At 46.7% G+C, this 62,534-nt stretch overlaps 1 protein-coding gene across 1 annotated transcript; it reads right to left on the reverse strand.

Moving 5' to 3' along the window:
* Positions 1-24,729: 24,729 nt before the first annotated feature.
* On the reverse strand, positions 24,730-51,098 carry SLC34A2 (solute carrier family 34 member 2). Its single transcript, XM_021679450.2, has 13 exons — positions 51,071-51,098; positions 40,253-40,367; positions 40,016-40,150; positions 38,858-38,986; positions 37,243-37,386; positions 35,828-35,939; positions 33,118-33,313; positions 32,235-32,330; positions 31,708-31,828; positions 30,400-30,567; positions 28,830-28,946; positions 28,615-28,739; positions 24,730-27,242 (listed from the first exon to the last, which is right to left on the reverse strand). The coding sequence occupies exons 2-13, from the start codon at positions 40,362-40,364 to the stop codon at positions 26,616-26,618; spliced, it is 2,082 nt and encodes a 693-aa protein (XP_021535125.1). The 5' UTR covers positions 40,365-40,367; positions 51,071-51,098; the 3' UTR covers positions 24,730-26,615.
* Between the last annotated feature and the right edge of the window lie 11,436 nt (positions 51,099-62,534).

Below are 62,534 nucleotides of genomic sequence, written 5' to 3' on the forward strand. Positions count from 1 at the left end.
AATTTATAGTCTTTGATTGTTAGAAGACGTGCATCTTCATTGACCAGTCATGTTTCTTCTTCTGTGAATGTTTTGATCTTATTATCTGTCCATTTTCATATGGAACAGTCTGTCTTTTTCTTACTGATTTGGAACTCTGGATACTAATCGTTAGTTACATGTGCTGAAAATTTATTCATTCCCCTGGTATATGACTTATCTTTTCACCTTTTTAATGATGTCTTTAATCGTACAGAAATTTTAAATTTCAATGTAGTTAATTCGCTAAATTTTAAATATATTAATCTTTTATTTGAAAGGCAATACATATAGCTTAAAATTCAAGAGGTACAAAGAGCATATAGTGACAAGTCTCTTGCTCTCCCTCAGCCACCCAGTGTCCCTTGGCATCCTTCCAAAATTATTTTATGCATATAAACAAATGAAATATTTTCACCGTTGAACCCCAATATTAACATACTGTGTACACTGTTGTGTGTGGTGTGTCTTAGGGTTTTTTCACCCTTTATCTATACCTTGAAGATGATTCCATAACAGTACTAAAGAGTTTATATCTTACAGCTCCAGTATCCTATAGTATGAGTGTATTATAATTAATATTGAACCAGTTACTGATTAATATTTTGTAGTTTGCCAACTTTTGAGGAATACAAACAATGTTGCACTGAGTAACTTTGTTCTTTGATCATTACACACATGTGTGCATATGTCTAGGGAACAAATTCTTAGATATGGAAATGCATGGTTAAAAGGTATGTGCAACTGTATTTTTGAAAGATATTGCCAAATTCCTTCTGTAGGGGTTGTAAAAATTTGCTCTCCACAGCACTGGAAGAGGTCTGTTTTCTATACCATGCATGATACTATATATTAGACTTCTGGATTTTTACCAACCTGAGAGATAGAAAATAGTATCTCAATGTGGTTGTAATTTATGTTTCTGTTACTATTAGTGAAGTTGAAATAAATAAAATTTTTTTAGATTTTTTAAAGACCACTTGTATATATTTTTCTGTGATCTGTTTGTTTACATCAAATTATTGGTGCTTTATTGATTTGCAAAAAGGATTTTATTTCTTAGTGAAATTAGCTTTTTGTGATGTAAGTTGTAAATTTTTTTCCAGGTAGCTCCTTAGTTTTTTTACAATACTTAGGTGTTGTTGTTGTTTTAGTGATCTCTACAACCAACATGGGGCTTGAAGTTACAACCCTGAGATCAAGAGTTGCATGCTCTACTGACTGAGCCAGACAGGCACCCCCCATGGTGTTTCTCTACTTTTGCTAAATTCTTCTCTGATCTGATGTCATCAAAATATTTCTCCTGGGTTTTCTTTTTAAAATCTGTAGTATTTTGCTTTTTTACATTTAATTTTTCAATTCATCTGAAATTGATTATTGTTTATGGTGTTAGGTAAAAAAGCAATTTTAGTTTATTTCCCATATATTATATATATTATAATTAGTTATTATATATAGTTATATAAAATATATTCAGCTATATTATAACTGTATTAGAACATACATACATATATATGTATGTATATGTGTGTATATATATCTGTATCACTTATTGAAAAATCCTTTCTGGGGTGCCTGGGTGGCTCAGTCAGTTAAGCATCTGCCTTCAGCTCAGGTCATGATCCCAGTGTCCTGGGATCAAGCCCTGTGTCAGGCTCTCTGCTCAGGCTCTCTCTCAGCCCTGAGTCTGCTTCTCCCTCTCCTGCTGCCCCTCCCTCTGGCTCATTCTTTCTCACACTCCTGCTCTCTCTCTTTCAAATGAATAAATAAAATCTTAAAAAAAAAGAAAGAAAGAAAAAGAAAAATCCTTTCTGTCCCAATAGATTAGTAATGGCACTCTTAAAGATAATAAAATTTCCATGAATATGAGAATCTGAGTTCTCTATTCTAGTCTGCTTGTCTATCCCAGCACTTTGTAACCTTCTCACATCATAAACACATAGAAAAATATCTTCAAATTGCACATTGGAGTAAACAGAAGAGGCTGATGATTCCTCCTGGGGCTTCAGCTGCTTCAGACCACCCCAGGCCTCCCCTAACAACCCCAAGAGCTGACTGGATCAATATCTCAGCACATTTTTAACACAGGGGAGGAGCGTTGAGTCTATTTACCTTAATGACACACTGCTTCATTTCTATAATTACAGTTGACTCTTAAACAACACAGGTTGGAACTGTGCAGGTCCACTTACACATGGATTTTTTGGATACAGTACAGTATTATAGATGTATTTTGTCTTCCTTATGATTTTCTTAATGATATTTTCTTTTCTCTAGCTTAACTTATTGTAAGAATACAGTATATAATACATATAACATACAAATTCTGTGTTAATCAACCGTTTTTGCTATCAGCAAGGCTTCTGGTCAACAGTAGCTCCTCGTAGTTAAGTTTTGGGGGAGTCAAAAGTTATATGCAGATTTTCAACTACACAGGGTGGGGGTGGGGGATGGTGCCTGTAATACTAAATCTTGGTATTTGTCTGGTAAGGAAAGTCACTCCTCTTTTTTCTTCAAGATAGTTTTAGTTAATTCCTTTCTGTCACTTTGCTTTTCTAAAAGAATTTTAAAATCAGGTAACTTACAGATTAATTTTTGGAGACTTGAAATATTTATGTTATTCAGTCTCCTTATCCATGAACATGGTACCCATCTTTTAGTCATTATCATCTTCCTAAAGCTTTAAAAAGCTTTCGGTGAAGTTTTATAATTTTTATTCTGAAGGGTTTTTTTGTTTGTTCTTTGTTTTTTTTCTAAAGATTTTATTTATTTATTTGGCAGAGAGAGAGAGAGAGCACAAGCAGGGGAAGCGGCAGGCAGAGGGAGAAGCAGACTCCCCACTGAGGAGCAGGGAGCCCAGTGTGGAACTCTATCTCAGGACCCTGGGATCATGACCTGAGCTGAACGCAGACACTTAACTGACTGAGCCACCCAGGTGTCCATATTCTAAAGGTTTAACAAATCTTTTGTTAGATCTATTCTTTGGTAAATTATTGTTTTGTGGATATTGTGTATAAATCATGCCTTTTTCTCTTGCTTAAAGAATGAGGGGAACATGATAATGATAACAATAATATTAACACTACTACTTCTAATACAATAGTAAATATTTACCTCCTATATAGACAAGCATTGTTCTAGGGACTTTACATATTTTAACTTATTTGATCTTCAGAAAAACCTTATTAAGTAGTTTCACTATTATTCCCATTTTATAAATGAAGGAACTGAGACACTGACAAGTTATTTAACTTGCCCAACATCATCCCAGTTGGTGGATGGCAGTCTTGCTTTGGAGAATGAATTTTTAAAAATTTGAGGACACCAGAGGGGAAGTCCAAGATGGCAGAGAAGTAGGAGACTTTTGTTTTGTCTAGTCCCAGGAATTGAGCCATCAAATCATTCTGAACACCTACGAACTCAACCAGAGATCTAAGAAAAGAATAGCTGCAACTCTACAAATAGAAAAGTGACCACTTTCTGCAACAATGACAAGATGGAAAAACCCACCTCAAAAAAGAGAACAAGAGGCAGTACTGACTGCCAGGGACCTAATCACTATGGATATAAACAAGATGTCAGAACTAGAGTTCAGAATAATGATTATAAAGATACTAGCTGGGCTTGAAAAAAAGCATAAAAGACACTAGAGAATCTCTTTCTGGAGAAATAAAAGAACTAAAATCTAATCAAGTCAAAATAAAAAAGACTATTAATGGGTGCAATTAAAAATGGAGGCTCTGCTAGGATAAATGAGGCAGAAGAGAGAATTAGTGATATAGAAGACCAAAGATGGAAAATAAAGAAGCTGAGAAAAAGAGAGATAAAAAACTACTGGATCACGAGGGGAGAATTTGAGAGATAAGTGATACCATAAAGCAAAACAATATTAGAATAATTGGGATCCCAGAAAAAGAGGAAAGGGTGGTGGGGGCAGAAGGTATATTGGAGCAAATTATAAAAAAGAACTTCCCTAATCTGGGGAAGGAAACAGGCTTTCAAGTTCAGGAGGCACAGAGAACCCCCCTCAAAATCAATAAAAATAGGTCAACACCTTGACATGTAATAGTAAAACTTGCTTATCTCAGAGACAAAGAGAAAGTCCTGAAAGCAGCTCGGGACAAGAGGTCTGTAACCCACAGAGGTAGAAACATTAGATTGACAGCAGACCTATGCACAGAGACCTGGCAGGCCAGAAAGGACTGGCATGATATATTTGGGGTGCTAAATGAGAAAACTATGTAGCCAAGAATACTTCATCCAGCAAGGCTGTCATTCAAAATAGAAGGAGAGATAAAAAGCTTCCAGGACAAACAGAAACTAAAAGAATTTGTGATCACTAAACCAGCCCTGCAAGAAATATTAAAGGGAATCCTTTAAGAAAACAGAGAGCCCAAAAGTAACATAGACCAGAAAGGAACAGAGACAATATACAGAAACAGTGACTTTACAGGTAATACAATAGCACTAAATTCATATCTTTCAATAGTTACTCTGAATGTAAATGGGCTAAATGCCCCCAATCAAAAGACACAGGGTATCAGATTGGATAAAAAAACAAGACCCATCCATATGCTGTCTGCAAGAGACTCTTTTTTTTTTTAAATTTTATTATGTTATGTTAGTCACCATACAATACATTAGTTTTTGATGTAGTGATCCACAATCCATTGTTTTCATATAACACCCAGTGCTCCATGCAGTACATGCCTTCCTTAATACCCATCACTGGGCTAACCAATCCCCCCTCCCCCCCCTCCCCTCTAAAACCCTGTTTGTTTCTCAGAGTCCATAGTCTCTCATGGTTCATCTCTCCCTCCAATTCCTCCTCCCCATTTTTCCCTTCCTTCTCCTAATGTCCTCCATGTTATTCCTTATGTTCCACAAATAAGTGAAACCATATGATAATTGACTTTGAGACTCATTTTAGACCCAAGGACACTGCCAGATTGAAAGTGTGGGGTTGGAGAAACATTTATCATGCCAATGGACATCAAAAGAAAGCTAGGGTAGCAATCCTTATCAGACAAATTCGATTTTAAACCAAAGACTATAATAAAAGATGAGGAAGGACCCTATATCATATTTAAAGGGTCTATCCAACAAGAAGATCTAACAATTATAAGTATTTATTCCCCTAAAATGGGAGCAACCAATTATATAAACCAATTAATAACAAAATTAAAGAAACACATTGACAATAATACAATAATAACAGGGGACTTTAACACCCCACTCACTGCAATGGACAGATCATCTAAGCAGAAGATCAACAAGGAAACAAGGGCTTTGAATGACACACTGGGCCAGATGGACTTCACAGATATATACAAAGCATTCCATCCTAAAGCAACAGAATACACATTCTTCTTGAGTGCACATGGAACATTCTCCAGAATAGAACACATACTGGGTCACAAATCAGGTCTCAACTGGTACCAAAAGATTGGGATCATTCCCTGCATATTTTCAGACCACAATGCTTTGAAACTGGAACTCAATCACAAGAGGAAATTTGGAAAGAACTCAAATACACGGAGGTTAAAGAGCATCCCACTAAAGAATGAATGGGTCAACCAGGAAATTAAAGAAGAATTTTAAAAATTCATGGGAAAAAAAATGAAAATGGAAACACAACTGCTCAAAACCTTTGGGATGCAGCACAGGCAGTCCTAAGACGGAAGCATATAGCAATACAAGGCTTTTTCAAGAAACAAGAAAGGTCTCAAATACACAAGCCAACCTTACATCTAAAGGATCTGGAGAAAGAACATCAAAAAAAAGCTTAAACCCAGCAGGAGAAGATAATTAATAGAGATTAGAGTAGAAATCAATGAAATAGAAACCAAAAGAACAGTAGAACAGATCAATGAAACTAGGAGCTGGTTCTTTGAAAGAATTAGTAAGACTGATAAACCCCTGGCCAGACTTATCAAGAAGAAAAGAGAAAGGACCCAAATTAATAAAATCATGAATGAAAATGGAGAGATCACAACCAACACCAAAGAAATACAATTATAAGAACATATTATGAGAAACTAATTACCAATTACAAAAGTAACATGTGAATTACAGCAAAATCTGGAGAAAGCACAAAAATCTCCATAATTTCCCTAGCTGAGGACTCCCATTGCTAATAGGGTTTACAGGTCCAGGCTCTGGAGATAGATAAATGATAGCTAGATTAGCAGCCAGTACTGCTTTGTAAATTTTTCGACTTAATTCTTGTTTTCACCTAACAGAACAACTTTTTTTTCTTTACCATACTTTCAATGGCTGAATTATATTACATTATATGGATGTATTTGTGTTTGTTTTATCCAATCCTCCCATATGGCATATTTATGTTATCTCTGGTTTTGGGTTATTATAAAAAATTCTGACCAAAAAAAGTCCCTGTAGTCAAATCCATAGTTTCCATACTAATTCCTTTGGGATAAATTCATGGAAGTAGATTAATGAGAATGTACAGTTTAAAACTTGCTGCACACGGCTGGCTTTGCTTGGCATCTCAGGTTGGGCTGGCATGACCACTCAGCTTAAGATGTTTGGGTTTCCAGCAGGAGTCACAGCAAACTCTGGCCTCTAGGGGTAAAGCTGCATTCAAGAGCTCAGAAGCCGGCTTCCCACTGCTGGCCTGCTGCATTAGGACCCTTGGTAACCAGATGCTCCTCCACTGGTTGTTCTCACCCTGAAGGATTAAAATCAGGAGCACTCATGGTCTGATGGATAGATTTTTGGGGGGGTCCTCTGAACTCTAGAGGTTCAGAACCTAGAACTAGCTGGAATCTAGAACTTCCAGAACCAGGAATGAGAACTGACGACTCCAGGTTAGAACCAGCTCTGAAAATCTCTCGGGGGTCTGTTTGGAGGAAGGGGGAACATAAAACTACCTCCTGCAATTATCAATTTTAGATAAAGGAGTCAGAGGACTCTCCAACAGGTGTTGACATTCTATAAAATATGAGTTCTGTTCTAGTTTACTAAGGGCCCGTGTGATATTTCAGCTCAAGTGCCTTAAATATACAGAGGCAAGAGAAGCTCCAGTGCGAATTAATTGGGTCATTCTCAGCTTGTTTTTATTTTCCATGGCAAGTGAACTAAACTTTGTTTCCACTCTTTACAAGAGAGGGTGTGGACTTTGAAACCATATGATCTGGGCTAAAATCCTGGCTTTTACACTTCTTAGAGATCTGCCTTGAGCAAATGACTTGATTTCTTTGTGCCTCAGTTTTCACATTTGTAAAATGGGCATCAGAATACCTACTTCATAGGCTGTTGCAAAGATTAAATGAGAAAGCAAAGGTTGTGCACCTGAGGCCCAGCATCCAGTAAATACTTAGAAAATATGAATCCTCTTTTCCTCTTCTCTTAGTTCAGCAGCAAATCTGGTGTGACATATACATTATAAATGTGGAGTCCTTCCCAAGTGTTTTATTTACAATTTCAGGTTCATTGACAATCTCAAATCAGCAGGAAGTCTTATATCAGTGGAACATTCACTTACAATAACCAAGAGGTAGAAACAGCCCAAATCTCCATTAACAGATGAACAGATAAGCAATGTGTGGTATATACATACAATGGAGTATCATTCAGCCATAAAAAGGTAGTGATACATATAACAGTGTGGATGAACCTCGAAAACATTATGCTAAGTAAAAAAAGTCAGAAACAAAAAGTCACATATTGTATGATTCCATTTACATGAAATACTCAGAATGGGAAAATCGATAGAGAGATAAGACCTAGATAGGTAGTTGCCAGGGTTTGGGGAAGGTGTAATGGGGAAACTGTTTAATGGGTAAGGGGTTTGACTTTGGAGTGATGGGAATGTTCTGGAACTAGAGAGAGGTGGGGAGTGCACAACGTCCTGAGTGTACTGAATGCCACTGAATTATTCACTTGAAAATGGTTAATTTTATGCGACAGGAATTTCACCTTAATAAATTATTTTTAAAAAATCATGAGAGGACCAAAGCCATTCCTGCCAGAATTCAACCCCAGTCTAGGATATACCCAAACTCATAAGCTCCTGGTCCACTACATTGCTTTCTGTGCTCAAAGTCACTCTCTGGGCCAAGCTCTGGAGGGGGACAATGGTGAGAGGTGAAGCAAGTTGGTTGGTGGTGGGGGGTGGGGAGGGGAGAGGAAGAGCCCCAGGGCAGAGGGAAAGCCCTACAGGGGTGTGAAACCCTTGCTGACTGTGATCCCCAACACCACTGACTTTCTAACTGGTCTTAGCCACATTCTTGATTTCTTTCATGACACATTATTCCCAAGCACCAGACTGGGACCAGCCTGATGTGGCCTTGCTGTGCTATATTAACCTGCTGATTTGAAAGGAGTTCTAAAAAACTGGCCAGGAAAGATGCATGGGAAATCTGAGACCTCTCTCTGTCCTCAGCTTCCACCTCACCCCACCCCATTCCCACCACATCACCCAGTACTGCAATCGAAGCCTCTACTCATGCTGGATGTGAGGGTTTCATGGCAGAGGAGTCTGCCCTGATCATGCCCTCAGAGAATAATGCCTTATCCCTGTCCTCTGCCACCCTCCAAAGCCCCAGTATCCCAGTCAGTGGATCCAGAGTTACCCATGTAATCAGCCATCTAAAGCTGGTCAGGGTGTGGAAGAAGGACCTTAGCCAATCAGAAGATGATTTAGTAGTTTAGGGCCAGGGCCAAGCAAGAGGTGAGAGACGGGCATTTTTCCCTTGTTGGAAGGTTAAGCTGGGGGTGAGAGAAAGTGGAGATCCACACTTTAATCCTGCAAGGTACCAGCCTGTGTCTACTCAGGGTGGATGGCAAATCTCTGTCCCTGAACGGTCTGTCTGGGCACCTGGGACACCGATACTCATGTCCTCCCCAGTAATACCCCCATCACATGATGTCACTGTAACCCTAAACCTCCCCTCACCTCCCCTCTTCCTCCTGCCCCCTTGGGTCTGATGGTACCTGGAAAGATGCATCAGGCGCTTGCTTGCTTTTTTACCAACAGCTGCAGAGTCTAGTTCTCTGTGTAAAGGACCACTCATTTAGAGGGAAACAAAGCAGATTATAATCCCACTTTTGGAACTAGGGCACACAATTTAAGGAAGCACTTGTGTGACCTCCAGAACAAGCACCTCCTTAAATTTTGTGCCCCTGGGGCCTCTCTTGCCTCACCCTAGTGATGAGGGAACAGAAGGCAAGCTGAGGACAAAGCGGAAGCTGACACCCTACAACACCCCCACCCCCCACCTGGGGATATATGTGACATTCCTCAGGCACTCCTGGCTGCCCTGAAGGAAAAACAAATGGTTAACTGATAGAGATCACAGTCTGCAGGACAGGAGTCTCCCTCAGTTTACAAATGTCCTAGTGACTTACAAGGAAGAAGCTTTCTTATCAATAGCCTAACTTCCAGAGACTCATAACTCAGTTCCTGAAGCCCTAACATCACCCTCCCCTACATGAAATTGAGGGAGGTTGAGGCAGAAGGAAATGTAAATAAAATTGAATTTCTTTTGAACCTGAAGCCCATTGACAAGGACGTGTGATGGGAATGTAACACTCCTCCAGGGAACTCCCAACTGTCTTCACGTTAGTGCCTCATTAGAGGGAAAACCAACCTTGGCTTGACAATCACCAGGACTCCAGTATCCTGAAAGTCTTTAGCATATGACAGTCCTTCTGGACACCCCCTTTGTCTTCACCTCCCCAACTCCTGAGTATATAATCAGCCACTCCTCAAGACAACAGGGCAGCAGCTCTTTCTGCCCACAGGTCCTGTTCCCGTGCTTTAATAAAATCACCTTTTTGCACCAGAGATGTCTTAAGAATTCTTTCTTGGTCCTCGGCTCCGGACCTCACTTACATTCTAAAACTTCATCATTAGTCTCACCCCTATTGATCCTCAGCCTCACTTGGTTCAGTAATCTGCACACAGAGATCTGATTCGATGACCCTCAGAGGACAGACTCCCATGAACTCAGTCCAAGAGGCTGGTGACTAATGCCAGAAGGTCAATTTATTCATTTATAGAGTTCGGTTATATTAGGCAACCATTGATTACACAATGGAGGCGGGGAGAGAGCTATTATAATAGTACCAAACCCTTACCAAACTTCTACCACGTGCCATGCAGTCTAGCAAAGTGCTGTCCACTCGGTATCTCACGGAATCCCCACAACAACCCAATGAGACAGATGCATAGATATGTTTTCCCCATTTGACGGAGAGGAAACAGGGACTTAGTAAGAATAAGGGATTTGCTTGGGACCCTGTAGACACGTACATCGAGGAATCCAGGTGTGACCCGCAGTGAGCCTGGTGTGGAGCCCACCACGGAGGTGCAAACAATCGGTCTGATCTGCAGGGGCAGAGGGAGCAGACGAAGGACAAGATTTGATCAGTATCAAAAAGGGCAAATGGACAGACCCACAGCCCCTGGCTGTGGAGGCTACGCGGAGGAAGGAGTAATTGAAGACAGCTCCTGGTTTTCCGGCTTTCACCACCGGGTGGGTGAATGACGATTGAACAGCCTTAGCTCTTCCGGACAGTAGAAGCTGGTATCAGAGACAAAGTGCTCATTCCTGCTGAAATACATAGTTCCACATGGGCTGCATATTTGGAAGCTCCAGTGAGTGAATGAAGGGATGGACGAGGGAGAGGTGTTTTCACAGATTTATCAGGCAGCCTCGGTGCATACAGCCTGGAACCTTCTGCCTTGGGCCACTCTAAACATTCTCTGAGATCTTAGCCAGTCCGTGGGAACATGTGACTTCTCAGCAAGTTTCTCCATATCCATCAGGATCAAGTCCAAACTCCGAGAACAGCCTCCAGTATGTATCTCTATCTGAACCGCCTTATCTCTCTCTCTCTCTGCAGGCTCATCGCTCACAGGCCGGCCTGCAGCAATTCCTCGAAGTTCTAAGGTCCCCTTCTGATCCTGGTCTTTGTTCCCTTTTCTTGGAAAGCACCTCCCATTTCCCATCATCCCCCCCCCCCCCCCCCAGTCCTCAAGCCCTTCCACGTGTTCGGTGAGGGACAGCTTAGACTTAAGTGCTGTGTTCAGAGATCACCCCCTCTGGGAAGTCTTTCTCCCCGCTACCTCCCACCCCCAAGGCGCTGGGTCCTCCCTCTCACCTCCTCAGAACCAACAGAATTGTATGCGTGTAAGCCTTACTATGCACCAAGCAACATGCTAGGTGCTTTAGTTATGAATCTCAGGATTTTCCCGAGTGTAGTATTTCTATCCCTGAGACACATGAAATGTTTCTGACCCAAATGAACTTTAAAAATTTTAATAGCGGGGCACCTGGGTGGCTCAGTCGTTAAGTGTCTGCCTTCGGCTCAGGTCATGATCCCAGCGTCCTGGGGTCCTGGGATCGAGCCCCACGCCCGGCTCCCTGCTCCGCGGGAAGCCTGCTTCTCCCTCTGCCACCCCCCCCCGCTTGTGTTCCCTCTCTTGCTGCCTCTCTCTGTCAAATAAATAAATAAAATCTTTAAAAAAATGTTTAATAGCTGTGCATCTGCTTTAATGTGCATTAGAAAAAAAAATAGGCCTCACACACTAAACCCAAGATTTCACAAATATTGCCGTTTCGGAGGGAGCAAAAGTGGGTGGCAATGTTAATGAACTAATTGTACCTGCTGCAGGGAAAGCGAGCAAACATTTTAAAGGGGGAGGTGCTAATACCTGAGGTTTGGGGAAATCTCATTTAATCCTTACAACAACCCTGTGGAAATGGTAGCTTCACATTGCTGAGATAGAAGCCGGTGGGTCCCAGAGGTTAAATAACGTGCCTCTGGCCACAGCACTCGCAAGAAGGGCATAGGGTTGGCTCTACGTCTGGCCTGGCTCCTCCTGCCCTAGCAAAGCTCCTGCCCTGACTGTCTCCCTCCCTGGATGCTTGACGGTCCTGGAGAGCAGAACACGCCTTCATCGTCTGTGCATCCTGTGCCCAGGACACGTCCCAACACAGTAGAACTTACTAAGGTTCTGTGCAAAGAACTGACCGCCCGAGTGCTTGGCGCATGGTTTGCAAAGCACTCACCAGCATCTTCATTCACTTCGCCCAACACTCTTCGGAAGAAAGGCTTATTAATCCCCTTTTCTGCTTCCCAGGGGAGGGCACTGGGATCAAAGTCTAGCCTTCAAGCTAGGAGTATGGAAGAGGGGCCAAACTCATCAGGGTGCCCCAGAGGTCCGGGGAGTCGGGGAGTCGGGTGGGGGGTAGAGAGGGCAGGAAGGCAACACTGATCCAGTCCTCCTCTACAGACCCCAGGCAGGGGACCTTTAACCTTGAGCACTTTTTCCCTTTCCAAGCTCAGAGCCCAGGGGGCCAAAGTCACAAGAACTTCCTGTCCTCGGTGAGCACCTGACAGTCACTTGGGACTTAGATAAGATATTAAGAGCTGAAGCCTTGTCCTTGAGCAAGGGGACACTCCTGGGTCAAATCCAGTTTCCCAACTGACACACTTCCTGGGGGGTCATTTGCGTTTCTCTTTTCTTTATTACGTTTTCTTACTTGTGACAAAATAATGTTAGTTCATGGTCAAACAATTGGGAGGAAGGGGAAAATATGTAAGTTTTTATACTTTTGATATATTCGCATATGTGACCACATAATTATAAATGTATAATATAAATACATAATATGTATAATTGGATATAATTTTCTTGATCAATATTTCTCACCACCCTGAAATGACTAACATTTGCGTGTGTAGACAGAAGGAGGAGGAGGAAGAGGAGAGGAAAGGAGAGAGGCTGTTCCTTGGTATAAGGAGAGCTGTGTTTAAAAAGGTCTTAATTTTTGCTGTTCCTGGGGGTACTGGGGGCTTCCTCTATAGACACCAGGGACGGAGGGTGTCTGGAGGTCCTTGGACCTAGGGGTTGGGAGAAATGAACTGGGGCTGAGATCTGGGAAGCAGGAGCGGGCTGAGCACCAGGGAGGCAGGCCAAGGAGAAAGCCGGACAAGAAAGCACGCCAGGTGATCCCATGTGGTCCACAGACGGAGTTGAGATGAAAGTTGTCTTTCTGGCGGTGTCCACTCGATGACATTTTCAAATTTTTAGGAAAGCCCGTGACTTTAAACAGCATGTCTTGGTGCTTTGGGGACATGAAGGAAAGGGTAAAGTGGCATCAAATAAGTAAGCAGCCATGTGTGGACCAACAGCTAAGGGCAGGAGACAGAAGGCGCAGCTTAGTGCAAGAGAAAGGTGACCCATCATGGCCCACAGGTGCCAGCCCTCGGAGAGACCCTCAGGAGTCCACCGGAGCGAACCAGAGTTCCTGTTACCCAAGACAGAGGGGGGTGAATTTTGGGGTTTTGTTTTTTGTTGGTTTTCCCCCAAAGTTTTTATCTAAATTCTGGTTAGTTAACATATAGTTACATTACTCGTTTCAGGAGTAGAATTTACTGATTCACCACTTATATATAACACCCGGTGCTCCTCACAGTAAGTGTCCTCCTTAATCCCCAACCCTCATTTAGCCCACCCACCTCCTCTCCAGCAACCCTCAGACGGTGAGGTGTTTTTTGTTTTTTTAAAGATTTTATTTACTTATTTGGTGGGGGGGGAGCTGAGGGAGAGGGAGAAGCAGACTCTCTGCTGAGCAGGAAGTTGGACTTGGGGCTTGATCCCAGGACCTGGAGATCATGACCAGAGTCAAAGGTAGACACTTTAACTGACTGAGCCACCCAGGCACCTGCAAAGGGTGAGTTTTAAAGGAAATGTCTGGGGGCACCTGGGTGGCTCAGTCCTTTAAGCGTCGGACTCTTGGTTTCGGCTCAGGTTGTGATCTCGGGGTCCTGAGACAGAGCCCCGCCTCCCACTTTGTGCTCAGCTGGGAGTCCCCCTGGGATTCTCTTTCTCTCCCTCCTCCCCTGCTCCTCCCCTTCTACCCCTCCCCCCCCCGCCCTCCCTTCCCCTCCCTTCCCCTCTCCTCTGCTCCTCATACTCTTGCTCCCTCTCTAAAATAAATAAATCTTTTTAAAAGATAAATAAATAAAGGAAATGTTTGCAGAATATAGACACTTTTATATACACGCAGACACACGCAGACACACACACACACACACACACACACACACCGTCTCTTTTCCCCCCTCTCACCAGGAAACCAGAACTAAAAAATAAAGTTGGCCAGAAAAGACTCCTGCCCGGGACCATGTGTCCTTGAGAAAAGCTGGGCCTGGGGCCCCAGAGCCCACTGTCAGGCTGTCTGGGACCGAGGACTTTAACCAGTCGGGAAAACGCTATCACACCCCAGGCTTGGCCTCTGCTGTCTTTTACAGCCTCCGACGAGTTTCAGCTTGACTCACGGAGGAATTTGGACTGCAGTGTTCTGAGAGACAGTCACCTTCATCTCTGGATGCAGGATTTCCTAAGAAGTCCTTGGGGGGCAGTGCACCTTGGTTTCAAGCCATTCCCTTTCCCAACGACCCCACCCGCCACCACCAACTCACCCCCATTCCTCCTCCAGCTCTCTCTCTCCCTAGGGGTTCTTTTGCTCTGTGGTTGTTACCGACCTTTTCCTGATTGTAAAATTTCACTTATGCTAAATTGAAGGTTTAGGAAAGTATTGAAAAGGTTGCTCACTGTCTCCAAAATGTTGTAAAGATTAGATTATATATATATAATTTTGATTCCTTCTCCTTTCACGTTTCTTCCTGGAGGGCGAATAGCGTTGGTACTATTATAAATGGGGCATTTTTTCCTTTGCATTATTTAGGAACGGCTAAAACTTCTGGAATAATGGTAAATCATCGTGGTGATACCTGAATCTTTGTCTTGTTCCTGATTTTAATGGGAGTGCCTTTGCTGTATCACTTTTTTTTTTTTTAAAGATTTTTATTTATTTATTTGACAGAGAGAGAGAGAGCGAGAGCAGGAACACAAACAGGGGGAGTGCGAGAGGGAGAAGCAGGCTTCCCGCCGAGCAGGGAGCCCGATGCGGGGCTCAATCCCAGGACCCCGGGATCATGACCTGAGCCGAAGGCAGATGCTTAACGACTGAGCCACCCAGGCGCCCCACTTTTATTTTTTAAAAGATTTGCTTATTTTAAAGAGAGAGCGCGCAGAGGGGAGGGGTAGAGGGAGAGAGAGCATCTCAAGTAGACTTCCTGCTGAGCACGGAGCCCAACCCTGGGCTCAATCGCAGGACCCTGAGACCGTGACCTGAGCCAAAATCAAGAGTCGGATGCTTAAGCTTAACCGACTGAGCCACTCAGGCTGCCCTGCCGTGCAGCTTTTAAGTATGATGTTGATTCTTATTTATACCAGTTAGATTTTGGACCGTTGAGACAGATGTTCTTTACCAAGAAAAAGAAAGCATATTTTTAAAATCAAAGTTTACTACTTAAAAATAAATTAAAAATAATAAATCAAAATAAAGCAGAAATGGATATGGAAATTTATCAAATTTTTCAAAAATATCTGTCAAGAGGACAGATATTGATGTGAATTTTATGAGTAGATTTTTTCATATCAAACCATCATTATTTCTAATACAGCATCACTTGGCATTTCATGTACTATGGGGCTTATTTGCTGGAATGTCGTTTAAAATTTTTGTTTCGATGTACATTAAGTGAACATCATCTATACTTTTTTTTTAAACTTTGCTCTGAATTAGCCTCATAAACTGAATTGTGATGTAATCCATAGTTCCCCCTGTCCCCTGCCCTAGAGCAAGTTCTTTGTCATGAGAATTACCTACTCCTTCAAAGTCTTTTCTAACAGAGTTTTCTCTTGTAATCACTTAGCCCAGCATCTTTTGTGAAGGCAGTCAACTTCTCTTTCATGGTTATTGGTTTGTTTAGATTATTATCCATTTCTTGATTCAAGTTTGGTAACTTATATTTTACCGGAGAATCATACCTTTCGCATGGATTTTCAAGTGTGTTGCTGAGTTGCACATAATTTAAAAATTTCTGTGTCTGTAATTTTCTCCACTACTTGGTATAGTGTGGAGACTTAAAATGGCAGGACCATGGGGCACCTGGGTGGTTCAGTTGGTTACGTGTCTGACTCTCGGGGCGCCTGGGTGGCTCAGTCATTGAGCGTCTGCCTTCGGCTCGGGTCATGATCCCAGGGTCCTGGGATGGAGTCTCACCTCGGGCTCCTTGCTCAGCGGGGAGTCTGCTTCTCCCTCTGCCTGCTCTGCTTGTTCCCCCTGCTTGTGCTCTCCCTCTGACAAATAAATAAATAAAATCTTTTAAAAAGTGTCTGGCTCTCCATTCCGGCTCAGGTCATGATTTCAGCTCATGGGATCCAGCCCAGTGCTGGGCATGGAGCCTGCTTAAGATTCTCCCTCTCCCTCTGGCTCTGCCCCTTCTGGAACCACCCTGCTCCCACACTTTGTCTCTTTCTGTCTCTAAAAAAGAATAAAATAAAATAATAAAATGGCAGGACCTAAGGACCAGAGGCCCTGCGTTCAAATTTCCATTCTCCTACTTCCTCCTAGGATGCAATTAGTTAGATAAATCACCAGCTTCTGAAATGCAAAAGTAAAAGTAGAGATAATAGGACTTTGCACTTCACAAGGATGCTAGGACGCGAAGGCTTAGCACAATGCCTAGAACATGGAAATATTCCGTAAATGTGGGCTGTATTTATATATCTAATATTGGGTATTTGCTTTTCCACATTTTTTTCTTTATTATATAAGCAAAACATTACCTATTTTGATTTTTTTTTTTAATCTAAGACTGTTGACTTCTATTTTGTAATGCAGGGTTTTTTTCCTGTTTACCCTTTGTATTTCCTTTCTCTGGATTTCCTTCAGGCTACTTTGCTTTCTAAGTTTTTGAGCTTACTGCTTAATTCCGTTACTTCCTTTCTTGCTTATTTATTTTTTTTTTTAATTTTTTTTTTTTAAGATTTTATTTATTTATTTGAGAGAGAGAGAATGAGAGAGAGCACATGAGAGGGGGGAGGGTCAGAGGAGAAGCAGACTCCCTGCCGAGCAGGGAGCCCGATGCGGGACTCGATCCAGGGACTCCAGGATCATGACCTGAGCCGAAGGCAGTCGCTTAACCAACTGAGCCACCCAGGCACCCCCTTTCTTGCTTATTTAATCATGAATCATTTGCTACTTTGAATTTGCTTCTCATTACAGCTTTGTCATGCAGTATGCTCATTACTGCTGTGTTTGAAATATCCTACAGTTGCATTTTGGTTTCATTTTTGACAAAAGAGGTTTTTTTAGGAGAGAATCCCTGTATTTTCATAGGGTTGAGTCTTTTTGTTGATTGTAGTTGTGTTATTAATATTAGAGGGTGCTCTGAATAATTCGTGCCTTGGGGAATTTACTGAGATTTTCTTTGTTGAATAATACATAATCAGTTTCAAAGTGACCTACAAGTCCTAGAGAAGTGTTATGTTTATAGGAAAAGGGAATATAATATTTACCAATTAAAATGACTTTCTTGATCACATCATTCACACTTTCTTTCTCAATGCCATCTGATAGAAATATACTGTAGACAACATATGTGATTGAAAATTTTCTAGTAGCCTTGTTAAAAAGTAAAAAGAAATAAGTGAAATTAATTTTACTTAATGTACTTATGTAACACCTTATGTCCAAAATATTATCATTTCAATAAGTTGTCAATATAAAATATATTAATGAAATGTTTTACATCTTTGCCTACCAAGTCTTCAATGTGTCTTTTACATTCACAGTACTTCTCAATTCAGATGCTAAATTGTCATCAGGAATACTTGATCTATATTTAGATTCCATAAAATCTACAGTTGAAAAAGTAGATTTGCATGCCTATGTCTTCAACATTCTTAAAAATTTGTCAACACTGAATCAAGTATTATTTTTAAAAATTATATTAAAATTAATTAAAATTAAATACAATTAAAAATTCAATTTCCCAATTCCACTAGCCACATTTCAAGTGCTCAGCAGCCACATGTGGGCTACTCTCTACTGAATTGGGCTGTGCAGCTCTATATCTTTCTTTTTGCCTCTGGATCTGCCAAATAAAGATGTATTAAAATGTCCAACTACTGGGGCGCCTGGGTGGCTCAGTCGCTAAAAGTCTGCCTTCAGCTCGGGTCATGATCCCAGGGTCCTGGGATCGAGCCCCGCGTCAGCGGGAAGCCTGCTTCTCCCTCTCCCACTCCCCCTGCTTGTGTTCCCTCTCTCCCTGTGTCTCTGTCAAATAAATAAATAAAATCTTTAAAAAAATAAAATAAAAAAAATAAAATGTCCAACTACTTTTAAGGATTTATTGTTAATTTTATTTACATGTGATAATGGTATTTGAGTATTTTTTTGAACTTTATTCAGATGTAATTGACATATAACATTATATTAGTTTCAGGTGTGCAACTTACTGACTCGCTAATGTACATATTGTGAAATGATCATCACAGTATGTCTGTTAACATTGATCACCATGTGAGTATTTTTTTAAAGCATTCCTATCTTTTACAAATACATGTTGAAATATTTATGAATAAAATTATGTGATCTTTGAAAATGGTTTCAAACCAGTATGGGAAAGGAGAAAGTAGGCTTGGGTATAAGTGAAAAAATACTGGCTCTGGGTTGATAATTATTGAAGCCTAGGTACACAGGTACGTAGGAAGTCATTACACTTCTCTGTTTACTTTTTTATATACTTGAAATTTTTCATAATAAAGACAAAAATTTTTAAAATCTAGATGAAACTTTTTCCATTTATGGATTCTTTCTATCAAAATTTCCAGTACACGGGGCACCTGGGTGGCTCAGTTGGTTGAGCAACTGCCTTTGGCTCAGGTCATCATCCTGGAGTCCCGGGTTCGAGTCCCACATCGGGGTCCCTGCTCAGTGGGGAGTCTTCTTCTCCCTCTGACCCTCCCCCTCTCATGCTCTCTCTCTCTCTCAAATAAATAAATAAAATCTTAAAAAAAAAAAATTCCAGTACAGGGGTGCCTGGGTGGCTCAGTTGTTTAAATGTTGACTCTGGATCTCGGCTCTGGTCATGATCTCCGAGTCAAGGGATAGATTCTCAGGTTGGGCTCTGTGCTCAGTGGGGAGTCTGCTTAAGATTCTCTCTCTCCTTCTGCCTCTGCCCCCTCCCTGCTTGCATCCTCTCTCTCTCTCTCTCTCAATAAATAAAATCTTAAAAAAATTTTTCTTCCAGGGCGCCTGGGTGGCTCAGTCGTTAAGTGTCTGCCTTCGGCTCAGGTCATGATCCCAGGGTTCTGGGATCGAGTCCCACATCGGGCTCCTTGCTCCGCAGGAAGCCTGCTTCTCCCTCTCCCACTCCCCCTGCTTGTGTTCCTGCTCTCGCTATCTCTCTCTGTCAAATAAATAAATAAAAAATTTAAAAAAAAATTTTTTTTTCTTCCAGTACAAGGATGCCTGGGTGGTACAATTGGTTAAGCATCTGAATCTTGGTTTCTGCTCAGGCCGTAATCTCAGGGTCATGAGATGGAGCCCTGAGCTGGGGTCCATGCTTATTAGAGTCTGTTTAAGATTCTCTCTCCCCCTCCCTTTGCCCCTCCAGCTCGTGTTCTCGTTCTCTCAAATGAATAAGTAAATCTTTAAAAAAAAAATGTCCAGCACATTGCTTTATGTATTTCAATTCTAGTTTATTTTGTTATTTTTGTACTCATAACTGAAAAATTAAATAAATATGACTTCTTATATATAATCAGAACGCAACTTTATTTTTTTCCTGCTGATCTTTAAATCTTTTTCAATGGGAAGTTCTTTCTTGGCTTCCTCATAAAAACTCACAATTTTTCTAGTCACTCTTAGGTTAAAAAAAAGTCTTAGGATCACTTTAAGTCACAAATTTAGTGTGGTGGTTAAAAATGGCTACAGAGGGCGCCTGGGTGGCTCAGTTGGTTAAGCGACTGCCTTCGGCTCAGGTCATGATCCTGGAGTCCCGGGATCGAGTCCCACGTCGGGCTCCCTGCTCAGCGGGGAGTCTGCCTCTCTCTCTGACCCTCCCCCCTCTCATGCTCTCTCCCTCTATCTCATTCTCTCTCTCAAATAAATAAATAAAATCTTAAAAAAAAATGGCTACAGAGTCTTTACCATTATTCCTGTGGAATGGTGGAGTCCACTCCTCTCCCCTTGAGTTGGGACTGTCCTTGCTTCGACCAATAGAATGTGGCTGAAGGGATGCTGTATAACTTCTGAAGCTAGGCCTTCAGAGCCTCGCAGCTTCTTTCCCACTCTTGGTATACTCCCCTTTTAAATCCATTCACCATGCTCTGTGAAGCCTAAGCTGCATGGAGAGGCCACATGAAGAGAATCAAGGCACCTGGTTGACAGCCCCGGCTGAGCTCCCAGCCAGCAACTATGTGAGTGAGCCATCTTGGACAACATTCAACTGGCTGTCAGAGTGTAGTACGGCTGTTTCTTAAACACGGCCTTTTTCTCTGCTGCCACCGGCCACTTTTTCTCAGACACAAGTTGGGTAGCACCCTATCATGTCCCCAGTGGCTGCAGAGCACCCCCACCTCACCCTCTGATGGTTCCATTGAAGCCACCTCCCTAGACCTGAGTAAGGGAGGAAGCAAGCCCGTCTTGGATTGGTGCTGGGACAGAAACATGTGAAGCGGTGGGGAAAGGATGCTAATGGTCACAGCCAACATTCTGTGGCATCAGCCTGGCCCACCACCAGCTGAGCCTGCTTCTGCCCAAACTTCCTGCTCTGTTTAAAAAAAAAAAAAAGATGTCTTCCCTCCACCACATGTAGATTCTTAGTATCTTCTTTTTTATTTGAGGAGCAAAAGTGAGGGCGATGGTAAGATCAATGATGGAACAAGATTGCCTTACTGTTTTCAGACAGAATGGTGGGGGCAGAGGTAAGATCAAGGCAAGAGATGCAAACAGTTCCCTGAGTCAAGCTTCCCTCTTGGCTACTTGGGACTAAAACTTCAGGGGGAAGAAAGATGAGAGCTTTCTCCTTCCACCAGCAAATCTCAAGGTTCTCATCTGGTTCTGAAGTGATGTGTGGTGAGAATATGGTGCTCTTTTCACCTCTGCCCTGAATGTTTGGGGAGTGACTTGCTTGTTTTGATTTGTAATATGTCCCACACATACTTCAGTGGGTGGTGAGGAACAACATTTGTGGTATGTCCCACACATACTTCACTAGGGCACCTGTGAGGACGAGGGAGTTGGCCTTGGGAGGATGATACAGGAAGTGATGGATATTCAGCACATGTTTATCACAGCAGTCACAATCTGATGGGTCAGTCTGGGGGAAGAAATGGAGCACAGTGTCCCGTTTATTTTGGTCAGCCGTGGTAGGTCTCTCAGGGCGGACTCTACCCCATGGGGGAGACCAGCAGCATTCACCTCTGCCTGTGATTGGCGAAGTAAATTGGTTTTATTCAACAGTGGAATGTTAAGAAGTTTCTTAACATTCCACTGTTGAATAAAACCAATTTACTTCAGCCTCCTTGGTAATAAAATGGCTATTTTCATCTCCATCAGTCTGTCTCTAGGTCTTATTTTTCAGTTGATTCTAAATTCTGTAAGAGAAGAAAGAGATGTTATTTAGTGACTCCCTAGGACTCCAGTGAAGCCTTCTTTAGAATGTAAAACTACAACCTCAACCCCAGCAGCAGATCCCAGATCCCCTTTGGATCCTATGTAATTACATTGAGCCAAACGCAAAGGTATAATTTTACTGACAGCATAATTCACACTCTACTCACAGGTCATCCATTAGCCAGTACCCAAGGATGATCTTTTTTCTGCTAATATCACACACCAAGGATGTTAAGCTGAAACTAAAAATTAAGTAAAACACCGTGGTGGACCTATAGATCTGCTCTAACCACTCCAGGTGAGGGGAGATATATTCTCTCGAGGGACTAAGCAAAAGAAGCCGTGATAGGCAGGACAGGTGGTAAGGAATGAGGTGTGGGAGAAACATTAGACTAAGGTAAAATTCTGTGCATTCAACAGTTGGTTCCGTATCCCTTATCTAGTGCTGTGTAACAAACAACCTCAAAACTTCACACCTTAGAAACGCCCACCATGGGCGCCTGGGTGGCTCAGTTGGTTGGGCGACTGCCTTCGGCTCAGGTCATGATCCTGGAGTCCCTGGATCGAGTCCCGCATCGGGCTCCCTGCTCGGCGGGGGGTCTGCTTCTCCCTCTGACCCTCCCCCCTCTCATGTGCTCTCTCTCTCGCTCTCTCTCTCACTCTCTCTCTCAAATAAATAAATAAAATCTTAAAAATTAAAAAAAAAAAAAAAAAAAAAAAAAAAAAAAAAAGAAACGCCCACCATTTTATTTGCTTACAAATTGCTCAGCAATTTTGGGATGGGCTTTTTGGGCTGGGGGGATAAACTTCCACACGTGCCTGGGCTCAAAATTTTCATTTCTTTTGTAACCTTTCTCAGGAAATCCAAGCAAACTAAAGAGCAAAATAATAAAATAGGAACTTGCAAAAATACGGTATCCATCCTAGCAGAGTGGCAAAGCCCAAGATGACAGACAGCTGCTCCAAAGGCAGACAGAACCCGAGTCTATATAGGATCAAGAGGATAAGAGTTTAAAAAACAAAAGAAAAAAAATGAAAGAAAAGAAAGAAACCAAAAGGTTGTCAGACACTTTGTGGAGCAATCAGAGAAAAAAGTATTTACAGGTATATGACAGCACGGATGAAAAAAAGAAAATAATGTTCTGCATCAACATAATAATGTAAATCATATTACTCATAATGATGTAAATATTGACTACTGATTTGGGAAATTGGTGTGTGGGGGGGGGATGTGTCAGATAAACCTCATTTACCAAAAATCAGGTGAATAGATCCGTAAGGAAAACCCATGACAATCATATGATGATTACAGAACAAAATACCAGAAGAGACCAGCCAAAGAATTGGAAAGGTTGCTTCTGGAAAACCAGACAGGAGTATGGGGAGGGATGGGGCAAATGACAATGGCAACTTGTAAGCTCTATATAACTATTAGATTTTCAGCCTTGTCAAAAATAATGTTCAAACCTTTTTAAAACAATGCCTACCTCTGGATCCTAGGTTGGGACTAGAGAGGGAGCCTCTCCTTAGAGGACAGTTTCCAAAGTGCTAAGTGTTCTTTGCATCTTGACCCCTGGCTGCTTCTTAGGGGCCCCAAGTCCATTTGGAAATGAGTCACAAGACAAACATCCAGCTCATCCTGATAATGAATCTGAGGTCAGTTCTGGCCTCTGGGTCTTGGGTTGATAGCTTTTCTGACTTGACATTTCACTGTGGAAATACGCATAAAGGAGAAAAATGCACAACAAGCATCGAAAATATATCCAGTACAGCTGCCAGGCATGTCAAGTCCCCTATAGTTTGAGGCATGACTATATCCCAAGCACTTACAGTAAACCAACCCTGGGCTGAATAGTTACATGTATTACCTAGTTTTCATAATCTTAAGAAGCCATGCATTACTGTCCCATAGTCCAGATAAGGAAGCCGACATTGAAGAAGGTTAACAGTTTTGTTAGTAAATGACATAGCCAGGAGTGGGACCCAGCTCTCCAGGCTATGCCAACCCTGAGTTTATTATCACTCTATAGTGCCAACTCAGCCCTCTGCACCTGCTTCCGTGGTCCTAGAGAGGTGCTACCAATGTATTGTCCTTCTGCACACATTTCTTACTTTAAATCAACTCTTCCCTAACACTGACTGGGGTGGGGTGGTGGGCACGGTCAGCTTCCTGAGCATGCAGTCACACAGGACCTCACACTGAGAAGGACCGCATCCTTGGTGGAAATGCTCTGCCATCAGCGTCCTGGAAATCTGAATCTTTTAACTTAGTTTTGTCAGTGAAGTCCAATGGGACAATGGAGCATGTGTGTGAGGAGAATGGGCAATCTGTGCGCGCACAGTCCCTTGCCCCCTGACTCACACAGAGCATTGCCAATGCCTGAGTACAGAATTCAAGCAGACCCACAAGGAGCCTAAGTGCAACAAGACTCAAAGCCAAGTATAAGTGTGTTAAGTCTGCAACCGAGTACCCCGGGGTACTGACAGCCCCAGGAGGACACGCTTCCCATTCAAACCAGAACTTTCTTCGAGCACAACAAAAGAGATGACTGAGGAACCCTATCTTAGCCCTTTTCACTTGTGATACCTCTCTGTGAGCCACTCACCTAGGCTGGAATGATGACATAGAAAGGTCAGCCCCTCATGCCTCTTCTTTTCACTGTCCTTACTCATCAGTAAGGTAGGGTATGGATAGAACGCACACACGTCAAGAGGAAAAATAAAAAGTTTTATGCAGCATTTCTGCTGTTCTGGTAGGAACAAAATACATGTAGGAGCTACAAAATGAGTTGTGTAATTTCAGCAATTCCACGTGTGAGTTGCAAGCTCTTATCTTTACATTTGAAGTTGGCATTGCACAATATAAAGGTGAACCGTATGCTCGTAATTTAAATATGCTAATATTATGCTAATAATTTAAATTTAAATCTTACTTAGAATAACACCACCCAGCAACATTTTAAAAGCCCTAAGTCAAGAGAGAGAGCACTGAAGGAAGGAGAGCTTTATATTTAATGCCTATAAGGTCACTTTCCTTCTGCTCCTGAACGAGGGGCCCCGCAAATGACGCAGCTGACCCTGGTGGTGGAGAGGTGGGTGGTGATGTTAACTGAGTATAAGAGAGCCCACGTTTTTAGGAAACAGACCCAGGAAGCCCCGATTTCTCTGTAACAGAAAGCAACACACTCCTTTAGGGTTTGATTGTCTTTTATTTCTCCCTTCCCACAACCAGTAAAAAAAAAAAAAAAAAATTACAATCAACGCAGGTACAAGGATCCGATCCAATTTTTAAAAAAAGTCAGTGTGCAAAGAGGGCCACAGCCCTGCCCAGGCTTAACTTACATATTTACAGGGTGTGTGGCCCAGGTGCAGCTATAGAGGCGCGTTGAAAAGGCAGTATTACAAAATATACAAAGGTGCTTTCTTTATATTTCGTAGTAGAACCCGGCCTCATTTCCAAATGAGAGCACTACAAAACACAAATCACACTACTACTTACTACATAACTTATGAAAAATGCTGTACAGATGTGCAACTATAAATATAAGAGTATAAATGGCTCTGTTTGGGAATTGGTATCTACAGGGGTTAAGGGTCAGAGAAGGGCTCAGTTTGGCATCCCAACCTGCTAAGGTGACGCATAAGTCAGGATGCGGGAGAATAGGGTCTTGGAGTGTGGCTGCACTGAATCCCCTCCCCCGGACTCCGCTGAGGATCCTTCCCTCTCCCGGGGCAGACTGGGACGGTTCAGGCTGAGAAGCAGTGGAGGGAGGAGGTGTGAAGACAGCAAGCCGCTCTAGAAGGCACAGAGAAGGCATCGGGGGCAAGGAGCACTGCCCTTGGACCCCCAGCCACACACGGACCCCTACTGCTACTTGATGATCACCGTTGTGGGGGCAGTCTGGCCATGCCCCAGTTTCTGCCCTCTGGAAAAGGTTGGCTCTCCGCAGGCATGGAGAAAGGGCAGGAAATCGGAGCTTACCTACCTATGGGAATGTGAGAGAATGTTTGGAAAGAGTTTCTGGCTTGGATGGATGAATGGAAGCTGCCCACCAAACAGCTAACGCAGACATCTATCTTGCACTGAGAGCGAGGGGGCAGATAGAAGCAATTGTCCCATGTCTTTCCTGGGGTTCAAGGTGGCGGCAGAGGACTCAGAGGGGCTGCATATCTTATTCCAAAAGACTCAACAAGGATGATTTTATCTGACCAAGAGGGCAGCACTGGGCTCTAGCCACGATGGTCAATTTGGCTTCTAGATTAGCCAAGTCAAGAAGAGCCCTAGGCCCTTTTAGCAGATAAACCATCTCCACCCCCAGTGCTCCCCATTCCCCAGCTCTCATCCTCCAAATGCCCAGCTCAGGACCAGGACCACCTGCTTCTCAGAAAGATGGAGCCAACAGGTGAGCCAAAGTGCTCCCTGAACCTCTCTTGGTAGCTCAGACGTGGCTCCCGCCCTGCAAACTTGGGCGAGGACACAGCAGGGAAGCTTAGATGAGCCACACCTGCCCAGGTGAGGACACCCAACAAGGGACTTGGGGAGCTCTGGCAAAGGGGGAAAGGCCCACCTCTGTGGTCCTCACCAAGTCTCCAAACAACTACACAATTTGCCCCGAAGGGGTCTGGTCTGGGGCAAGGACTCCTGCTCTTGGTTGAAGCAAATCTGTGGTAAGAGAGAGGCATGGCTGAGCGTTGTTCTCACCGTCACATCATCACGTGCACACTTAACACGTGCGTCTTTGAGAACCTTCCATGAATCCCTCCCTCGGGGCTTCCTTTGGAAGAGGACGGCTGGAGTCTGACGCCGGGTCCTGCGGAGCCACCCAGCGGGGGCAGGGGTGGGCAGTGTGATCATCCCTAGCCCTCGTCCCTCCCGGCCTTGCAGGATCGCTGCGCACCTTCCCGCCAGCGGAAGCTGGGGAGCCCCCGCCGAGATGAAGCTCCCGTGCGGGCTGACGCACCGGGCCAAGGGCCATGAAAGCGGGGGCCTGCCGTGAACACCGTTTCTCAGGAGGGAACGGCTCCCTGCCAGGCAGGGGAAGGCGCGTGGCGCCCGGGGGGATGGGGGCCCATCCTGCCGCCCCCCTACAAGGCCGTGCCGCTAGAGGCGCTCCATGCGCCCGGGGCCTCCCCCTGAGCCGCAGGGGGCGCGTCCTGGACCTCGAGGCTCATGGCCACGTTATCAAAGGCCTCGGGGGCCTTGCCGGGCAGCTCGGGCTCGTCGTCCCCGCGCTGGCAGCAGCCGCAGCAGCGGCAGCACGGGGGACAGCCGCAGAGCAGGCAGCACGTGCGGCAGCAGACCCGGCAGCAGAAGCAGCAGCGGTTCTGGCAGCAGCCGGAGAGCAGCGAGATCACGTCGTCCCAGGGCCGCAGCGAGTGCATCCACAGCGGCAGGAAGTTCCAGTTCTGCAGCCTCCCGGGCAGGAGGCGCGGGCAGCGCGACTGCAGGACACTGAGCACCACCACCAGGAGGATCACGAAGAGGATCGGCACCCCCACGCCCACCAGCACCGGCCAGCCGGCCAGCGAGAGGCCGAACACGGCCAGCGGGATCAGGAGGAAGAAGAAGATCAGGTAGAAGATGGCAAACCAGCGGTACTCGGCTGCGATGTTGCCCAGTCCCTTGGCCAGGCGGATGGGCAGGCGGGTGAACGGGATCGGGTACCACAGCAAGATGCCCGAGATGTTGAAGAAGAAGTGGCACAGGGCGATCTGCAACCAAGAGGTGGGACAGGTGAGTGGGTCTGGTGCCTGGGGTTGTCGGGGAGCTGGATCTTGCAGGCATCCTGAGCAGAGTCAGGGGTCTTCCTGGTCTTCAGAGGGCAGTTCAGAAGGGGCCTGCATTACCTGAGGACTTACTGTGTGTGTGTGCAGGTGGGGGGGGAGGGCGAGCGAGGTGACCAGATGAATCACAGCTCAGTCCACCTCAAGTCCTCCAGGCAAAAATCTAACAATGAATTTCATGAAGATGCTGCCCGGGGTTTGCCCCTGCGGCTGCGGGCGGGGCAGTTAAGGGCGGGGGGGGGGGGGGGAGTGCAAAGGAGCGGCTTGCTGGATAGCTGGCTCCATGTGGATTACTTCAACCCTCCAAACACATCCTCGGAGCTGCTGACCATCATGATCCCCATGTGACAGTGGAGGAAACGGAGCCAGTTGAGGAGGAGGTGAGGCTCTGCCCAAAGTCACACAGGTAGGAGATGGTAGAGATGGGGTTCAAACCCAAGTAGCCTGGCTCCAGAGGCCACGCACTTCGCCCCTTCCCCGTGGGCCCCCTCTGCACTAGGCATCATGTGAGGGGCTCAGGACCAACCTGTCCAATATGGTAGCCACTAGCCACGTGTGGCAGCTGAGCCCGTGGCACGTGGCTAGCCCACACTGACATGGGCTGCAAGTGTAGCACACTGGATTTCCAAAACTTAGTCCAAAAAAGAAGGTAAAACATCTCACCAGCTTTTTACATCAATTACATGTTGAAATAATGAGTTAAATCAGATACGTTATTAAAACTGATCTCCCTGTTTCAGTTTTCTAAAATGTGGCTACTGAAAATTTCCAGTTACGTGGAGGGCTCAAATTTATATTCTACACTCAGATTTCTGTCCGGACAGAGTCACATCGGAGCCTTAGAATAATCCTAATGAGATATGGCTCCCAGGTTTCAGATGAGGGAATTGATGCTCAAGGTTAGGTCACCTGTCTAAGGTCACTTAGTGTGGAAAGGCAGGACAAGAATGCAAATGCCAAAGGTCTTCTTGCCCAAGTAACTGAGGTGATCTGGGCAGGTCCCCCTGATTCTTCTAAATTCTGAGCCCAGAGCCCAAGTGACCTCCCAATGTCCAGGCAGAGTTCCCCAAGAGGGGAGCGAGTAGATGGGAAGTGTTTATGCTTCTTGAATATTCTTTCTCTCCTCTACCAAGTAGTGGCCCCCCCCCCGCTTCTGTTTCAACCACCACCAGGGATGGGGGAGGTCTCACAGTGTTGAACATAGAGAAAAACTTGGCTCTTGTTCAAAACCATCTGCTGGCAAGCCCACGAATGGGGCTGTAGCCCACCAGAGCCCCTAGCCCGCTCAGCCTTTCCTAACCTGCAGTGAGCTCCTCAGGGTACTGCCGGGGCTGGCCAAGGCGGCCAGGATGGCTGTGGTGGTGGTGCCGATGTTGGAGCCCAGCGTGAGCGGATACGCCCTCTCGATGCTGATCACACCAATACCTGGCAGGAAAATACAGAAACCAGAACATCAGCCCCAGGGGATCATGGGAGATAGTAGTGGCAACAAGGGGAAGAGAGGGAGAAACTCACCGATCAGTGGGGTTATAGAGGATGTGAACACGGAGCTGCTCTGCACGATGAAGGTCATGCCTGCCCCCACAAGGATGGCCAGGTAGCCAGTCACCCAGGCAAAGGGAAAGGGAAAATCTAGGAGACAGAAGGAAAAGAGATTTGTCACAGGTCTTCTAAGGAAGGCCTGGGTTGGAGTCCCAGCTGGCACCTCCAGAGGACCTGGAGGGGCATGGGCTGGGCTAGAGGGTCAGGTCAGCAGCCTCCTCACCCCACGCCACGGTCAGAAATTACAAATCGGATTTTTAGAATCCTTTCACCTTGCACATTAGGATGGTGGAGCCAAGAATGTGCGTGTGTTATGAAGACAAATACACACATCCACTGAGGTTCAGAAGTAGAGATGCTAAACCCACATGTCATGGGCTGAATGTTTCCCCAAAATTCATATGTTGAAACACTAACCCCCAGTGTGATTGTATAAGGAAATGGAGCCTTTGGGAGGTAATTAGTGCATCTGGGTGGAATCCTCATGAATGGATTAGTGCCCTTGTGGAACAGAGATCTTGCTTCCTCTCTACTCATTCCACGGGAGGATACAGTGAGGAGGTGGCCATCTGTAAATCAGGAAGTGGGACCTCACCAGAACCTGACCATGCTGGCACCCCAAGGTCAGACTTCTCAGCCCTCAGGACTGTGAGAAATACATTTCTGTTGTTCAAGCTACCCAGCCTAGGATAATTTGTTATAGCAGTGGAACTAAGACTCCACCCAAATAACCACCTTCCTCCCACAGAGCACTTGGAGCACTGGGGCCTCTGTCCTGCCTGGCCTGGCCTCCCAATGCTGTGGATCTTCCACCTTTGTGAAGGAGCATGGACACAGGGCAGCAGCTCAGAAGTCCCATACACGGAGCTCTTGGTACCACCCATATGGGATTAGGCCCTGCATACCCAGCAGGTGCCCAGAGTCACCCAGCTCAGCCATATGGCAACCTTGGGACAACCCTGAGAGGCAGATATTCTTGGCCCCATTTCACTGAGGTTTCATGGGGAGGGATGTCCTTGGCTTGGCACACTCTCATTGGCCAGGATGCCATACTCATCAGGAGCTTCTCCTGGCCAGTGGGGTTGCATTGGCTGCCTCAAGATGCTGACGTATTGTCTGGAACCATGTTTTCTTCCCAAGAGTTGAAGGGAAGTGGGGAGCAGGGTGGGCATCCGTTACCCTTTTCCTAAGGGATCCTGACAGACCCGAAAGTCCTGGGTATAGGAAAACCTGCCAGAAGGAAGGTCTATCTCACAGATCTCTGGATTTGAGCTGGCTCTTCTTCAGGACCTTTCAAATGTGACAGAAGCTTGTGCCTACTTCCCCAGACTCCACCCAAGACACCAAGGACGATTTCAAGGGCAAATGGCATCTTAACTTCTTCAGCTTATCAGATCCAAGAGAGAAACTCCATGCAGAGGCCATTGCTAGATAAAAATCTAAAGGAGTCCCCCTCCGCCCCCCACCACCCCGAGAGTGGCCACAGTGATGCCATGCCCTAGAAAGCCCAGAATTGGCAGGGGAGGTGGGTCAGGGTGCCTACCAGTGTTGAGAGTCTTCTTGATGACAACAGCTACCTGTCCCCGGAGCACGGAGCCTAGGAGCTTGACGATCATGATCAGGCAGCCACAGAGGACCAGCAGGGAGACTAACAGCAGGATGATGCCAACAACAAGATCTGGGAGGTTGGAATTCACAAAGATGTGCTGGCCTGAAAAGACAATGGAAAGCCCTTGTTAGGAGGGCCATGGGGCCCCCCCCAAAGCCACAGGTTGTTACTCATTCCCCAACATCTTTCTGTATGACAGTAACACAATCTTGGTTGTTAGCTTGACCTATGCAACCCAGAATAAAGACCACACTTCCCAGTCTCCCTCTGCAGCTAAGTGTGACCCTGAGGCTCTGTTCTAGCCAGTGGGGCCTCATGAGGCTAGAGCATGAAGTGAAATCCTTGCAGTCACAGAGTTAGTTGGGAGCTTTCTTCTACCTCTAAATCCCATGGTGTATTTTACTCATGAAACCAAGGATACTTACAACAAAGAGTCTGAGCAGCAAAGGTAGGATGGGCAAGTCAGAGTAGGAGCTATTGCTAACTGTAAAACTCCTTATTTTTTAGAAGTCCTGTGTGGCCCCACAATTATATGGTTTTATTGATGGATGGATAGTGCCGCCAAGAACATGGGAGGTGATAGACTCATGGATGCTGTGAGGTAAACCACACTTGGAACCTTTACTGCTCAGAATGAATGTGGGTGGTGTGGAGAAGAGGAAGAGAAGCAGAGATACACACATGGGTATATAAGGAATGATTAGAAGAGTTAAAGATGTCTAGGCCAAGATTCCTAGGGCAACAGTCTAGCTTCTTAAAGAATTGGAGCATCATGTAGGCTCACTGCCTTGATCAGTGCTATGGCTCCAGGGTCTTGAATGGGGCCTGCTGTATAGCAGGGACTCGTGACTTCAGGGTGAATGTATCTGTTCTGTTCTGTGTGGGCCCCACATCTCCTGCAAATCTGGCTGGTGTCTCCCTAGAGCCCAAGGGATACCAAAGCATACGGAGGGAGCACGCTGGAATCTATTGATGAGTTCTGGTGCATTATGGAACCGCCAGCGGAATCGGGCTTCAAGTCCTAGTTCTGCCCCTCACTGTGGGAACTCGGACCTGTCCCTGAGCCTTTGTTTTCGCTGCTATGAAAGTGCATAGTTCATGACTTGGTGTAATGCTGGTGCTCAGTGAATCCTTAGTGCACTGCTTTCCTTCACTTAATGGGCTTCACACAGATAAAGAACACCATGAGCACCTCCCAGACAGCCCATCCCCATGGCTGATGCTCTGCTGAGTTCCACTCACACTTGGCAACGTTCTCCTTGGAGGTCACGTTCTTGATAGTCCAGGTGTACAAACCGTCCAACCAACAAAGGGAAGGCGAGGTACAGTTCTCAGGCGAAGGGACAGTGACATTCATTTGAGTCTGGATGACAAACATTGAGAAATGGGATGTATAGTCCACAATACTCACTTTGGTGGGGACTGGCAGGCTATGTGGCAAGTAGGAGAGAGACACACATCAATGTGTGTGTCTGGACGTGTGATGCATTGTTTCCACAGGTCCCTCCATAAATGGGAACACAGGTGGCCACGGAAGACATGAAAATAACAAGCCAGGAATAATGTATACACGGTTCAGGGTGGGGCAAAATGGGTTGGACCTACTGCATTGTCTGTCCATCCAGCATTCAAAGACTTGTTTCCTTAAGGATTCTCACGGGCCAATTTTTACTTCCTCTTACCTCTCATTTGCCCACATTGAATTAAAAGTTTTGCTTAAAGCACAGATGCAAGAGTTTGCCCACCCAGCAACATTCTTAGAAACATACCACGTTGGTAAAAGTTTTGCACCAAATCTTGATCAGACTCTTGTTTTTGGCGGCTTCGTCATTCATTGCGATTTCATTGATAACTTTCTTATCCAGCTAAGGAAGACAGACAGGAGAGAATCAGCACGTCCCCAGTACAGAGGAGGGACAGGCACATAGGAAGTTCTGTTAGTTAAAGGGGCTTCAACAACATAAGCCCGACCGAGAGCCCCTGCAGGAGTGAGTCAGGACTCACTCCATCGGCACCCCAGGATGGAACACCACACCTGGACGTTAGCAGGTGCTTGACAAAGAAATGAATGATCCTCTAAACAACGGGCTGGTAGCTAGGAGCACGCAGTAGATGGTCATTGGATGACAGCAAACCCAAAGGTAGGGGTGATAAGGGGCAAGGTCTCAGCTGACCTGTTTTCCAAGGTAACAACCACGAAACCTTTTAAAATTTATTTCAACAATATTTCAATGACCCTAGGGAGCAGAGGGGTGAGATGGAAGGGAAGGACAGCAACCTTCCTCTTTGGCTAGGAGCAGGATAATGCTTTATCCATGAGCCCACGGGTGCCGAGGTCAGTAGGGGCAATAAAATGGCCCCAAGCACCCAATGGAGTCTGAGTCTTGAGAAGCACTGGTCACCGCCCGCTCCCACCCCAATAAAGATGACTCTTGTTGAAGTCAAGAAAACCAAAAAAGCCAGTTCCGCTACCCGGTGTCCCCGAAGTCTTGCCTCCCCATGGCCTTTTTGAGAGGCGACCAAAGAGCAGCGTTTATAGACCCTCGTGCTTCTCCACCATCTCCGCCCAGTTGGAAGGAGTAGGGGGATGGCGGGGGTGGGGAGGGGAGGAGTTAGTTCCTTCCTTTCCCTCCCTGAAGGAGGCTGGGTTACCTGGATTATGAGCTTCGTGAAGGGGTCTGTGATGACTTTCAGAAGTGCTGGGGCATCCTCCCCATTCCTGAAGTTAAAGGTCTCCACCACCAGGTCCGTCAGGATCTCCAGGTAGTGGGTGGCTGCCTCCAGGGGCAAGAGCACAAATACGGAGAGCCAGTTGAAGAAGTCATGGACAGTAGCTCCTGCAAAAGCCCTATAAGAATCCCACCCCAAGCCAACAGTCGGATTAGTGAACAAGCAAGTGGGCACCGGTCTAGGCAGGTCATGGATGGCATTGTCTGCCGGAGGGGGAGGGGGGGTCACCTATCTATGTCCCATTCACATTCCCACAGCAATCCCCACGTGGGCGGTATCAATATCCCCATTTGGCACATGAGGAAACTGAGGGCCAGCAAGCGTAGGGGAATAGAAGACCAGGACCCTTGGTCTCCCATTGCCCAGCAGAGCCCTTGCCACAAGCCAGACAGCACTCAGTTCTCTCTGTGGGGGAAAGGGAAGTAGACAGGTTATGGCTACAATAGTGAGCTCAGTGGCCACCGTTTGGAAGTGCCGCATCAAGAACACTTCTTGCTCATTTCTGCTCAGACACAGCTAACCTTCTTTGGTCCCTGATGAAATGTCCTGAGGGTCGTAATAATGATACAACATTATCCAGGGGGGTTGTTAATTTGATCTTCTCAAGAAGCTGAGTAGACTTTTCTTTGCCCCATTTCATTAATACAGAAACACATTATTCTGAATCACGCCCATTGAAGACAGTCTGCCTGGGGAAAGATGGGGGCCAGAAGTATGGTGGTAACTAAAGCCCTCAACTGAGTTCTTAACTTTGTTAAGCTCTTGAGACTCCGATGAAACGTTTGAACGGCCTGCACAGGAAATAAGGCCAATATACACCACAATTTAGATCTGAGAAGGTTCGTACGTTCCCCTGAATTCCATCCTATCTCCAGATTGAGAAATGAGATTTTTTTTTTCCTCAATAAAAAAAGTTTCCTTTAAAAAACATCTGCATGTTGGGGTGCCTGGGTGGCTCAGTTGGTTAAACATTTGCCTTTCGGCTCAGGTCATGATCCCAGAGTCCTGGGCTCAGATCAAGCCCCACGGATGGGGCCCCTGGGATTGGATGGAGCCCATGGATCTGAGCAGGGAGGCTGCTTCTCCCTCTCCCTCTGCCCTTCCCCCCACCCACACACTCGTGCCCTCTCTCTCTCAAATAAATAAAATCTTTTTTAAAAAAACACATCTGCATGTGCAAAAAACACCTAAAACCAAAAAAGGACATGTGCGGGAAATGCTTAACTTCACTAGTAGTAAAATGTATTTACAATTTATTTACTTGTAAGTGCAAATCTTTGCCTACCATATCAGCTAATATTTTTAAAAATAACTTATTCTTCCTAGAAAAGGTGATTTAAGACATCTTCATAAAGCGATATAAAGTGATGTAAATATTTCTTAGTAGTTTGGCAAAATGTTTTAAGAGCCTTTGTAGGTGTCAGATATCGTCATCATTACTTTTCCGGAAACCTACGGAGGTATTCCAAGCCACCAGGAAAGAATGATGCACATCTCCAAAGATGGTACTGAAAGCAATCTATTTAAATAAAACAAACGAGGGGTGGGCTAGTTCAATTATATTCCTATGTGCAGGCACTTTCATAGATCATGTTTGTATCTGGCAAGTTCATATTTCATATGTAGCAGTGAAAAGAGCCCGAAATCTGGAAGAAAACCTAGATTGAGTCCCAGCCATGCCCCCTAGGGAAATTATTTAACCTCTTTGTGTTTCTGTATTAATGAAATGGGGCAAAGAAAAGTCTACTCAGCTTCTTGAGAAGATCAAATTAACAACCCCCCTGGATAATGTTGTATCATTATTGCGACCCTCAGGACATTTCATCAGGGACCAAAGAAGGTTAGCTGTGTCTGAGCAGAAATGAGCAACTCTGAGGACCTCTGCCACCTGCCAGTTCACCAACAGGAGAGGGATGGCATTTGCTGACCACCCAGCCAGCCTGCATAATGCTGTCTGCCCGACCCGTGGGGTGACTGCATCACGTAGACAAACTGCTTCTCTGTTTTAAGAACTTCTGGAAAAAGCCCATCAGTTAGAAGGCAAGCTGAGAATGTGCTTCATTTTCCCATTAACCTTTTGGAAGGAAAGGGTTCCCTTTGCCTGTTTCAACCCGCCCCATTTTCAGATCTTCCACATCCACAAAAACTGTATTTTGCCTTTAATTGGCATGCAAGTGAAGAACAAAGAGGAGGTGGCAGGGGTTGAGCTCAGCCAAAGAGGAAGCTTTAGGAGGCTATATTTATTTCTGACTAAGCGGGATAGTAAATCCTATCCTAACTGGCCTTGTTTTAACTACACCAACATGGCAGGGAAGCTTCTAGCTAGGGCTTGCATTTAGGGAGCTCCGATTGCCTGCCAAGTACCTTGCTAAGCATTTACCTGTAGGATTGGTTTTAGTCCTATGGACAATAGTGGTGACAGCCAATGATCCTGGCTATGCAGACCAGGGAGCTGAGTTTCATCAGCTGGTAAGTATGTGATCCCAACCCCCAGCTGTACTCCACTATGGTTACTTCTAAGAGCTCTAGGAATGACCAACATGTTCTCATGGGCTAGTTAAAGGTAGTTATGGCAACCTGGCCCAAATCAATGAGCCTCATGGCGGGGAAAGGCTGATTCTGAGCCTCCTACCTTCTGAACTCATTCCGGTCTCCCGCCTGCATGAGCGCCACAATGGTGTTGGTGATTGAGGTCCCAATGTTGGCCCCCATGATAATGGGGATGGCAGCACGTACACTCAGCACTAGAGGGCAGAAGAGAGAAAGTGAGTTAGCAAGCTTAGGAAGGCAGCCTGGCCATGGTCCCGATGTGGCCAGACTGACCTCAGTCAAGCTGGTAATTGCCAAAGCAGCCTTTCCTAACCATTTTGGGGTTGGCACCAGGCTATGAATCTGATGCAAGCTAGGACAGCTCATCACAGAAATATGCATGTGTACCAAAAAAAATTTCAGGCACATAATTTCAGGGACTCCGCAGACTCCATGAAGAAGCCCTTCTGTGAACCCCAGTTTACAAGTGCCTTTCTAAATTTCTCTGTCCTCCCTATTACAGATGCAAGGCCAACTTATGGGAAAACAGGAAACAATGTTTAAGGACTTGTGTATTTATCATGGCAAATTTCTTTTTCTAACACAATTAGTACACTGTCACAATGTTCTAACATATGCAAGTAAAGTTTTTTTTTAAGATTTTATTTTAGAGATAGAGAACATGAGTGGGGAGAGAAGCAGAGGGAGAGGGACAAGCAGACTCCGCACTGAGCATGGAGCCCGACACAGGGCTTGATCCCACCACCCTGAGATCGAGATCATGACCTGAGCCAAAATCAAGAGTCAGACATTTAATTGACTGAGTCACCCAGCTGCCCTGAAAGGAAAATTATTTTGAAGAATACCTTTTTCTAATTTAGCCCAGAAAAGATCTAGTTAATTTTGCTAAAAACGCTGGTGTGAGCTGAAAATTAACCTGTTTAAATTGCAGCCCCCCCCCCCCCCACCACCACCACCACCGGAGTATCTGTCCCAACTTAGCCAGAGCAAACTATCAGTAGGTTCAAGTTCGGAATGCCAGCTTCCCAAGCTCAGTTGTCCCCAAGCCAGTGCGTGATGGGATTACACGCCTTTATTCTTAGCACTGAGCAGTGACGGAAATGTACATGGCCCAATATGGCAGCCACTGGCCACAAGTGACTATCGCTCCCCAAAAACATAGTTAGTGCAACCCGGCAACTAGTTTTTATCTTTTAAATTAAAATAAATTGAGGTTAAACAAAATTAAATAGCCGTATGTGGCTAGTGGCTGCTGGACTGGACAATACAGTTCCAGAGAATTCAGAGCTGAGTCTTCAAGCCTCGGGGACTATTTTTAGACCCAGCCACGGGGATGGAAACAGGACGCTGCCTGGGACAAGGCAGGGCACGTCACAGCTGCTCAAGACAGGAAGATACCGGTGACCAGCCTGGACATATTCAGAGTAAATCCCAGGCCCCCCAGCTGGACAGGGAAATGCCCGGAATATGTCTGGGCCCACAGGTGCCTGGACTCACGTGAGGAGGCCACCATGCTGACGACGATGGACGAGGAGGTACTGGAGCTTTGCACCAGGACAGTCACCAGCACTCCAATCACCAGCCCCGCCACGGGGTTGGACATAATGGAGTTGTTGCTGAAGAACTGTCCGGCCACCTTTCCTGAAAAAAGCAAGGACACGGTCACAAGAATGTTAGGCGGACACCGGATACACCGGTCGTCTCTAGACACAGTCAGCTGGCTGAGGGGGGATGGCGAGGCCCGCCTCCAGCCCAGCTGGTACCTATGGAATCTTACTTCCATGGGCTTCTTGCTAGTGCTGCCCTGGCACCGTGCCTCCACGTCTGTGAGCTAGCTCCCCATGCACCCCCACCACCTCTTGTTCCTCGTCCCTTCACCCTGCAGCCTCCCATACTTCTGTCATTCCTTCCCACAGCAAGCCCTCCTCTAGCCTTCTCTGGTCACCAACCTGGCCTCAACTCTACTTGGCCCAATGGGTGTCAAGTGAGTCTCCTGATGCCCTCATTCCTGTCTCTAGGATGTATTCCCCATTCAGAAGATTTATCTCCCAGGAATGGATATTCTCATTCTTATCTATCCACCTTACCCAACCCCCATTCTCCAGCCCCAGCCTAACCTCAGATGCCCAAGACCACCAATCCATTCCCCAACCCATCTATTGAAGACTGAGGCCCAGAGAGGGTAGAGGCCACTTGTCAGGTACTCAGAGAGTGAAAGCCCTTGCTGATGCTGCCTTGGACCAGGGGGGACTGGGAGTGGCATCCAGGAGGTCAGTCTGCCCCTCATCCATCCCCACAAGTGCCCCCTCCCCCCATTCTCCCAGGTCACAAAGATGAGTTCTCAAGAAAGGCACCAAGGGGTATAAAAATCGACTGTCTTCCATGTCACTGGGATCTGAGTTTGGATCCCACTACACCAGCTCTAGGCTATGAAACAAAGGGCTGGGCAGCATGACCTCTTTCAGCCTCCGGATGCTCCTCGTAAATGGGAAGAGCTTTGGGAAGGAATGTGCAGGACGCCAGGAGGCATTCAAAGTGCTGGCTATCAATGTCGTCACCCATCAGGGGAACACAGGTGACCAAGCAGACACTGATCTCACTCCTGGGTCCCCCCTCACACTGTATAGCCACACTCAGTCCCGGAAGATGTTTAGAAACTGCTAAGGATGCAGATCCACCAACTCTGGGACCCTTGTCCTTCTCTAGCTAAGGCCCAGCCCTGATTTTCCACAATTGCTTTAGCTTAGAGAGCACTCCTAGCTAATAATCTCTTCAGGTGGGAGGCCCAAGACAGCAGGGATCCTTGAGATAAGTCCTTCTGTCAGACAGCTTCCTGTCCAGGGTCAGTGGACAAACACAGGAAGCCGACAGCTTGGAATTGGCTCCAGCCCTGGCTGCTGGCCTAAGCTACCTCAGCCGGTCACAGCCCCTTTATAGACCTCAGTTTTCTCTTCTATAAAATAGGGGCATGACTTCACAAGACGTGAGGTGACTTCTCATCCTAAAACAGTCTGAGAGGCTGCAACTGGAGAGGACTTGCTGACTTGTGCCTATTTGAACCAAATACCACGAAAATCCCCCCACCCCAGGTCTTTGTCCCTTTCATCCCTACCTCCAACCAGCTGGAAGGCACTGCTGAGGACATCCAAGGAGCACACGAAGAAGTAGAGAAACCCCAGAAGCAAAATAAATTTCCCAATTCCTTGGAAGACATAGAGAATCTTCCCTTTGGTGTCTCTCTCTGGGGTAGGGGAAAAGGGAGGAAGGCTGTTAGGGCCTGAAACTCACAAGTCTGGCAATGAGCTCAGAGCTCCCCCTCCTCCCCTTCCCCACCCCCCTGCCCCAGGTTGGGCTAAACAAGGCCGAGAGATGGGACGCATCCATGACTGCAGTTTTCAAAGCAATTACCACTGTAGTCCATTTAGTTGAAGCCTGTGGTGAAGTCTCTAAAGGATTAGCTCTGGGGAGGAGGGGTTCGGTGGGGTCTGGGGCACTGACAGGCAAACCAGACTCCATGCTCAGCTGCACCAGTGTTGCTGAGTGAGGCAGTTAAGGGCACTTGGCACCTGCTAAGTGTGGGGTCAGAGATAATGGCTCTCCTGAGCACCTTCAGAACAGCACAGAATACTTTCTAGAATGTGGCCGCAAGGTAGCAATCACGGCCTCCATTTGGAGGTGGGCTTGGGCGCTCACACATCCTGGAATGCTATGTCCTCGGATGCTATTTTCTCTGCTCACTCTTACGGTTCTCACCTCCTCCCTCCCAGCTGTCTGATCTGCAGACAGACCCTACACCCTGCACCCGGAAAAGAAATGCAGCGTTTGCTTGCATGCCAGCCATGCTGGCTGTATATTCTATCTTCTGGAAGCCTTCCTCGATGCCCACGTTTAGGTGAGGACACGCCCCTGCCCCCCATCCAGGAGATCTCAGAGCAGGGACCTCGACTGTTCACGGCTGCATGCAGAGCACAGCTCCCGGGACCCAGTCGGCCCACAGTGGGTTGGTTATAAGGAGCACCACAGTGCCTGGCCTGGCTGGTACTCCAATGCTAGCACGTGTGCTGGATGAAGGAGAACAAAAGGTCCCCCGATTCTCACACTGTGCTTGGACTCGAAGCCTCCAAGACTGCCGGGAGGTATCCCTAGCCAGGACCTTTGTTTGAAGGGCATCAGAGCACCGGGAAGGAAGAGGACAACACAAAGGAGACGATACTGTGGAGACCGTGAGCCCAACCCCTCACTGATGGGGGTCCCCCCCCCCCACTTTTACCTGACCACTTGATCCCGGTGTCCCGAAGCTCAGGCAGGTCCCAGGGGTCTGCCACCTCGGTGGGCTCCTCTATCAGTGCCACGGTGGAATAGGATGGCAGAAGTTCGATCTTGGTCACAGGCGTCCCGGTGTCATCTACCCAAACAAGCAATGGAGGCCATGAGGAATACAGGTCAGACCTGAGTCTCTGAGGGTCCTCACAGGAGGCCAGGCTGGGGCAGGACGAACAGCACTTACTTTTGTCGGGCTCCTTGCCTTTCCCAGGTGTGGTGGACTGCTGACTAGTGGTCCCTTCCATGTATTTACTGGGGTTGGGCTGGGCATTTTCCAACTCGGGCCAAGGAGCCATGGTCTGTGGACGGAAAACAGAGCTTAAAGAAGCAGCCACTCAAAGGCGTCACACTCAGGTGCTACGACAGGAAGAACCAGAGACCACAGAGATTTGGGAGAGATGAAGGGTGTTGTGCTTATGTACCTTCCAAGCGTGGGCTCTTTTTTTTTTTTTTTAATATTTTATTTGTTTGACAGAGAGAGAGACAGCGAGAGCAGGAACACAAGCAGGGGGAGAGGGAGAGGGAGAAGCAGGCTTCCCGCCGAGCAGGGAGCCCGATGTGGGACTCGATCCCGGGACTCCGGGATCATGATCTGAGCCGAAGGCAGACGCTTAACGACTAAGCCACCCAGGCGCCCCAAGTGTGGGCTCTTGAGTGCCATATTTCCACCTCTGGGTCTCCCTCAACTGCTCGCCTCAGCTGTCACTACATCAAACTATGTCTTACAGTGTTTTTCCACTCTAGCCTCAAGTCAGCTGAACTTGCCTTGGTTTCTCTCACTTCCTTCTCTCAGCCTCTGTCTGACTCTCCTTTAGTCAGCAAGGGGATGCGAACCTATCCATTTTCATCAACTCATGGAACACCAAGTCCTCAAGTCCTCCAATGGGTTCCCCCATCCGCTTTTTATTTCTAGGCTAAAGATCTGCGTTGAACCTCATCCAGTGGACTTAACATACATGTAGATGCTCATATACGTTCTGCCTGCTTTGCCTACCACCCTGTCTTCTGTGAGCAGCGTGACACACTGGAGCTGGCTCGAATCCCAGTGGTGCCACTTATCAGTGGGTGTGTGTTTAGGAATGTCCTTTTATATCTCTGAGCATAAAGGCATAAATGTCTCCCCATCTGTAAAATGTGGATAGTTCTTCATACTTTGCAGGGTTATGACATTAGTGGCAATACCTAGGAAGTGCCTGCCACTAAGCAGGCAATTAGGACCATGCCATGCAGCCTGGATTAATGACACTTTGTCAGAACCACATTCCTTTTAACCTTTGATAGAGACTTCCTCATAACCCATTTTCTCAACAAAGCCTTTCTTGCTTACACGGACAGTAAGTGTGGCTCTTGACATACTTGGAAGTCCACTCCTTGTGGTCCTTGTCCTTTGACACACGTTAGACAGGTGCGGGACAAAGCACTGGGACAAACAATTCACAGAAGAGGAAGTACAGGTGGCTGAAATACTACAAAATAAGAATTTTGGCCCCACTAACAACCCACGATATGCAAAAGAGAACAGGGAGATAAGTTTCGAAAAATCAAATCAGCAGAGAATTATTTTTTAGGTATAATATGCTATGCTGGAGAAGATGCAGTGAGATGAGCACCACTATAAAGTGCTTTATTTTTAAAAAGACATCTCTGACCTAGTCACTGCACTTCTAGGAATTAAGAATCTAGAAATATTTTCCCCCAGAAAATCCAAAATACCTCCCTGTTCTGATCACTTCTTTGAAGAGATGTACCCAGAATCTAGGTCCATCTGACTCCTTTCCCATTTTTCTTAAAAGGATCTACTTCCTGCCTACCTAAATGTAAGCTCTACCCCCCAAAAAGAGGCTCTGTCTAGTTCATCACTGCATCCTGAGGGTCTGCATCTCTGCCTGGCACATTGGCAGATGCCCAATAAATGGGGGTTGACTGAATGAATGCGATGCCGACCGAAAAGACGTTGCTGCACCGTGCACTGTCAAAGAGATGAAAAGTAAAAATAGGGTAATTGTAGTATTAACCATGCTAGGTCCATGCGATGTAATAGCATGCCATTAAAAAGGTGATAAAGAACCAGAAAAAGAAAAAACCCAGGAAAATGCTTTAGCTAAATTGAAAAGGTACTTCCTTGTCCCACTCACAGCATGTTCTCATAGGATCTGGGAATGCTGCATGGGATTCAGAGTGGGTGATGGGATTGTGGGTGACTTGTTTTTCTTCTGTATGAAATTTCCCAATTCTTGGGCGCCTGGGTGACTCAGTTGGTTAAGCAACTGCCTTCAGCTCAGGTCGTGATCCTGGAGTCCCAGGATTGAGTCCCACATCAGGCTCCCCGCTCAGTGGGGAGTCTGCTTCTCCCTCTGACCCTCTCCCCTCTCATGCTCTCTCTCACTCTCTCTCTCTCAAATAAATAAATAAAATCTTTAAAAAAAAAAAAAAAAGAAAGAAATTTCCCAATTCTTTTAAGAGATGCAGCCCAACCCCAGACCCACAAAGTATGATGGTTCAGGGACAGCCTCGCCGGCACTGTTATTCGTACTGATAAAGCCAGGACTTAAGCTGATTCTGGGTGTCCCCATCATGAAGGGGTTTCATCAACTTGTTTAGGCTAAAGAATTTCGACTTTCCCCACGAACTGCAGGGCATGACACGCTCTTCCACAATCACAGGGAAGAACGTCTTGCAGGCACTGGCTTGCCTTTCAACTTAACAAGCATCCAACACAGGGCCTGGCACACAACAGGCCTCACGTGCTTTCCGAGTAGGATGCTGGAACCTGCCTGGCCATCGAGAGAGCCAGTATTTACCGAGCTGGGCTGTGCTCAACCTCGCAGCTACCCATTCGGGGAGTTATTATTCTCCCATTACACAGATGACGAAACTGGGGCACAAGAAGGCTAAGTAACTTGCCCAAGGCCCCAAGGTGTAGAGCTGTGAACCCGGGTCAGTTTGAATCCTGAGCCTTTTCTGACAGACGCTCTTGGGCTGGGTATTCTCTGCATGGCATTCGACTGGTTTCTAGGAGCAGGCCGGCTTCTGATGTGCGGCCTTCTGGAGTTGCTGTGCCTGCCACAGGTTCGACTCCTCCCTCAGGCTCAATGAAGAGCCTTCTTATAGCTGACAGTCAAAGGTGGGGCAAAGCCTGCTGTTCTCAAGGCCTGCTGGACCCGGGGCAGGGTGGGGGCGGGGGGGGCTCCCTGGGGGGTGTTGGGAGGCAGCTACAAGGCTGGAGCCCAGGCAGGGGAGGTGGGGTGGAGCTGGGTGGTTGGGGAGGAGACCAAGGTTGGCCTGAGAGAGCTCTAAGCTCAGCTTAAGGCCACTCTGCAGGTGAACTGGTTCGGGTTTGAAACAGCACAGAGATAAGAAAAGACAGAGCCAGTCCTCCATGCTTCGGAGAGCGTAGTTAAAGTCACCTCTGTGACTCTCCCAACACAGGGATCCTTAGCCCCAGTGTTTTGGGGAAAGAAACAATCTTAGAGCTCTTCTCATTTCAGTCAGGCACTAGGCTGGGTACTTTACATAGCACAGAGGTTCAGAATCATACTCCAGCTCTGCCCCAGATCCACTGTGACCCGAGCCAGTCACTCGACTGGCTCCATGCCTCAGTTTCCCCTCTGCAGAACGGGGCTTATAACAGTCCATAATCCATTGGGTTATTAGGCAGCTTCAATGAGTTAATCTCTGCAAGGTGTTTGGGACAGTAACCTGTCCGATCAATGGGTTCAGGTTCCTCCTCCCAGCAACCCTGAGAGGGGTTAGTGTTACTCCCATTTTACAGACGAGAAAACCAAAGCACTCAGAGGGATACAGCCACTTGGCCCAGGGCCACAACACATCTGACTCCAGCGTCCATGCTTGCCTCTCAGCTCCAGGCCTGGAACAGTCCTGGAAGGGATGAGTCACGCAATAATGCCCTGTATCTGATGAAAGCCCCATTACTAGGCACGTGGGAAGATGCCTCTCAACACTGGGGCGGCAGAAGTCAGCGTCCCACTTCCGCATACAGAGCCCAGGGAGGAAGCAAGAGCTAGGTGAACTCAGTCTCAAAGCACCTGCCACTCCAGCTTTTGGCACAAAAGCATTCCACCTGCAAACCTCAGCCTCCCGTCCCTTCGTTGCTGTCTGCGGGGCCCCTTCGAGCAGTCGGCACTTCCCCATCACCCCAGATGTTCCCCCCTCCGTGGATCTTGGCTGTTTGCAGTTCCCGCTATCAGCCTCCCAGAACTGCAAGCCCATCTCCGACGCCCCCACGCGCACCCAGCCCGCACCAGGACCTGCTGACTGGAGCTGGGAGCATCGCGGCTTGTGGTCTCCGGCTCCCTGTCCGTGCCACCTCCCCAGGCTGAGCCCCAGCGCCTCCTGCCTCGATCAACACATGGCAGCCTGTTTAACTGGTTTGGGCCCCAGTGTCTCTCACTGGTTAACTTTTCTAACACCCAGCTGTGATTATATGGACTCCCCATTTCTTTACTGCCCACTGCCCCCTAAATGATCCCCCTCCTCACATCACACTGGCCTAAATTTGGGACCCCGAATCCTCTCTGTAGGGTGTCACTCTCTGCTCTTGCCTAGGTAGCACCCACCTCCATAAGCCCCCCCTCATCTTTCTGTCCAAGCCCTCCCTCCGCCCCTGCCTGAGTCCTGCAGGCCTCTCGGATCATCCCTGCGTACCAGGCAGGCGGCGCCTGTGTGACCATAGGGCTCTCGGCCATACACACAGCCACTGATTTCTAATAACTACCATTTAATGAGCACCAGCGAGGGGCCAGGTGCTGTGCTGGGCCTTGACACATATTATCTCCTGCAATCTTTATGCAAGAAAGGGGGCATGCTCATCCCCACTTGCAAACAGGAAAACCTGGAGCGCAAAAAGAGATTAAGCAACTTGTTCAAAGTCACCCGGCAGGGGAGTGACAAGAGTTTTTAAACACAGCTCAACCTGTCAGTGAGGTTGGGGCCCGGATTTACAATATCCTTGGCCATGACATAAACCTATTTTCCTGGAGCGCTGATTTTACTCCCATAACTGGGGGACAGGGAGGTTGAGCAGCTTGACTGGTGGATGATTTACACTGGAGATGTGATATTTCCCCGTGGAGCACATTCTCAGCCTGACATTTAGGGCTAGATGATGCTTTGCTTGTGCGAGTTGTCCTGTGCATCGTAGGATATGCGGCCTCCCTGGCCTCTATTCAGGACATACCCCTCACCCTTAGTGTTGACAACCCAAAAGGTCTCTCAGTGATGCCATTTGCTGTGTGACTTTGGGCTAGTTCCTTTGCTTCTCTGTTTCCCTGTATGTCAAATTAGGGTAAGATGACTGATGAAAGATTGTTATGCTTAAGTGTGTTATGTATTAAAAGTTCTCAGAATAGTGTTTGACACGTTGTAACTTTGTGTGGTTTTCAGCTATTACTGGAAAACAAGCAGGGATATTATGGTATAGAGTGCAAGACTTCTATGAATTCAAAATTTAAAAAAAGATAGGACACAAAGCATTGCTTTGAGCTTGCAAGGGACTACTTTGAACTACTCACAGACTTGCCAGGGGTTCCTATATACTTGGCTTATTCCGCTCGAGAGTAGTTTGAAGGAAGAATTTGAAAATTATCGTGACCCTCTACGACCTCTCTTTTTATAATCTTAATTCACTCTAGAATCGTTCTCCTACCTCTTCTGCACATCTCTATAGCCTTCTCAACTGGGATTTAAGTTTCAGAGGGCAAGACCCATATGTTATGCTTTTTCTCCCAGTGCTCAATAGACTACACATCGTAGGGCCCCTTACATTTGTGAATGGAGGAGTCCGCATACAGGGTTTGCTGAAGGGATGCCCTGGGTCCCTGACTAGGAAACAAATCAAGCCTGCATTTTACCCATGAGTGGTTGTTCGTCCTCACCTTCAGCTGGGCTGGACACGATCTGCTGGATAGAGCGGATGCATCAAGAGACTGCACCCTGAATGTCACAGCAGCCCTGCTTGGGAAACTCTCGTCTGCACTTAGGTCTAAGAAGGGTGATTATTTGCCTATTTCAATTATGTTTTCAGGGACTGGATTTCTGAGTGATCACCAAGTGTCTAGCAAATACAGAAACAGACACTTCCATGGTCCAATGTCCCAGTCGTTTCGAGCACCGCAAGCAATGGGTCCAGCAGACACTCACTTGTACTTGAGCAGAGAGGAACAGGACATCATGGCAAGGGATCTGACCCGCTGATGTTGTCTGGAATACTGACTTACTCTGTGAGGCCTGTGCTGGCCTCATTCAGCTCCAGGCCCTCAGTTTTATTCTTTGCCAGTCCCGCCAAAAAGCAAAAGAACACTTCTGTGGAATGTCTCCACGCCTCCTTCTTGGAACTCTTTTTGTCTTCCCTATCCCAAGTCCAACCGTCTGTCCAAGCCCATCCCCTCTTCACAAACACTTCCCTGATGAGGCAATGATCTCACCTCGTGCAATACTTCCTTTTCGGATACATTCACGTACTCCATCATTGTTTGTTGGGGGTTCAGGGTGCTGGGCTCTGCCTGGTAAGAAGAGGAGGGACAGGCCCACACACCTAAGCCCTGCCTCCCCTCCTCACCGCCACCCCAGGGGCAGGCAGCCAGGAGAGCCATCGGACCAAGCCCAGAGCACTGGACAACTGCTGGCCACTCCCTTCCAGGCCCTCCCCACCCCCACAGCGCTGGTTGCTCCTTTCAGGACCTGGGAAGTGAGGAAATGTAGGGCACCTGGCACCAATCAGCTCTTGTGCGGGCTGACCTTGCGGATCTGGAGGAAAGGGAGGACCTGGAGCCAACGCTCCGTGATTGGCCCTGAGGCGGCGGTTCCGGGCCTCCTCCTCCAGGCCCCTGGAGTTGCCAGGTCTGCTGCTAGGAAGCAGCCTGGCACACAGCACCAAGAGCATACCCCACAGTGGCTGAGGACCGGCTCCACAGAGGCCTACCACGGTGTGTGACCCTGAACTTCCTCTCTGAGCCTCAGTTTCAACATCTCCAAAATGGGGATAATATCATCCCCCTCCCTGAGCTGTGGCAGGACTGACTGATTATTGGGCCTAGGTGAGGCCCTGAGCAGAGTGCCTGGTAGAGTAAACACGGAGAACTCTGTGGAATGAACTGCATCACGGACAATGCATTGCCCTAGACCATAAGCTCATTATCTCAGTGCCCGGCACAGCAGTGAACCCTCTGGAAATGTGTGTCCACTAAAAGAACCCAAAGCACAAGAGAGAAATGTGCTAACATTGTTTTGTGATGGGGGGGGGGGGTCCTATGTGATCCGTGACCTCATTAAATTTTACAATAACCACGTTCTTTCCAGTAGAGAATGAGGCACAGGGAAATTAAGGAAGTCCCACGGCTACCTGCACATGGAGTCAGGATTGGAACCCAGGAATGCTGGTTCCAAAGCTGGGGCCCCTTCCACAGACCTCTCAGCCAGGTGCTGAGACAGAGGGAGGAAGAATCCCCTGGGCCCCATCACAGCCGCGTGGCACCAAGGGGCTTCAGTCCAGGCTCCAGGGACGTGCCAGAGAGCTGGCAGACCTTATCCCTCTGCAGGGGTCCCTCCTGCCTGCTCAAAAGGCTAGAAATGCCAGCCAAGAATGCTGTAATGACAGGCTGCTGTTCCCACAGAGGCTTCTGGCATACCAGCGACCTGGATTCGGCATAGGCCAAGCCTTTTTAGGAGTCTCAGCTAAGCAGGAAAAGGTGACACTGATTGAGCTGGACAGAGGCCGCAACCTGAATCTAAGGCCACTCTCCCAGTGGGATGGCAGACACTGGCCTGTCTGGAACCTGCTTCTCTAGGAAGGGGCTCTGGGGATCAGCAGGGGTCTTTGGAGCCTTTGAGCCGCCCCCCCCCGCCAAGGCTCTCTCCCCAGGGTATCCTCTGATCTAGCTGCTCTCTCTCCCTACCCTCCCAAGGGCACACTCCTGCTACCTGCCAAAAAGAGCAGAGAAGGATAAAGTCATCTATTTTGGCTGTTTGGTACTAATACCCACAAAGATATGTTTTTGTTTGTTTTTTTTTAACGTGGCTATGATCATGCATCTGCTCCCTTGCTCCCCACCACTCAGCCCTACAACTGAGCCAAATAACCCTTTTGGCTCGACTTCCCGCATCCACATGTGTATCGCATGCCAAGAGGAACTCTTGCAGGCCAAGGAGAGGACACTTCGCGGCTCTTCTCAGACCTGGGCAGTGGGGAAAATGTAGGGCACCTGGCAGTCAGCCAACCCCTCCACTCTGCATTGTTTGAGCTTCTCCAACCAGGACGGGTGCTGAGGCTGCCTGTACTCCCTCGGAGGAGGAGGCAGAGAGACAAGCACACAGTCTCCTCCCCAGCCCCCCTACTGAAATTAACCCATCCCACCTCACAGGCACTTTAGTTCTGCAAATTTACTTTTAAGTACTTATACTTTCATGCTAATTATACTGAGGAGGAAACCAAGGCACAAAGAAATTAATTGCTTCAAGTTATACAGACTCTACACCTTCAGGATTCAAACTCAGGTAGTCTGAGTCCACCGTCAATATGCTTCAGAAATCTTTTCATACGTTGAAGGAATGACCCAGACTCAAAAATGCCCAGGAGGGCAATGGCTACTGTTTTTCAGCTTCCTTCAGCCATCACAAGGCAAAATAATCCCAAAGACATGGGGTGGGGGGGGTTGCATGGGACAGGAGACAGAAGCAATTGGCCTAGGTTTTGCATTGATGAGTGGCTCTAGTTTAGACTTTTGACTATAAGAATGAATGGGATTTTAAAAAGACATTTACTCTATCTCTTTAAACCTGGGCCTTATTACCTAACCACACCCTCATGATGCACTTTCAATGTACATTTATGAACTTTTAAAATAAATCCTGCAATTCACTTTTAACTATATCAATTCTGTTGCATTGTGTCAGGGGTGGGGTGTTAAAAGAGCTAATTGCCGAAACCACTTTCGACATCTTGCAATCTGTTTGCAGCCTTCTTTTTGCACTCTGGTGCATTTTTTTAAATTGAGTGGGATGTCCTGACTACTTCCTGTTGATACTGCCATTCTGCAGTTCCTATGGTTGAGGTGGGGGGACAGGAGGAGGGCAGGCAGGGAGGAAGGTGGCTGAAAATGGTATTAAAAGTTTATTCCAGGGGCGCCTGGGTGGCTCAGTCGTTAAGTGTCTGCCTTCGGCTCAGGTCATGGTCCCAGGATCCTGGGATCGAGCCCCACTTCAGGCTCCCTGCTCGGCAGGAAGCCTGCTTCTCCCTCTCCCGCTCCCCCTGCTTGTGTTCCCTCTCTCGCTGTCTCTGTCAAATAAATAAAATCTTAAAAAAAAAAAAGTTTATTCCAGGGGTACCTGGGTGGCTCACTTGGTTAAGCTTCTGCCTTCAGCTCAGGTCATGATCCCAAAGTCCTGGGATTCCCGCTTAGCAGGAAGCCTGCTTCTCCCTCTCCTCCCTGCTTATGCTATCTCTGTCTCTCTCTCTCTCTCAAAATAAATAAAATCTTAAAAGAAAGTTTATTCCAAATCACTGATCCCAAGAAGCTGTTTTCTTCATTAAACTGAATCCAGGCTATTTTTATGTCAGCTTTGTGCCTAATAGCTATAATCCAGACGTCCGTCCTCCCACCACTGGGGACTTGTTTCCGTGAGATGGCTGAGTGATCTGGGGTGGATTTTGGAGGGGGCAATTTGTTCAACATCCAAACCTTGTACAAGCATGTTCTCCTGCCACGGGTTCCCAAAGGTACAAAAACAGAGATCATTATCAGCAGGCTGGCTGGCAGGAGCAGAGAGATTCAAACACTCTTAACAACCTCAAATAATGGGTGCTCCTCTGGAGCACAACTTTCTCAAGAATACCCAAGCCTGAACAACCTAAAGAACTCCAGCTCAGGAGGGGGGGTGGGGGGGAGAGAAAGACAAGCAGGTCCGAAGCAAGCAGGGCTAACACAGAAATCGCATGTGAATAGAAACAGGGAGAGACAGGGGATTCTAAGTGATGAAATCCACAAGCTGCCTCCATGAAATCGACACGTTTGAGAAAACTGCCACCTCCCTAAGGAAATTGAGTGATTCTAAGGCTCTTCGCCTCAGTGCCAGCTACCGGTGGCGGGCATCCGCCTCCGGGAACCTGCAGACTGAATCCACTCCACTCCACGTGCCACCTGATTCTAGCCTGGAGATGCTGGGTGCCCCCCAACCTGACCACACCTGTGCACATTTCCTCGCAAGCCATTCCCCCAGACTGCTCACCTGGTCCCCTCTGACTCTGAAAACACTGAAAAACTGAGGGCTCTCCCACCCCCAGCTGAAAAGACAGGCCCTGTGCGCATGGCTGCCTGCCCTGATGGGACCAGCAAACTAGACGTCATCCTGCAGTCACTTTAGATCAATAGCACCACAAACAAGAATGGTGGCACATGGAAGTCACACTGGTGGGAATGGCATTAACTGGACAGCTGCCCAAACCTAGAATTTTCAGCGCGTGGGAACACTGGGAGAGGGTTCCCTTCCCCTTCTCACAAAGAGGGCGAAACTGAGGCCCAGGGACTCAGAGCAACCTGCTTTTAGGTCACACCGCTAGTGAATAACCAAAAAGAGAGCCCCACCGTCCTGATCTCTAGGTGGCACCTTCCATCTCCCCATTTTCCCCTCCCCAAACCACGAATTCCAAAACATGTATAATTTTAGAACCCCCAGCTGTGGCTGAGTAATACCATGGCCAGCACTAACAGCGTCGTCGTGGGAGTTGTGACAGCCAAAAAGCAGTCACAGCGAGAACCAAAAAAACAAAAACCAAAAACCAAAAAACAACAATCTGAAAATTTAGGGAAGGTGTATTACTTGGTCTTCAGCAGCCCAAAGCCAACCAAGTTCCTGGAGGGTCAGCATCGGAGGGATAGCTGAAAGAATGAGGGGGGGGGGGGGGGGGGGGGAGGAGGGGGGAGTAAATGAAGGTTCTGTGCAGAGCGAGAAGGGAGAAGGAAGCGTCTGGCCCGGCGGCGGTACTCACCAGCGCTCCCAGCGCAGGTAATGGACCCAGGGAGGCACCCAGGTGGAGCGCGGCGGCCGGGGTATATATAGCGAAGGTGTTGCGCAAAGAGGCCGCCGGCGACCGCTGTCATCACGCCCCTCGCACATTCCAGGACCGCCTGCCGCCGGGGCACTGCCTACCTGCCGGCTTAACGAGCCCATCGTGACCTCGCCCCGCTTCGCAGGAAAGCCGGGCGCCCCGGCTGCGGACAGCCTCACACCGCCCCGCGCCCCGAAGGCAGCGCCCGTCCCGCGCGCCTTCCCCCGCACCCCACCGCCCCAGCGCCGGCCGCCGCCGCACAGCCCAGCAAGTTGGGCTAGCCCCCGGCCGCCCCTCGCCCCACAACCGCACCCCGTCCCCTGCTCTCTGCAACGCAAGACCCTGACTCCTCTAGTTTAGCTCCTGTGAGGCTGAAGAGGTCAGAGACGTTGAGACACAGATAAAAGCCAACTGGAAACTCAGGGACAAATCCTTCCAAAACAAAGCCAGGATTGTTCGGCCTTATCAGTCTTTGGGGTGCTTTCTGCCCTCGTAGCCTGGACTCTGCAGTTAAGACAGTTGGCCATCTGGAGCCCTGGGTCTGCCACCGGGGCTGGGCTGGATTAGCCAGGCTGAGCAAGGGGAGAGGGGCTGCTCTCACCTCTAGAAAGGTGCCCCTGCCCGCTCATCCGGGCTTTGGCAGACCGTGTCCCTAATTTCACCCTTCTCTGCCCTCTGTACTCTCCGTGTGGATCTTTGTCCATCCCGGCTGTGAGAAGACCTGTCCCAGGGAGAGCCTATCACGACACTTGTCCTAACAGCTACCCAGTTACGTGAGGGCTGACCTTCGATGATCACACAAACCCCTTCCCAGGAGTGAGAGTAGCTTCCTTTCTAGTTGAGGCTTCTGGAAGGATTAGGGGGCATGGCATAGCATTACTCGGATTTGCTAAGTGGGGATCAAACCTGGATCTTATTCCAAAACCCACGCGCCTTCCCTCGGCCACACGGTCCTGGTTTTACAGGGAAGGTAAGTGAGACTTAGTTTACTAGTTACCCAGCTGCGCACAAAGGAAGAGCGGAAGGGCCCATTGGTTTCATCCCCAAACCAAGAGCTATCTCCTCCCTCGGCGGGAGGAAATCAGGAGTGCTGCTTCCTAGAACCCACAGAGCAGGGCTGTCCCCAGGGCTGAGAAGTCAGTGGTTATGCACACTTAACTCTGGGTCAAAGTGCCTAAGCTCAGTTTCCTGTTCTACCCTTTGCTCTCCCTGCCTTCATTTACTCCTGTGTAGAATGGGAATAATGTCCCTATCAGTAAAATGAGCTAAAATATTTATAGCACATAGCACAGTACCTGATGAGCACATGAGCACTCAGTACATATTAACCACTGTAGTTTTCACGGGGAACCTCCGGGTGTTGGGAAAGACTGAGTGGGAAGCTTTGATTAATCTCTTTGGGAACTTCGTGGACTCTGAGGTCACTTCTCCACAGCCTCAGATGCTAGGCACATCAGTCCAAGGGTCAGGACATCGTGCTTGGAGAGTGGGCATAGAAAGCAAATCAGCCCAGGCTGTTCTTAATAGAGGGATGATGGTTGTGCTAGTGGGTGCCAGACTTCAAAGCCGGCCTTTGGAGACAGTGATCAACCAGCACCTCTCCTCGGAGTGACTTCCAAAGCAGAGCCTCCTGGTGATGGCAGTCCATTGGCACATGGGCACTGAGCTCAGCGCCCCCTCCAGCCCTGGGCAGGCAGGCTGCTGACACCACCTCAGGGGCTCACAGGGGTGGCCCTACTTGGACATCCGTCCCGACAAGCCTCCCCCCACCAGTTACTGTGGGCTTTGATGTGGGGCACAGAGCTAACCACTTTCACGTTGCCTTTACATCACTCCCAACAAGGAGTGAATAGATCAAAATTTCAAAAAACCTTGGAAAGGGAAAGCTTTCCCTTTTCTGTTCCAATTGAAAAGGCAAAATGCTGGTTGAATCAGGAGGCTTTTTAATGTGTGTGCATCCTGGTGATAGAGGAGGGATGATACCTATTTGATTCTACTTTGGGATTGTAGTTTTCCTATTACTTTTTCCACAAAGTCTGGAAGAAATCTAGATGCCGTGTGTTTATGTGTCAGTCCTGAATCCCTCCCTTTAGGGGGGAGCACAGTTTGCTACAGGGTATTTTCCTATCTTCATCCCATCCTAGATAGAGCGCACTATCATCCTTGAGAAGAGCTTACACATACTTTGCACAGCCTATGTTTACACACAAACTTCTAAAAGTACTTTCATTCGGCACTTTTTTGTGTGCTTACTGTTGTTCTATAAGGTAACACTGAGTGGATTAAATGTATCATTAATGCAAGATCGAGGCCCACCCAGAGTCTTGCCCAAGGCTACAAAACTATGTGCTAATAACATAGACCCACAATCCTTGCTGAGCCTCTGGGGCCAGATGTGTTGCAGAATTTAGAACTTCCAGGGCGCCTGGGTGGCTCGGTTGGTTAAGCGACTGCCTTCGGCTCAGGTCATGATCCTGGAGTCCCTGGATCGAGTCCTGCATCGGGCTCCCTGCTCGGCAGGGAGTCTGCTTCTCCCTCTGACCCTCCCCCTCTCATTTGCTCTCTCTCATTCTCTCTCTCTCTCAAATAAATAAAATCTTTAAAAAAAAAAAGAATTTAGAACTTCCCAGTTTTAGAAAGATGCGAGAGACCCTCTGGGGCCTGGGCAGCACCCTGCAATCAAACCTACTGATATTTTTTTGCCATAAAGATGTACAAAGAGTATACTACATGGCATGACTTTGATTTATCAATTCAGGCTAGGGTTTGGCATGACAGGAGTTTTTAAATTGCAAATTAAAGATTGTGACTGCTCTTTATTGAGCCCTTACCCGAGTACTGTCCTGAACACTTTAAATATATGAAGTCATTAGTCCTTATAATACTAGGAGTGAGGTATAAAGGCCGGGAAACGGGACCCCAGAGAAGTGAAATAACTCTCCCCCCTGCAGGACTACTAGTTGACAGAGTTAAAATCTTAACCTAGTGGCCAATTCCACCCACATAACCAGCAAGCATTTTCACTAATTTCCTATCTCCTTTTCCTTATAGGGATGTTTGGTTGCCCAAAGAACATGTATGAGCAGAAAGCATAGAGAGTTCGGGAACACATATGGACATTAGATTTATAGCCATATCACTGTGGAGCAGCAGGGTAAAGATAACCTGCAATAAATGCATATCCCAACAGCAACAAATCAAACTTGACCCTCTACCTGGCACCCTACACACCCAAGCATTTATCTAAATGTAAAAGCCAAAATAATAGGACTTCTAGAAAACGATATAAACAAATATTCATGAACTCAGGGTGGGGGAAAGACTTCTTAAGTAGCAAACAAGATACATTAACCATAAAGGAAAAGATATTTTTAGGACCATGAAAAGGCCAACCAGAGTGGAAGGAGGGGCCTAGAGCACATAGACCTGACCAAGAGCTTATTTCAGAATGTGTAAAGACTGTTCACATATCAAGAAGAAAAAATCCAATTTAAAAAATGGTCAAGGGACTAGAACAGGCCCTTCACAAATGAGGATAATTAATAAACACGTTAAAAGGTGCTCTGTATCACAACCGAAGGAAATGCGAGAATTAAACCACCATTAGATTTAAACCCAGCGTATACACCTCCAGTCCCAGGCATATGCCCAAGAGAAATGGACACGTATGTTCACCAAAAGACAAAGTTGCCCAAATTTGTCCACGGTAGCACAGTGCGCGGAAATAGCTCAGAGGTCCATCTCCATTAATAGAATGGAATATTAACCGCAAAACACTCCTACAGTGAAATACTATCAGGAAATTGCCATTTTGGGAGTCAAGTGGCCAGATAAACTGGGATGAAAACAAACAGTTTGTTACGTGGAAGGAAATGGATAGATGTTCTCACAAAGGTAACCAGTAAGTTAGAGAAATCAGATATAAGGGCTCACACTGTTGGTTCCGCTTGTATGACATTCCCAAACCGGCCCAAACTAAGTCTTAGGGCTCAGGAATGCATGCTTAACTGGGAAAACTATGAAGAAAGGTGAGGACTTACCATAGACGTCACGTGGGGGTCACTGTGTTGGGAAGGAGGGGGTAAGACTGGGAAGGAGGGGTAAGATTGAGGGGACATGCTAGAATTTGAGGCGTTGACAATGTTCTCCTTTTTGGGTTGTGGTCATTTGCTTTGTGATAAATCCTTGAGCTATACTAATCCTATGTTTTTTTTTCCTATGAATATCTCACAATTAAAAAGGTTGAAAAAAGGGGTGCCTGGGTGGCTCAGTCGTTAAGCGTCTGCCTTTGGCTCAGGTCATGATCCCAGGGTGCTGGGATCGAGTCCCGCATCGGGCTCCCTGCTCGGCTGGAAGCCCGCTTCTCCCTCTCCCCCTCCCCCTGCTTGTTTTCCCTCTCACTGTGTCTCTGTCAAATAAATAAATAAAATCTTTAAAAAAAAAAAAAAGGTTAAAAAACCCACAAAAAAACCCTAGTGGTACTGGGGAGGGGTCTAGGGAAGAGAATAGGCTCTGGGTTCTATCAAGGGACTTGGAAATCCTTTGAAGCCTGTAGGTTTGAGCCATTGACTGGCTGTGTCACGTAAATACTTACCATCACCGTCCCCATAGCTGGCACTTATGTGCATAGCTTCTTTGGTCCTAGATGTTTAACCAGTTATGTGATCCGCTTTTAAAACAGAACACATGGACTTTTCCTGCCAGCAGAAAATGGACTCCAACAACCTCCTGATGACTTCTCCTTTTATAAAATCTAGTGACCATCTCATAATTTCTGAAGTGCCTCAGAGCTCTTTTTCTATCTGAAATAGGCCCAGACAGCTAAGTTTTCAATTTTTCCTGTGTGTGTGTGTGTGTGTGTGTGTAGGCATGTATGTGCGTATGTGTTTGGGGAAGGTTTGGGTGATTTTTTTGCTTGTTTTTTTTTTTTTTTTTTTAAAGATTTTATTTATTTGCCAGAGAGAGAGAGAGCGCGGCAGGCAGAGGGAGAAGCAGGCTCCCCGCTGAGCAAAGAGCCCGATGCGGGACTCGATCCTAGGACCCTGGGACCATGACCTGAGCCGAAGACAGACGCTTAACCGACTGAACCACCCAGGTGCCCCTTTTTGCTTCTTGTTGCCCGGTGTTAGCAGTTAGGTCATTAGAGGCTCCTTCTGAGGGATCACTGTAAGTATATGTAGCAGGAACCTCCCGCATTATCATGATCAGAAGCCATCATTATATTGCTATTTCTAACCTGTTGTGGATTAAGAAAATAGCTCACCTCATTCATTTATCCATTTAATTAATGGTCATTAAAACTATGTAAAGCAAGAGTAAGTAAGCCTGAAAGGTCTATTGGGTCTATTTATATGCATCTTTTTACTGCCCAGGCTTAACATCATTTGCTTTAGATAATCAGAAAACCTCTTCTTACTGCATTGTACCGAGCTAGATTCTAAAGCGTTAAGGCCACCACCAACACTAAAATCCCATTTTACAAGAACATACCATAAGGGAATAAGACTAACAAGTTAGTGCCAGACAGAGGGCCCGGGCTAAGCGGTGCGGATTGGATCATCACGCTGGGCCCCACGGCCTGCTTAGTGGCCAGGAGTCCAGCACAGAGAAAGAGGTGGCTTCCCTGTCATTCTGGGGTTCCTTTTGCTTCTGTCATTTATTCCTACCCCAGGGCCTTTGCTCTTGCCATCCCTCTGCCCAGAACATTTTTCTAAATTTTCACATGCACACTCCTCCTCCTCATTCATGTGTCAGACTTTCACTGAGCGTTTCCCTTGCCCTCAGCCATCATCACCCCTGTTCTTTTCCTTCACAGATTGTCATAGGGCCTCTTCTTTCAGCGCTAGATCTCCAAAGAAATGGCTCCTTCCTGGGTTGAGGGACTGGGATTGGGGGTCCAAATGGCTCCCTAAATATTTCACTCAACTTAAATTTTAAACCAAGGGGATTTAAAGTTATTTGAATGTATAACTTTTGACCACATTACTTAAAATTAATTTTTGGTTAATTACAATCAAAAGATAAAACAATAATTTGAAGTTAAGAAGGAACTCACAGCTTGGAACTTAAGCCTGAACGCCATCCTGGAGGCTCGAATCTCTCTTCTGCTCTCTCTTGGGTCTGGGTTCCACAGGCTTGGTTGGAGATGCCAAAGGAAGAGATGTGAGTGATTCCTGAGCCCCCGCTTGCACAGAAAGATCTCCTGCAGCCTGTTAGGGCATCTCATAGTCCCACCATAGGTGACTACCAAAAAAAAAAAAAAAAGTGAAAGTTATAGAACCCAGTGTGGGAGGAGCTACGGGGAAAGGACAGGGATGTGTTATCTCAGGAGATGATGCTGGCAGTGACAGTGGTGTTTAAAAATGGTCTCTTTTGGGACGCCTGGGTGGCTCAGTCAGTTAAGCGTCTGCCTTCGGCTCAGGTCATGATCTCGGTCCTGGGATGGAGTCCCGCATGGGGCTCCCTGCTCAGCGGGGAGCCTGCTTCTCCCTCTGCCTCTGCATCTCTCTCTGTCTCTCATGAATGGATAAATAAAATCTTTTTTAAAAGAATGGTTTCTATTCTGCTTTACTCCTAGATTGCCTCATGACCTTTCCCCAGAAGTATTTTTTTTTTCAGGTGTTCCTAAAATGTAGTGTTTATGGTGGCAAACAATTGGAAACCACTTAAATGAATGTATAACAACCTTTCTCCCATTGATATATTATAATGCCGTCATTTAGGCAAAAACTACATTTACTGCTTTATACATACATAACAAAACCCTCTTAAGCCAGCCATGAGCCAATGGGGTGGGTACCACTCAAAAAACAGGATAGTTATGGAAAGAAACAGATTGGAAGATATATACCAACCTTAACAGGGATAATCACAGGGTAAAATCTGATGATTTCTTGTTATGGATAGGACTATCCATACATACTAATTTAAAAATTAGGGGGAAAAAAATTTCTATCCATCCATCCATTAGGAGATGCCACCTAATTCTGAGTTGGAGTTTTTGGGTTTTTTTTGAAGATTTTATTTATTTATTTGACAGTGAGAGACACAGCGAGAGAGGGAACACAAGCAGGGGGAGTGGGAGAGGGAGAAGCAGGCTTCCCGCTGAGCAGGGAGCCCGATGCGGGGCTCGATCCCAAGACCCTGGGATCATGACCTGAGCCAAAGGCAGACGCTTAATGACTGAGCCACCCAGGCGCCCCTGAGTTGGAGTTTTCTTATCCGTTAAATAAGGACAACATTTAAAGCTACCTTCCCCAACTCACGATGAAAATTTAGTAAGATTACATCAGGAAAGGGCTGGTAACTGCAGAGTTACACAGATGTAAGACAGTTGGACTGTATGCACATACTGTGCCTGCATACGCACATGCTGTTATGTGAAATATGTAGGAAACAGAGAGTCTACCCGTATCCCCAGTAACTCCCCACAAATGTGTCTGGGTGCATTGATGAGGACTGGAATTGCATTTAAACATTTTTATCAGTTCTATGTCCATTCACCTCACCTGAAAAGCTGCCAAAATGCATAGTAAATTTAAAATAACACCAACTCTAGCTCTTTGGGGACCTACTCTCAAGCACGTAACAATCTAGAAGGAAGACACCTGAGGCGAGGTGAAGGGGAGGTCTGGCCTTTCTCTTCTTCCTTCTTCCCCCATTAGCCCACCCTATTACCCACCCCACATTTTACCAGCTAACCAAAGACACTTAGACTTCTTGCCCATAAAAACAGTGTCCTCTCACACGATTTCCTTCCTGAAAGACCTATTTCCTGGAAATCCAGCAGCCTGAACGAGCCTCTCCCAGCGTCCCTGCCTCCCTCTAGTGCACCAGCCTCCAGCCCAGTGTTGCTGCCTTTGGAGGGGTGAGACGCATCGGGGCCCTGGGAGGGAAGCATCTTCTCTTTATAAACAGTACTGTTGCTTGTAGAGCTCAGTCCTGCTTGGATGAGGAGACAGACAAAGTGCCTGAACAGAGTGGGGCAGGAGTCTCTCCATCACAGGCAGGCTGCAGGTGGGAAGCATGCGTGGGGAAGCCAGGTGCTAGAGGACCAGTGCGTTCTGTGTCAGTCTGGACAGGGCTCAGCTCCAGGGGTTGCATGAGAAGACATGGAGTGATGTTGCCAGATCTTTGGACTTCTCTGGAGAAGCCAGATAACTGGTTTTACGAAATTTACCACTAAACAAACAAACCAAAAAACCAGACAGGCCAAACAAAGCAGGGCTCTGGACTGCCGATTTTCATCCTGACACCAGAATATATTCTCAGGTGTGCAGACCCTGGCCCGGGGCCCCTCTGACCAGCATACAGGCCGGCTGTGTCCTCTGGGCCCCCTGGGGCTTCTTCCTGCCAATCTCCCAATGCATTCAGTGGGGCTAGCCATCCTTACAGAGTAGAAGTGGCAGTGAGTGTTGACATCTTCACAATATTTGTTCTTCCAACCCATGAGCATGGAACGTTTTTCCATTTCTTTGTGTCTTCCTCAATTTCTTGCATGAGTATTTTATAGTTTTCTGAGTACAGATTCTTTGCCTCTTTGGTTAGATTTATTCCTAGGTATCTTATGGTTTTGGGTGCAACTGTAAATGGGATCGACTCCTTAATTTCTCTTTCTTCTGTCTTGTTGTCTGGTGTATAGGAATGCCAATGATTTCTGTGCATTGATTTTATATCCTGCCACTTTACTGAATTCCTGTATGAGTTCTAGCAGTTTTGGGGTGGAGTCTTTTGGGTTTTCCACTTAGAGTATCACATCATCTGCAAAGAATAAGAGTTTGACTTCTTTGCCGATTCAGATGCCTTTTATTTCTTTTTGTTGTCTGATTGCTATAGCTAGGATTTCTAGTACTATGTTGAATAACAGTGGTGACAGTGGACATCCCTGCAGTGTTCCTGACCTTAGGGGAAAAGCTCTCAGTTTTTTCCCCATTGAGGATGATATTCACCGTGGGTTTTTTGTATATGGCTTTTATGATATTGAGGTATGAACCCTCTATCCCTATACTCTGAAGAGTTTTGATCAAGAAAGGATGCTGTACCTTGTCAAATGCTTTTTCTGCATCTATTGAGAGGATCATATGGTTCTTGTTCTTTCTTTTATTAATGTATTGTATCACATTGATTTGCAGATGTTGAACGAAACTTGCAGCCCAGGGATAAATCCCACTTGGTCGTGGTGAATAATCCTTCTAATGTACTGTTGGATCCTATTGGCTAGCATTTTGGTGAGAATTTTTGCATCCATGTTCATGCTCATGGATTGGAAGAACAAATATTGTGAAGATGTCAATGCTACCTAGAGCAATCTACACATTCAATGCAATCCCCATCAAAATACCATCCACTTTTTTCAAAGAAATGGAACACATAATCCTAAAATTTGTATGGAACCAGAAAAGACCCCAAATAGCCAGAGGAATGTTGAAAAAGAAGAGCAAAGCTGGTGGCATCACAATTCCGGACTTCCAGCTCTATTACAAAGCTGCAATCATCAAGACAGTATGGTACTGGCACAAAAACAGACACATAGATCAATGGAACAGAATAGAGAGCCCAGAAATGGACCCTCAACTCCATGGTCAACTAATCTTCGACAAAGCAGGAAAGAATGTCCAATGGAAAAAAAGACAGTCTCAACAAATGGTGTTGGGAAAATTGGACAGCCACATGCAGAAGAATGAAACTAGACCATTTCCTTACACCACACACAAAAATAGACTCCAAATGGTTGAAAGACCTCAATGTGAGACAGGAGTCCATCCAAATCCTAAAGGAGAACACAGGCAGCAACCTCTTCGACCTCAGCCACAGCAACTTCTTCCTAGAAACATCTCCAAAGGCAAAGGAAGCAAGGGCAAAAAATGATTGGGACCTCATCAAGGTAAAAAGCTTTTGCACAGCAAAAGAAACAGTCAACAAAACCAAAAGACAACTGACAGAATGGGAGAAGGTATTTACAAATGACATATCAGATAAAGGGCTAGTATCCAAAATCTATAAAGAACTTCTTAAACTCAACACCCAAAGAGCAAATGATCCAATCAAGAAATGGGCAGAAGACATGAACAGACAGTTTTCCAAAGAAGACATCCAAATGGCCGACAGACACATGAAAAAGTGCTTGGCATCGCTCGGCATCAGGGAAATCCATATCAAAACCTCAATGAGATATCACCTCACACCAGTCAGAATGGCTAAAATTAACAAGTCAGGAAATGACAGATGTTGGCGAGGATGCAGAGAAAGGGGAACCCTCCTACACTGTCGGTGGGAATGCAAGCTGGTGCAGCCACTCTGGAAAACAGTATGGAGGTTCCTCAAAAAGTTGAAAATGGAACTACCCTATGACCAAGCAATTGCACTACTGGGTATTTACCCCAAAGATACAAATGTAGGGATCCGAAGGGGTATGTGCACCCCAATGTTTATAGCAGCAATGTCCACAATAGCCAAACTGTGGAAAGAGCCAAGATGTCCATCGACAGATGAATGGATAAAGAAGAAGTGGTATATATATACAATGGAATATTATGCAGCCATCAAAAGGAATGAAATCTTGCCATTTGCAATGGCGTGGATGGAACTGGAGAGTGTTATGCTGAAAGAAATAAGTCAATCAGAGAAAGACATGTATCATATGCCCTCACTGATATGAGGAATTCTTAATCTCAGGAAACAAACGGAGGGTTGCTGGAGTCGTGGGGGGTGGGAGGGATGGGGTGGCTGGGTGATAGACATTGGGGAGGGTATGTGCTATGGTGAGCACTGTGAATTGTGCAAGACTGTTGAATCACAGACCTGTACCTCTGAAACAAATAATACATTATATGTTAAAAAAAAAAAAAGAGGAAGATATCAGGAAGGGAAGAATGAAGGGGGGAAATCGGAGGGGGAGATGAACCATGAGAGACGATGGACTCTGAAAAACAAACTGAGGGTTCTAGAGGGGAGGGAGGTGGGGGGATGGGTTAGCCTGGTGATGGGTATTAAAGAGGGCATGTTCTGCATGGAGCACTGGGTGTTATACGCAAATAATGAATCATGGAACACTACATCAAAAACTAAAAAAAAAAAGAAAGAAAAAAAAAAAAGAAGTGGCAGCGAGTGGCTCCAGAGGGGGAGGATGGTGCTCTTCCCTGGGAGATGCCTGTGCCTGAGAAGGGCCCCCCCAGGAGCCCGGCTCTCATTCTCTTCCTCCGCCCTGAGTCACCAGGCCTGGGAAAACCAAGAGACCCAGACTGATGGGAAAAGCCAGGGCCTTGCCCTGCGCATTCCAAACTCTCCAGCAGCATGAGGCTGCCCGTGACGGAAGCAAGCACAGAGGGGCAGGTGCTCGCTGACTCTGAGCTGTCGGGCTGGGCCTGGAGAGGCAAGGGCTCTGTTCTGTACCTGCTGGCTCGGG

Source organism: Neomonachus schauinslandi, chromosome 2 (genome assembly GCF_002201575.2).
Source record: "Neomonachus schauinslandi chromosome 2, ASM220157v2, whole genome shotgun sequence".
In the NCBI taxonomy this organism is placed as follows: domain Eukaryota; kingdom Metazoa; phylum Chordata; class Mammalia; order Carnivora; family Phocidae; genus Neomonachus; species Neomonachus schauinslandi.

Coding starts and splice junctions, on each gene's coding strand:
- SLC34A2 (XM_021679450.2), bottom strand. CDS start 40,364: ATGGCTCCTTGGCCCGAGTTGGAAAATGCCCAGCCCAACCCCAGTAAA. Junction 37,387..38,857: donor TGCCTTCCAGCTGGTTGGAG/GTAGGGATGAAA, acceptor TGCTTTTTTCAG/GAAAGGTGGCCGGACAGTTC. Junction 27,243..28,614: donor CCCTGAGGAGCTCACTGCAG/GTTAGGAAAGGC, acceptor TCTTGGTTGCAG/ATCGCCCTGTGCCACTTCTT.